Source organism: Zingiber officinale, chromosome 8A, assembly GCF_018446385.1.
Source record: "Zingiber officinale cultivar Zhangliang chromosome 8A, Zo_v1.1, whole genome shotgun sequence".
Classification (NCBI taxonomy): Eukaryota; Viridiplantae; Streptophyta; class Magnoliopsida; order Zingiberales; family Zingiberaceae; genus Zingiber; species Zingiber officinale.
In genome coordinates, this window is record NC_056000.1 from 21,156,715 (window position 1) to 21,228,803 (window position 72,089).

General features: G+C 38.4%; 3 protein-coding genes and 1 long non-coding RNA gene across 4 annotated transcripts; 2 read left to right on the forward strand and 2 right to left on the reverse strand.

Annotated features, from left to right (window-relative positions):
- Nucleotides 1-1,032: 1,032 nt before the first annotated feature.
- Nucleotides 1,033-2,780, reverse strand: LOC122010596 (zinc finger MYM-type protein 1-like). The gene is made up of 2 exons (XM_042567113.1): nucleotides 1,722-2,780; nucleotides 1,033-1,578 (listed from the first exon to the last, which is right to left on the reverse strand). The coding sequence occupies exons 1-2, from the start codon at nucleotides 2,778-2,780 to the stop codon at nucleotides 1,033-1,035; spliced, it is 1,605 nt and encodes a 534-aa protein (XP_042423047.1).
- A 3,708-nt stretch (nucleotides 2,781-6,488) lies between these two features.
- Nucleotides 6,489-7,377, forward strand: LOC122010597 (phosphoglucomutase, chloroplastic-like). Its single transcript, XM_042567114.1, has 3 exons — nucleotides 6,489-6,698; nucleotides 6,776-6,841; nucleotides 6,940-7,377. The coding sequence occupies exons 1-3, from the start codon at nucleotides 6,489-6,491 to the stop codon at nucleotides 7,108-7,110; spliced, it is 447 nt and encodes a 148-aa protein (XP_042423048.1). The 3' UTR covers nucleotides 7,111-7,377.
- A 13,408-nt stretch (nucleotides 7,378-20,785) lies between these two features.
- LOC122007905 (phosphoglucomutase, chloroplastic-like) lies at nucleotides 20,786-27,777 on the forward strand. The gene is made up of 22 exons (XM_042563442.1): nucleotides 20,786-21,058; nucleotides 21,143-21,208; nucleotides 21,310-21,354; nucleotides 21,435-21,527; nucleotides 21,648-21,700; nucleotides 22,200-22,251; nucleotides 22,319-22,387; nucleotides 22,503-22,571; nucleotides 23,222-23,344; nucleotides 23,451-23,503; nucleotides 25,116-25,194; nucleotides 25,272-25,336; nucleotides 25,407-25,474; nucleotides 26,000-26,118; nucleotides 26,198-26,272; nucleotides 26,431-26,546; nucleotides 26,690-26,831; nucleotides 26,898-26,979; nucleotides 27,066-27,112; nucleotides 27,227-27,304; nucleotides 27,402-27,507; nucleotides 27,599-27,777. The coding sequence occupies exons 1-22, from the start codon at nucleotides 20,849-20,851 to the stop codon at nucleotides 27,664-27,666; spliced, it is 1,878 nt and encodes a 625-aa protein (XP_042419376.1). The 5' UTR covers nucleotides 20,786-20,848; the 3' UTR covers nucleotides 27,667-27,777.
- A 728-nt stretch (nucleotides 27,778-28,505) lies between these two features.
- Nucleotides 28,506-31,708, reverse strand: LOC122011586. Its single transcript, XR_006119979.1, has 3 exons — nucleotides 31,428-31,708; nucleotides 29,134-29,242; nucleotides 28,506-29,056 (listed from the first exon to the last, which is right to left on the reverse strand). It is a non-coding gene; the product is annotated as an uncharacterized LOC122011586 (long non-coding RNA).
- Nucleotides 31,709-72,089: the final 40,381 nt, after the last annotated feature.

Below are 72,089 nucleotides of genomic sequence, written 5' to 3' on the forward strand. Positions count from 1 at the left end.
ATTTCTCCTAGTTTGAAATCCTGCCACATTTGTTATACTTTCCATTTGCATCAAAGTGATCACATTTTTCACAATAGAAACTATCACCTCAACTCTCCATTTGCATCAAAGTGATCACATTTTTCACAATAGAAACTATCATTATCAGGGGTCATCTTATTGAGACATTGACACATGACAAATAGTACCAATCACCGTTAATTTCACAACTGCTATTTTTGCCAAAATCAAAAAAAAAAAAAAAAAAAGACAATAATAATGAGGTGGAACAAAATAATTAAATATTATTAGTAATGGCATATTTGGCAAAAGGTATATTAATTCACCTCATGTTTCTCAAAAATTTGCTCTATTATTTGGAAGTTAGCTTTTGAAGTAGAGATTTGTTCTAAGCTATTATTGGTAGAGGGCGGTGTCATAGTGTCGACTGTATTTAGTGTCTTGCAGTATGCACTCATCTAAATGTAACAAAAAGGCAAAACAAATAAAATGATTTTCTTCATTGATTAAATAAAACTCTTCTTCTAATTACTTCACTAAGACAAATATAATATTAAATTAAAATAATTTTTTGTATAGAAAAGTTTATTATAATAATTTGTTAATAGTATTCTCTAACGTCACTATTGTATGAGATTCTCTAGCATCATTAGTGTATGGGATTCTCTAGTGGAATTCTTTAGCGTCACTATTGTATGGGATTCTCTAGCGTCATTATTGTATGGGTCTGACGAATCTTATTCAAATAATTAATTCTTGGTTTATAAGGGTGACACTAGAAAATCCAAACAATTCGAATTTTTAAAGATCCAAATAATTTATATATTATTATATCACACACGTAACCAGTGGCGGATCCAGGAATTCAATCATGGAGGGGCGACCGTGATTTAAGCGCGATGAAATTTTTTTGAACAGTTAATAACTTCTATGTAATTAAAAAAAAAATTAAATAACTTGCATACAGGAGAAAAATGTACAATATTATGAAAAGAAACTAGTACAATAATATTAAAATTTTAAAGCAACCTACTAACGAATACGTGACAATTGCATTCTTCGAGACTCCATGTTCTGAAAACGCTGTAAAATTGGCTCATTGTCGACAGTATTAAAAACATCTTTCTCGATATATACTACCAAACTATCATTCATCCATTCATCTCCAATCCTATTTCGCAAATCTGTTTTGACAATATTCATTGCCGAAAACACTCTTTCAACAGTTGCAGTAGCAACTGGAAGAAGTAAGGCTAGCTCAATCATCCGATAAACCAAAGGAAACACACGGTTCTTCATTGTTTCAATCATTTTCTTTGCAAGAGCTCCCAAATCTGAAATGCCTTCAAACCGTTCATCCGATCTGACGTCATCAATATATGTTTCAAGCTCTTGTTCAACCAACATACGCTCATTCCAAGAAAAATCATCCTCATAAAAATGAGCCAGGCGCACTAACTTCTGTACATCAAATCTAGAGAACGAGTTTCTAGGATCAAGACATGACATATAAATCAACAAATCTGTAGTTGTTTCAGAGAAACGACTATCCATCTCCTGTAGAATAATATCGATAACCTACAATTTAAAAATCAAACAACAAAAGTAAAAATTAATAAATATGTTAATGTTTAAAAGAATTTAATTGACGGTAAACAAAAAAAGAATTATGAAGTTACCTCACAAAAGATTTCAACATGGTAGTAGTGATAAAAATTAACATTTTTTCCATCTCTCTTCAAACGACTACGGTTGTTGATGTTATCTGTCATATTAATTATTTCAATGGAATGAGTGTTACAAAACTTCTTCACATCCTCAAGTAAAATATCCCATCCAGAATCTCTCAACTTTTGCAATTTGCATTTCACATTATTGATCAAACGCATCGCATTCACAATATTTTGATCTTTCTCTTGTAGAACGGTTGACAAATGATTTGTGATTGCCAATATACGTTTCATCAATAGTAGAATAAACACAAATTCATACCTCTCCATTCTTTCAACCAAAGTTCTACTTAAACCCTTAGAAGAACGATCACCATCATCAATCAAATTTTGAAGAACCTCTATAACAGATGGCCACATTTGTTCAATACGACATAAAGTTGAATGATGAGACCCCCATCGTGTATCTCCAGGTCTAGCTAGACTAGTTTCTTGGTTTAGTCCTCTACCAGAACTAATCTCTCCTCTTTCAAGAAGTTTAACTTTTCTATCATGTTCAAGTTGTCGAAGTTTGTCGGCCCTTTTGCAAGATGATGCAGATGTGTTCACAATCGAACCAACAATCCACATGAAATCACAAACATATTGATTTGCTTGAGCAACGGCTACAACCACTAGCTGGAGTTGATGAGCAAAACAATGAACATATAATGCATACGGATTTTCTTTCATTATCAGTGACTTTAAGCCATTAAATTCTCCAGACATATTTGAAGCACCATCATATCCTTGACCCCTCAATCTCGCCACTGATAAACCATACTTAGCAAATAAAGAGTCGATTGCCTCCTTCAAACAAGCAGCTGTAGTTGTTGCAACATGAACTACAGCCATAAATCGTTCAATCACCTCCCCATGCTTGTTCACATATCTAATAACAACTGCCATTTGCTCTTTCACTGAACAGTCACGAGCCTCATCAAGTAGTAAAGTGAACCATCTATCTCCAAGATCAGCTAGAATAGCATTTGTGGTCTCAACTGCACAAGCATTCACCAATTGCTTTTGAATTTTTGGGGCAATCATTTGATTATTTCCAGGTGCATTCATTCCAACAACTGCCGCAACTTCTGGACACTCTGAACTATACCATTTGAGCAATTCTAAAAAATTTCCTCTATTGGATGATGTCGAAGACTCATCATGTCCCCGAAAAGGTAATCCTTGTAACAACAAAAATCGAATTACTTTTAAAATGGAAGTCAAGCGTTTGCGATAAGCAACTTCAAGCTCATGTTTCCCCGATGAAAATGAATACTCCACACTTTGTCTTTGATTCTTGAAACCCTCAAACTGTATCCTTGCCTCATTGTGCGCACTACCAACTCCACCTACATGCTCATTGAATTTTTCAATTGCTTTTTTCCAATTTATGAAACCAGATCTCGTAAACACATCATCTCCTCCAAACCCTATATTACTAGGTCTAAAAAGATAACACCAGAAACAAAAGGCTGCATCCTTTGAAACACTATACTCCAACCAATCACGGTCTTTAAACCAAACCTCTCTGAAACATCTATTATCTTTACCCATTTTTTTTCTTGGAAAATTATGGCCTCGAGGTTGACAAGGGCCTATAGCAACATATTCTTTTCGAATACGATCTCTAGCACCAACATCATACTCTTCAATCAATTTTCGTAAACCAGGATCAGCAACAATTTCTACTTCACTACTCAGATTTTCAATATTTTCAAATAAAATTTGTGGAGGAGGAGGTGGTGGTGGTTGTGGTGCAGGAGTAGACTCTTCATCCGGAACACTAGACGATTCAATTGAACTCCTAGGTCTCTTTGCAAAATATCTCAACATTTTCTACAAATAATAATATATGGGAAAAAATTATCAACATAAAATAATGTGAACCATTTAACAAGAGAGGTGATAAAAAGCAACTAAATATTTAAACAATTAAAATTTTAAATTATTAATTGTATCATACATGGTAATCAAGAAATAATCAAATAATTATTAAAAAAATAAAATAAAATTCAGGTATAAAATAAAATAAAATCCACTTACATGAAGGCTGAACCGTTGAAGACTTCACCTTTGAATTTTGGCGCTTTGCCGCTTTGATCGGAACTCGGAAGAGAGGAAAAAAAAAACCTTTGGCGTAGGACTTTCCGGCTTTGCCGTTTTGATTGGTGCTCAGCAGCGAGAAGAAACAAAGGGCAAGACCAAGATCACAAGGTTAAAGTGGAATGGAAAATAAAAATATGAAGAGATAAAGGGTGAGCGACGGCGGAAACAAAACAAACAGAGGAGGAGAGATAAAAACAATTAAATAAATATAAAAATAAACCTTTATATAAATTATATATGGAATGGAAATATGACAAAGTGGACACGTGAATATGTGATTGTGTCAAACTGGACATGTGGTCCACAATTAATCAAATGAACTGTTCTTCTTCGTCTCTTCGTTTTCCCCGTCTCCTGCTGGCTGCTTTGATTGCAATTTTTTCTACGCCACGGCGCCCCTGCACGTAACGCGTGTGCACGATCATTTTAAATAGTAAAATATTTGGAATACTAACAGACATCCCATTAATTGATTTGATTGTAATTGAAATTGTAAAAACATTTTAATTTTGAAAAAATCAAAGTTAATTGACCTTTAAAATGAAGATTTGACCTTTTCTACTATAGTTAAATTATTACTACGTATCAGAATTTTAAATACTTTTACAATTTTAATTCCCATTAAATGTGATTTGAAATTAATTTTAAATTGTAAAATATTTGGAATACTAACAGACATTCCATTAATTCATTTGATTGGAATTGAAATTGTAAAAGCATTTTAATCGAGAGAAATTAAAAGTTAATTAATTGACCTTTTAAAATGAAGATTTGACCTTTTTAAATGAAGACATAATGATTTAGGTTATATATATATATATATATATATAAAATAATAATAATAATATATTATTGGTTTTTGTTTTTATTTTTTTCCTTTTTTACATTGTTTTTATTTTTTCGTTTTCTATTTTTTAGGGGTTTTATTTTTTTTTATATTTTTTACATTTTGTTTACCGTTTTGTACCTTTTATTTTTATTATTTTTAATGTTTTTCATTTTTTTTACAATTTTTTTACATTCACTAACTCTGAAATTCTAAAAAATTTTAGTTTTTCGACGTTTTCCGATTCTGAATTGCATGTCCTTTTGCTAATGTATTAGACATGAAATATTACTTGAGAATCATTGATTACCTAAATTAAATAAGATTTTAATTGATAATCTTGAATGAATAACTAATATTATCAAAGATACCCCTCAATTAAATACATTTATAATCTAGTATTTCACGAGTTTGAAACTATCTTGTGGTTACAATTGATAAGCTTATCATTCTGAATTGATTATTTCAATATCTAATTCATATGATAGCATACATTTATATCTATTTCAAATATTTTATTTATGAATCTATATAATCTAGTATTCAAGATATATATATATAAATGCTTTTATTCAAGATATTCATGATTTTCAAATATATTTTAATTTTAAATATAATTTCGAATGCTTAAATATTATATCTATCATTTCACAAGCTCGGCAGACCTTCTTCCCCCACCCCGCTATGATATTCGGTTAATTTAGTTAATTTAATGTTAATTTTATATAAATTTGTTTTATTATTATTTTAAATAAATTTAGTCAATTTAGTGTTAACTGAAATAATCAATTTGGTTAATTCGATTTTAGTAAAATGTTGATTTGATTTAGTTAACCAACTAAATCCATTTTCAACCAAATCTATTTAATAAAATTAATGCCAAATCTGTTTTTTTTTATTAACCGATAATTTTTTTTATATGAAATCAATTATTTCGATACAATTTTTTCAATTTTATTATTTAATAAAAAATAGTTTAATAAAATTTAAAATTCAAAATCAATCTAAAATAATTGATATTTTTTTTTAAAAAAACTTTCTAATAAATCCAATCAAATGCTAACAATATCCATATCAATTATCCTAAAATAAATTTTTATTTTAAAATTTACATTTTATATTAAAAAAAATATTTACATCAACTACCTTATTCATTCCTTAAATATATATTTTATGAATAATAATTCTCTAAATTTAATAAATAGATTTCATTTCTTAAATATTAAAATAATATTTCTTTCATCTCTTTAATAATAAAATAATTTTTCTCTCCTATGTCTGATATAAAAAATAAAGAAAAGATAAAAAATAATAAAAAAATAGATAGTGACAAATTATAAAGAAACATAAAATGAAAATGAATACCTAAATTTAATAAAGTATTTTTTTTTATCCTATATTTTTTTAATGAGGATGAATGCTCTAACTATTAAGGATCAATCTTAAAACTCACCTTGGCATAAGATAAATTTACAAACTTAAATTTAAAATAACTATATTTTAAATAAACTTAATTAGAATTATTTAATAATCTCAATTTGATTTTTTTTCAATATCTAAGTAAAATATTTATATATAATTAAAATATTTTATTTATAAATCTATAATCAACGATTCAAAATATTTTGCAAATAAATATATTTAAAAATGTTATATTTTAAACAAAAATATTTTATTTAGTTCAATTGGAATGTTTATATACAGGTGGCATGCTTTAAACCTTTTCAACAAGACCTGATCCTCGATTTGTCGTTCTATAAAAGCTTTTCCCTATTTGCCGCTCTCCATCGCGCCCTCTGTAACGCGGAGAAGAGATAGCTTAGTTGGCGGAGAAGAGATAGCTCATGGCCGTTCCGTCTCTGAAATTGGAAGGGGCACTCGCTCGATCAACGCTCCCCTCGATCTCCATTCTCCATCCGATCGCTGCGCCTCGTGTGGCATTGTTTTCGAGCTCGCCTCTTCTCCCACGGAAACTTCTACCTTGCTACATTTCCGGCAGGAGCTTTAGATTCGTAGTAAAAGCCTCCGTCCAGACCGCCTCTGAAGGGCTTCAGGTACCTCTCTCTTTTTTTTATTCTTTTCGCTTTATTTTTGCACAATGATCGGATCAGTAATAGCCGAGAGTTTGCAGATCAAAGCGATCCCCACGAAGCCAGTCGAAGGGCAGAAAACTGGGACTAGCGGACTCAGAAAGAAGGTTCCTTTTGGCACTCCTACATCGTGCACTTGTTTTATTCTTTTTTTTTTTTTATGATTGATGAATTTAAGCTGTGTTTGGATTTGTGGTGGATTTAGGTTAAGGTCTTTCAACAAGAGAATTACCTGGCCAACTGGATTCAGGTATGTGAATTCCTTCTGTTTGAATTGTTTGCGATGAGTGATTGGAAGATTCAAATCTTAATGGTTGCGATGGCTCAGAAGGAGATAAAAGCATCAACAATGATCTACTGGAGGGGAAGAATATGATTAGGGCACGAGATGTACCTTAGGTGCTAGGCGACGATCTAGGGCACGGAAGAAAGCTTGCTTCAGTGTGTCCGTGACCAGGAGAGGGAAGATCGAGTGTGGTTGGACGACCCTCGGGTCCCTGAACACCTTCTCACGCCGGCGATCGGGTGGCACCGACTCGATCCAGTGGCGCCGGACAAAACTAGGGCAGAGGCACGAGAGGGATCGGACTGTCGGTGTGATCGAGGCTGAGGTGGGCATTGGCGAAGTGGAGATCAGAGAAGAGGATCGGGAGTGGAAGAAGGAAAGGGGGTTGACGTCGAAGGGAGGAGTTAGCGGTGCTCGAGCAGATGAGAGGAAGAAAAGGAAATAAAAAGAAATTAACTTAGGTTTTGCTTAATCAAACCCTAGGTGCATTCCTCAATCAACTCCCATTTATGGGTATTCCAAATAGGATTTTTCCAAATCCATAAATGCATCCCCTCCAAATATGTCATACGAGCTCCTAAAAAATTCGGTTAAAGTTATTCACCTATTCAATCTTTATTTGGGGTACTGTATTTTACACTCGATGACTATTGCAATGGGATCACCACTGTCTTTAAGCAACATTTCATCTAGAATATCAATCATTGCATAGCTGTCATTTAGTTCTTCAATTTTTCCATCTCCTATATTTGAAATTCAATCAAAAAATATCCTGATTTCATCACCATATTCATCATAAGCTAAATTCTGAAGTCGCAAATTCTTAGTCAATCTCAAAATTTTGTAATGTCTCCACAGATACGACGAATTAATAGTTGCACGAACAATATCCTGTCTGCTACCCTTCGGAATAACTGGAAAAATCTATCTAAAATCACCATTGAGTGCAATTGTTTTGCCTTGAAAAGGAATTGAAAGCTTAAAAGATTTGCAAATCTCAAATGTCGCACATGCTTTTGTCTAGTGATTTAAAACAAAACATGTGTTGTGATATGATTACACTAATACAGTAATCTATAATTGCACCAATAAATGACAAACATGTAATAAACGGTAATAAGAGTAAGGTTAAGAATTTGTGTATCTCCGGTTGAAGTATCGGGCTTGCCGACTATCTTTAGAGAATTTATTGTCGCCCACGGTGCAAAGGCTCTCCGGCAAACTCCTCCCAAGATCCGACAACCGGTCGCGTCATTCGTAGGTGCACTCCAAAACGAACGCCGCACTTGGATTCAACCTCAGATCGCAGAACCAAGCCTCAGAACTTGGAAAGAAGAAGAAGAAGAAGGAGGAGGAGGAGAAAGCAGAAAGCAGAGGAATGCTTTGCTTTTTTCGGAGTGAGTTGAGAAGGAGCAGAGGAAGTGTATTTATACACTTGAAGCAGTGCAGAGGAAGCGACGCACGCTTTGCTTCTGCTTCCTCATCTCACGCGCAGGTGCGCTGCTTCGCATCCTCATGCGACACAGACAGAACCGAACAGATGCCGTCGAGCTGCTTCGCTTCCTCGCGCGGACAGAACCGAACCACCAGGTGTGAGGGAACCAAACCGGACCAACAAAAATAAACCAGGTCACCAAACTGGCAAAAACAGACCAGGCCACCCGCAAGCACGAGGCCCACGAGCTGGGGATTTGCACCCCCCCTGCGCGCGCGTCGCGCCCGGTTTATGGATTTCCGGCTCGAACCCCCCGAAATCACCTGATTTGAGCTCAGCTCGCGCATGCGTGTAAGTCCCCTTAACATTGCTAAGCATGGATGGAAGGACTCCATATATAAGACCTTCCAACCTTCTTGGCTTAACAATGTGGGACTAAAAGCATAAGGAGTAATGTGAATTAAAACTCAACAATCCCCCACTAATTCAAATTATTTTAGTCGAAAACAAAGATAAGTTTTGAGACTTGGTTGCAATGAGCTTTTAGTGAAAATACTTTCCGGTTTGAATTTTCACCTAAGTACATCAATCTTATTCACATAGGTTTGAAGAGAACTGAGTCTTGATCTTAAACCTTTTATATGTGAAGATCAATTGGTAACAACTCATCACTGGCGATGGTTAAATCCTTCTGGGTTGGTGCATTATGGCCATGCCACCGAATCTTGTTTCATAAGTGCTAAGGAGAGTTGCCTAGACTCCCCATACTGCGGCCCCACAGTTGCACTTACATAGGTGAGTTCTCCAAGGATGTACTGCAAGCATCTTGTCATTAAGACCTTGAACTCATTAAGAGCTCCTAAGCTCATCCTTACTAGCAGTCAAGCATCTATCCAGGGAAGAGACTATGAGATTACATCTCAATCAATTTGATGCTTACGATTCATCCTTATAGCTTGTTTATACCACATTGAACCTACTTCTTGGGATCTCTAATCAGATAGGTTGGGTTACTGCTATGGATGAATCCAGGACAGGCCTCAGTCCCATTCCCTTACTGGATCTCTTGATTTTCTCAGAATCAAGTCCTTTAGTGAGTGGATCAACAATATTGTCCTTTGAACTTACAAAGTCCAATGACACCACTCCAAGAGACAGTAACTCACGAATAGACTTTAATCGTATTCGTACATGTCTCTTCTATTTCTGGTTATACTTGGAGCTTCTAATCTGAGCTATTGTTGTTTGATTATCACAATGTACTGAAATAGAATGTATTGGCTTCATCATGAAGGGAATTTCAGAAAGAAGACCCTTCAGCCAATCAGCTTCAGTTACTGTGGTATCCAAAACACACAATTCTGCCTCAGATGTAGAACGGGTTATAATCGTCTGTTTAACAGACCTCCAAGCAACTGCACCACCTCCAAGTGTAAAGACATAACCAGTAACACATTTACACTCAGCAGTGTCCGCTATCCAACTAGCATCACTATATCCCTCCAGGACTGCAGGGAATCTCCCATACCACAAGCCCAAAGATATAGTGCCTTTTAGGTATCTGAGTACTCTGTCTAATGCATTCCAATGTGTTCTGTCCGGACAGCTGGTAAACCTGCTCAATTTCGATATAGCAAAAGAAATATCAGGTCTAAAACAATTTGCTAAATACATTAGACTACCTATTATTTGTGAGTATCTTAATTGAAACACTGCCACACCACTCTTATTCTTGTTGAGAGTTTTTGAAGGATCATACGGTGTGACTACAGATTTAACTTGGCTATAGCCATATTTCTATAATACTCTCTCAATATAGAGTGATTGAGAAATTGCTATTCCATCAGTTGATCGAGTCAACTTCAGCCCTAAAATCATGTCAGCACAACCCATATCCTTCATATCAAACTTACCACTTAAGAGGACCTTAGTCTCATTAATAATAGAAATGTTAGAACCAAAAAGTAGAATATCATCTACATATAAACATAAGATAATACAACTATCACCTTTCATTTTAGCATATACACATTTATCAGAGTCATTCATTTCAAAGCCAAACGATAGCATATCACTATCAAATTTTTGTGCCACTGCTTTGGGGCTTGCTTCAAACCATAAAGAGATTTAACTAACCTACAGACTTTATTCTCATTTCTAAAAACTACATGTCCCTTAGGCTGATCCATATATATCTCTTTTTCAATATCTCCATTAAGGAATACCGTTTTAACATCCATTTGATGAACCTCAAGATGATATATGGATGCCAATGCTATCAACACTCGGACTGTAGTAATTCTAGTAACAGGAGAATAAGTATCAAAATAGTCAATCCCTTCTTTCTGTTTAAATCCCTTAGCAACTAGGGGGGCTTTGAATTTATCTACTGACCCATCAGGTTTTAGTTTTCTTTTAAACACTCATTTACATCCTATAGTGTTACACACAGGAGGTAAATCTACTAACTCCCAAGTGGCATTAGAGATAATAGAGTCCATTTCATTTTTAATGGTCTCTTTCCAGTGTTTAGCTTCAGGAGAAGCCATAGCATCTCTATATGTCACAGGGTCACCTTCTATATTATAGGTGATAAAGTCCTAACCTAAATCCGTAGACACACGTTGCCTCTTGCTTCTTCTCAGTTCTGTACACTCACTAGATTCATCTAGTCTAGAGTGACTTGAGGCAGGTATACCTTCTACGGATAATGGGGCCTCTTCGGAAGCAGGCTTATCTCTATAGGAATACTAGATATAGACTGAGGTGTTCTTGTCTTCATAGGAAATATATCCTCAAAAAATGTAGCATCGTGAAGTTCGACAATAGTATTTGCATCTATTCCAGAAATTTCTGATTTAATAATCAGAAATCTATATGTAATACTATTTTGAGCATAACCCAAGAAGATACCATCTACGGTCTTTGGACCAAGTTTTTTCCTTCTGTGTTCAGGTACTAGTACCTTTGCAAGGCACCCCCACACTTTAAGGTATTTCAAACTTATCTTCCGGCCTTTCCAAAGCTCATATGGGCTTTTATCCCTATACCTCATGGGGATTCTATTTAACACATGACATGCAGTGTATAAAGCTTCCCCCCACATGAAGTTGGGTAACCCAGAACTGCCTAACATGGAATTAATCATATCTTCAAGGGTTCAATTTTTTTCGTTCTGCTATACCGTTGGATTGAGGACTATATGGAGCAGTTACCTCATGAATTATACCTGTATCTTGACAAAATTTTTGAAACAGGTTTGAGGTAAACTCTCCACCCTTATCGGACCTTAACCTCTTAACAGATTTATTTGTTTGATTCTCAGCTTTAGATTTAAAAATCATAAATTTATCTAAAGCTTCATCCTTAGTTTTTAGCAAATAAACATAATAATAACGAGAGTGATCATCAATGAAGGTGATAAATACCTTTTATGATCTCTCGTTATTACACCGTTAAACTCACAACAGTCAGTATGGATCAATTCTAAAATATCAGAATTTCTCTCAACTGATTTGAAGGGTTTTCGGGTTTGTTTATATTGCACACAAACTTCACATTTTTTCTTATCATTTATAGCATGCTTAGGAATCATGTCTAGGTTCATCATCCTTTTCACGGTATTAAAATTGACATGTCCTAATCTATCATGCCGTATATCATAAGACTCAATGTTATATGAACAACCAATATCAGTAGATTTATTTAAGGTAGCATTTTCTACATTGAGTTTAAATAAACCTTCATTAAGGTAACCTTTTCCAATAAAGGTTCTTAAATGTAATATTACAACTTTATTACATTTAAAGTTCAACTCATAACCAGCATGGACTAACTTTGACCCGCTAATCAAATTCCGACGGACCGCTGGAACATGATGCACCTCATGCAGTGACAGGACTTTTCCAGAGGTGAACCTCAGGTCAACTTGTCCTATCCCAAACACTCTGGCTGCAGAATGATTCTCCATGGTCATGGAAGTGCCTTCAATTACCTGATAAGTAAGGAAGGCAGAGCGATCAGCACAACAGTGCACATTTGCACCTGTATCAACTAATCATTCATTAGGTTGATAGATCAAGTTTGTTCAGGTTTGAAGGTAACAAACCTATTGCTGGTGTTGTCACTAGCAGTCATGACATTTGCTTGTGCTTTGATGTTGGACGTATTGCTTTGGTTTTTCTCCTTATCTTTTCGCTTAGGGCAGAATTTGGCATAATGTCCAATTTGTCCACATGCCCAGCACGGCTTGGTTACATTTTTCTTTTGAACCTTTGGTTTGGGTTTCATCTTGTTCTTCATTTTCTGATTTTTGAATTTCTTCTTGTCAGATGAGACTACTACATTTGCCTTTGAAATAAAATCCATAGGCATTCTTGTATCATCATTTTTATGTTGCTTCCAATGTTCTTCTTCGATATTTAATGCAATCATCAAATCTTCTAGAGAGATTTTACCTCTCCGATGTTTAAGAGTCATGCCAAAATCTTCCCAACTCGAAGGTAATTTTTCGATGATTGATAAGACCTAAAATTTTTCGGGTAATGGCATATCTCCTTCGGCAAGACCATGAATTTGAACTTGGAATTCATGTGTCTGCTCAATTACAGATTTGCCTTCAACCATTTTGAAGTTTAGGAATTTTACCACAGTGTACTTTTATAAACCAGAATCTTCGGAGTTGTATTTTTTATCCAAATATTTCCACAGCTCTTTAGCTGAAGAGGTTGAACAGTACACATCAAATAGTGCGTCTGAGAGAGCAGACAGGATCCTCCCATGGCAGAGATAATCCCTTTGCTTAAACCTCTGTAAGGCAGCACTATAGGCAAGTTCCTCTTCATCAGGTGAAGGAGGATCTGTTTCTATAACGGAGAATAGCCCTAGTGCAGTAAGCCAAAATTTCATCCGTTGTTGCCAACGTCTGAAGTTTTGCCCGAAAAATCTTTCGGGTCGGGCGCTAGCCTCATCAGATCCCATTACCCTATCATTCATCATGTCTATTGATGCTACAATAAATTATCTAAAATTGTTGTGATATGATTACGCTAATACAGTAATCTATAATTGCACCAATAAATGATAAGCATGCAATAAACGGTAATAAAAGTAAGGTTAAGAATTTGTGTATCTCCGGTTGAAGCGTCGGGCTTGCCGACTGTCTTTAGAGAATTTATTGCCGCCCACGGTGTAGAGGCTCTCCGGCAAAATCCTCCCAAGATCCGACAACCGCTCGTGTCGTTCGTATGTGCACTCCAAGACGAACGCCGCACTCGGACTCAACCTCAGATCGCAGAACCAAGCCTCAGAACTTGGAAAGAAGAAGAAGAATAAGAAGGAGAAAGCAGAGAGCAGAGGAATGCTTTGCTTTTTTCGGAGTGAGTTGAGAAGGAGCAGAGGAAATGTATTTATACATTTAAAGCAGTGCAGAGGAAGCAACGCACGCTTTGCTTCTGCTTCCTCATCTCGGGTGCGCTGCGCTGCTTTGCATCCTCACGTGACGCGGACAGAACCGAACCACCGGAGCTGGGGAACCAAACCGGACCAACAAAAATAAACCAGGTCCAAAAATAGACCAGGCCACCCGTAAGCGCGAGGCCCACGAGCTGGGGATTTGCACCCCCCCTGCGCGATGATCGCGTGCGTCGCGCCTGGTTTATGGATTTCCGGCTCGAACTCCCCGAAACCACCTGATTTGAACTCAGCACGCGCATGCGTGTAAGTCCCTTTAACATTGCTAAGCATTGATGGAAGGACTCCATATATAAGGCCTTCCAACCTTCTTGGCTTAGCAATGTAAGACTAAAAGCATAAGAAATAATGTGAATTAAAACTCAACAACATGTACATCATTGGAGCCTCATCCAATATGATAAGTTTGGATTTCATAAAGAGTTCCACAGGAGGACTCCCTTGTTTGATATTACGTGTTGATTCTTCATTAAAATTAAATGGAATTGCAAAGTGACAAGTTCTTCCACCAGGAAGAAGAAGAGATGCGATACCATTGGAAGCCACATTTAACACAAATTCTCCCTTCGATCTCAAGGTTGTTGATAGTGTCTTCCATATAAACATTTTTCTAGTATCTCCATAACTGTAAATAAAGAACATTCCACCCTTGAATCAATAGCTCAACTGGTGGATCTCTGTATTGAATATCAAATCCAAAAATTCTCCCAGATTAACTTCGTCAACATGCTTATCCGAGTTCTTTTTATTATCACTCTGATAAAATGATGCAGTTATACAATCATGCCCCTTATTTATATACTTGAACAAATACTTGATGGCTCGAAATTGGTTACACCATTCAACGTTCATATGAGCACCATAACAAATCAATAAATAATGATTATGGGGAATTACATATCTGTTCTCCAGATTAATACCATTTTTAAGAACAATTATCCCATTATCTCTACGCTTATAGATTGAGTATCCATCCTCATCTATCGATGTGATGTCAACAAATTTTTTTGAAAAATACTTTGTGCAACAACCATTTAGCATGCATGGAAAATGCTTTCTTGCCTCGCCACATGGGTCATGGAAATTTAGTCAAAATAATATCATCTATTGATTCTGCTCTTGGAAATTTATTTTCTTTACGGAGAAAAATAAAAATGTACGCATAAGACAATCCTTGCTTCTAAAATTCCACCTATATATAATTGAAATAAAGTTAATAAATAATTTTTGAAATTATTAGAAAAAAATAGTCATCTATAAATCAATATAAAAAAATATTTATAATTGGATGCACGAAAATTAAAATTATTTCCTTCTTGAACATTACCAAAAATTTTGTTCTCACTAGTCACTAATATCTTTGAGCAAACATTATCTAGGTTAACTCTGAATATTCTTCCCACAATACAAGGACGATCTTCAGACTTTAAACTCCTAGACTCGACAAATCTTATAATTTTGGACCATTTGGGGTTATATGTAAAAGTTATAAACAAATCTAGATATTCTACCCATTTAGATATAGCCGTCACATCACATCTTGATAGTTCTTAATCATGTATCTAGCCCCTCAAGTAAAAAAAGATGGCAATATAATTCATTTTCCTTGCGTAGATGCATCTATTCCCCCATGTAAAAGAGCAACATGAAGATCTTTGTACATTTCACATCATACTTGCTTTTGATGCATCTTGATATACAACAGCCTTGCAGATTCAATCATTGTGTATGCATCGATAACAATTTGCTAGAAAAGTCTTTTGGAACATAAAATTGTCAATGACTCATGATTCTTATCGTATAGTTGATACGTAAAAAAATTTCTCATACTGACATTGTTTCTTTTCCCAACACTTGAGCGAGAAGTAGACAAAATGATATTTTCTTTATAGTCGTCCTCACCATATGGGAAAGTAAAGGATATTGAAGACCTAGATATAATTCATTCAATTCATTGATACGTCTAAGTTGTCATGTTTGTGTTTCTACTAAAATATCCCTAACGCCTAAGGATTGATCAGAATCTTCGACGATCAATGCAGCAAGGAAGATTATACCTTCTTGCATCCCGACCTCTTTTATCGATCAACTTTAATTTCATGTTAGGTTATTCTTTATCCGTCATCTTTTACTTGACCTTCCTAATGACTTGACCAAAATATTATTGTCATCTAATATTAATTTTAAATTATGTACTATTTTAGAACGAAGTATTCCTGTCATTATTTTACCTGCATAAATAGTATGTGTTCAATATAAGTTAAGTAACTACATATGTTTATAGTATGTATCAATTTAATAAAAGATGTGGACATAAAAAAAACACCTGAGAATTGAGCAAACTTGAGAATTGAGCCTTCACATAAAAATAGACTTCCAATTAAATGATAACTCCAGCCATGTAATTTAAAAATTTGAGGAGAGTGGTCGCTATTTAAACTTGAGTCTATTTTTCCTTCCATTGATATAAAGCAAAATATATTATTGCAAGATTGAATATTGTTGCAAAAATATTTGCTCTTATCGTTCTGTTGCACAGTCGGTAATTAGTTTTTTTAACAATTTGAGTTCTGATATTAATTGTTAGGATTAAAAAAATTAAAATATCTTTATAATATTATGATATTGTTCATTTTGGTTAACTACTGTAATCCAACAACCATGTCCTCTTGATGAACAAATCTACCATAAAATTAAAAGAATTAAAGAAAAATTTAAGAATAAAATAAAATTTTCAAAATGATTTTTTCGAATACCTCATTCATTCTCCATGTTCAGTACTCTTCAACTGGACAAAATATCAAATTCCTATGTTAGCCAAAGGAAATGCATTGTATAAATTATTAGATATATATTCAGTTCAATTTATTTACTAAGCTTAATGATTTTAGTGTACCTGACTTTCTAAACTTTCTCCACGGAACGTGTCAATAATATTAGATCCGAGTGTTTGACCTGGCTTCACCTGAACTTTGAATAGAACCTTTCGATCCACCAAATCATCTATTTCCTTTGGCATTTCTCCTCGTTTGAAATCCTTGCCACATTTGTTATACTTTCCATTTGCATCAAAGTGATCACATTTTTCACAATAGAAACTATCACCTCAACTCTCCATTTGCATCAAAGTGATCACATTTTTCACAATAGAAACTATCACTATCAGGGGTCATCTTATTGACATTGACACATGACAAATAGTACCAATCACCGTTAATTTCACAACTGCTATTTTTGCCAAAATTAAAAAAAAAAAAAGACAATAATAATAATGAGGTGGAACAAAACAATTAAATATTATTAGTAATGGCATATTTGGCAAAAGGTATATTAATTCACCTCATGTTTCTCAAAAATTTGCTCTATTATTTGGAAATTAGCTTTTGAAATAGAGATTTGTTCTAAGTTATTATTGGTAGAGGCCGGTGTCACAGTGTCGACTGTATTTAGTGTCTTGCAGTATGCACTCATCTAAATATAACAAAAAGGCAAAACAAATAAAATGATTTTCTTCATTGATTAAATAAAGCTCTTCTTCTAATGACTTCACTAAGTAACTCATAATATCATCAACAAAATCTCCCTATAGTGTACATGACAATCGATTATTCCTAAAAAAATCTGTATGCTCAAACAAATTTTAGGGAGCAAAACACGGAGAAAATTATGAGTCTTGATTTTACTTACTCGATGTCTTCAACTACAATATTGATTAGTTTTGTAAATATGCCATCAATCTCTTTATTTTGGGGGGCATCTTGGGCAACAACTTTGCCTATAACATCTGATGAGGAAACAAATTATAATATAGTAGTTATAAATTAGAAATTGATCTGAAAGAATTGTTTTGTCAACTATGTCTTCACATTTCAATTGAGCAAAGGGCTTGAATTCATAGATAAACAACTGAAACGTGTCATTAAATATCTCACAAACTTGAGTTTTCTGGACAAAGTTGATTTTGAATTTGTTAGTCCTTGTATTCAATTTCATGGAATTTTCTACTACCATCACATCTTTGATAGCATAAAGATGTCCTCCTTTTAATTTTGGTTTAACACTCTTTATAATTTGTTTTTTGATAGTGGCATGAATCTGTGAACCCTAAACAAAAGGTACGAATTATTTAATTTTAAAGAACGATATTGTAGAAAATATAGTAAATAAATTCTTTAGAGAAAAATATTATAAAACAAATAGTTACTTCTCGATCATTGGAAAATACATTTCATGCTAAAAATATCATCTTTTTCAAATATAGGTAGCTTGTAGCATTGAATCAACCACGCTTGAAGTGCTCAAAACATCTTCTTTGAGGTAAGTTGAGGAATCAAACTGGGAAGTGGGGTGGCATTGCTTATCTTGATTGGTATGTTGTTGCTAGTTTTGAATAATCTTGTGTATCTTCAGAATTTCACATTTAAATGCAGGAGAAAAGAGGTCAAGACATATATCTATATATATATATATATATATATATATATATATATATATATATATATATAAATCGAGAGCACATTAATTATGTGATTTGAAATTCATTTTAAATTGTAAAATATTTGGAATACTAACAGACATCCCATTAATTGATTTGATTGTAATTGAAATTGTAAAAGCATTTTAATCGAGAGAAATTAAAAGTTAATTGACCTTTTAAAATGAAGATTTGACCTTTTTAAATGAAGACATAATGATTTATCTTTAGGTTATATATGTATATATAATAATAATATATTATTGGTTTTTAAACTTTAAGTTTTTATTTTTTTAATTTTTTTTTGCTTTTTCTTCTTAACGTTTTCTTTATTTTTATGTGTTTTTTTCCCTTTTTTACATTGTTTTTATTTTTTCGTTTTCTATTTTTTAGGGGTTTTATTTTTATTTTATATTTTTTTACATTTTGTTTACGGTTTCGTACCTTTTTTTTATTATTTTTTAATGTTTTCAATTTCTTTTATGTTTTTTCACATTCATTAACTTCGAAATTCTAAAAAATTTTAGGGTGCGTTTGGTTTGTACCGTTTTCATTTTCATTTTCTGAAAAACGCGCGTTTTCTGGAAAACAGAAAACGACTTTTTGTCATTCTCTGTTTTTCTAGAAAACAATAGCCAATTTTTTAGAAAACGCGCGCGGAAAACGCAAACCAAACACCATTTTTCAGAAAACGCGCGTTTTCCAAAAAATGAAAATGGAAAACGCGCGTACCAAACGCCCCCTTAGTTTTTCGACTTTTTCGATTCTAAATTGTATGTCCTTTTACTAACGTATTAGACATGAAATATTATTTGAGAATCATCGATTACCTAAATCAAATAAGATTTTAGTTGATAATCTTAAATGAATAACTAATGTTATCAAAGATACCCCTCAATCAAATACATTTATAATCTAGTATTTCACGAGTTTGAAACTATCTTGTGGTTACAATTGATAAGCTTATCATTCTAAATTATTTTTTTCAATATCTAATTCATATGATAGCATACATTTATATCTATTTCAAATATTTTATTTATAAATCTATATAATCTACTATTCAATATATATATATATATATATATATATATATATATATATATATATATATATATATATATATATATATATATGCTTTTATTCAAGATATTCATGATTTTCAAATATATTTTAATTTTAAATATAATTTCGAATGTTTAAATATTATATCTATCATTTCACAAGCTCGCGGACCTTCTTCCTCCACCCCGCTATGATATTCGGTTAATTTAGTTAATTTTATATAAATTTATTTTATTATTATTTTAAATAAATTTAGTTAATTTAGTGTTAACTGAATTAATCAATTCGGTTAATTCGATTTTAATAAAATATTAATTTGATTTAGTTAACCAACTAAATCGTTTTTTGATTTAGTAACCAAATCTATTTAATAAAATTAATGCCAAATCTATTTTAATTTTAATGCCAAATCTATTTTTTTTTATTAACCGATAATTTTTTTATATGAAATCAATTATTTCGATACAATTTTTTCAAATTTATTATTTAATAAGCAATAGTTTAATAAAATTTAAAAATCAAAATCAATCTAAAATAATTGATATTTTTTTAAAAAAAAATAAACTTTATGATAAATCCAATTAAATTCTAATAATATCAATATCAATTATCCTAAAATAAATTTTTAGTTTAAAATTTACATTTTATATTAAAAAAAATATTTACATCAACTACTTTATTCATTCCCTAAATATATATTTTATGAATAATAATTCTCTAAATTTAATAAATAGATTTCATTTCTTAAATATTAAAATAGTATTTCTTACATCTCTTTAATAATAAAATAATTTTTCTCTGATATAAAAAATAAAGAAAAGATAAAAAAATAATAAAAAAAATAGATAGTGACAAATTATAAAGAAACGGATGTATAATAAAATGAAAATGAATACCTAAATTTAATAAAGTATTTTTTTTATCCTATATTTTTTTTTTAATGAGGATGAATCCTCTAACTATTAAGGATCAATCTTAAACTCACCTTGGCATAAGATAAATTTACAAACTTAAACTTAAAATAACTATATTTTAAATAAACTTAATTAGAATTATTTAATAATCTCAATTTGATTTTTTTCAATATCTAAGTAAAATATTTATATATATTTAAAATATTTTATTTATAAATCTATAATCAACGATTCAAAATATTTTGCAAATAAATATATTTAAAAATGCTATATTTTAAACAAAAATATTTTATTTAGTTCAATTGGAATGTTTATATACAGGTGGCATGCTTTAAACCTTTTCAAGAAGACCTATCCTCGATCTGTGGTTTTATAAAAGCTTTTCCCTATTTGCCGCTCTCCATCGCGCCCTCTTCAACGCAGAGAAGAGATAGCTTAGTTGGCGGAGAAGAGATAGCTAAGTTCCTGATGGCCGTTCCGTCTCTGAAATTTGAAGGGGCACTCACTCGATCAACGCTCCCCTCGATCTCCATTCTCCATCCGATCGCTGCGCCTCGTGTGGCATCGTTTTCGAGCTCGCCTCTTCTCCCACGGAAACTTCTACCTTGCTGCATTTCCGGCAGGAGCTTTAGATTCGTAGTGAAAGCCTCCGTCCAGACCGCCTCTGAAGGGCTTCAGGTATCTCTCTCTTTTTTTTATTCTTTTGGCTTTTCTTTATTTTTGCACAATGATGTCGGATCAGTAATAGCCGAGAGTTTGCAGATCAAAGCGATCCCCACGAAGCCGGTCGAAGGGCAGAAAACTGGGACTAGCGGACTCAGAAAGAAGGTTCCTTTTGGCACTCCTACATCGTGCACTTGTTTTATTCTTTTTTTTTTTTTTTTATGATTGATGAATTTAAGCTGTGTTTGGATTTGTGGTGGATTTAGGTTAAGGTCTTTCAACAAGAGAATTACCTGGCCAACTGGATTCAGGTATGTGAATTCCTTCTGTTTGAATTGTTTGCGATGAGTGATTGGAAGATTCAAATCTTAATGGGTTTCTGTTGGTTCAGGCTCTGTTTAATTCTTTGCCTCTCGAGGATTACAAGGACGGTGTGCTCGTGTTGGGAGGCGATGGCCGATATTTTAATCGAGAGGCTGCTCAGGTACTTTATCGTCGTTAAATTTGTCTGATTGATACGTAGATCGTTCCTATTGTTGTCTTAGCAATTTGTTTCTTGCTTTCTTATGATCTATTGATCTTGGGTTTCAATCGGTGGATACAGATAATCATCAAGATTGCAGCTGGGAATGGCGTTGGAAAGATACTTGTTGGCAGGTGAATCGGTGTATACGCTTAGAATTTCTGTTGATCATAGCTACATTCTAGGAAAGAATTTGGATTAAGAGGCTTGGTTGACTTGGTTACCTAATACAACTTAAAGGATGCTTATCTTATACTGTACCAAAGGCTGGATCTTCATTCTCCTTTAGTGGTTTGACTAGCAATAATTTTAAGATGCTTCAATATAGTCTTCATTCTAACCCAATTTAGTTCCCAATCTTTAATCTATGAACCTCAAATGCAACTCTTGCTGGGATGCCTTTGACAACCAATTAGACGAGCAACTTATATGTTAAGGACATTTTGAATGTTATTTTATCTCCTAATTAATCATAAAAATGCTTAATTGAATGCAAATTTTTGGAGCTGTGCGTGAATATTGTTGGATTTTTTCCTTTCTAGAAGTTGGTCAGAGGTCAATTTCTTCCTAAGAAACTGTTTCTCAAATGTGTATCATAAAATTGATGTCTAAATATTGGCATTGCCTTGGTAGGGATGGTCTCATGTCTACTCCAGCTGTTTCAGCTGTGATTCGTAAGCAAAAGGTATGTGTTAATTAAATTTCAAACTTCTATCTTTTTTATTTCTGTTAAATAATTTTTTTCTTAGCAGGCTAATGGTGGTTTCATAATGAGTGCAAGCCATAATCCCGGTGGACCAGAATATGACTGGGGTATTAAGGTAAACACATGCCATTATGGCATCAGAGCTTCCTTTATTTTTTTTAAAAAAAGGATTCTTGAATTTAAGATGATGAGTTCTTCATTATCATGTTCCTCTTGTTAAATTTTTGCAGTTTAATTATAGCAGTGGGCAACCTGCGCCTGAATCAATAACTGACAAAATCTATGGAAACACACTTTCTGTAAGTCTGTAGTCCTTTTTTTCGCTTCAGCTTTTGTTTATCTAAGTCAAATTAAGGGTAATCCTGTTTTTGTAATCTAGTTACACTCATATCTTTGGTAGGATGTAAACTATATATGATCTTTCGTTGATAACATTATCATTCCAAAATTGTCTCGTTTAAATTCATCAACTAGTCTTATCCGTTTTTGCTTGAGTATAGATCCGGTTGAAGTTGGTGCAATTAGAAAGCAAGTAATGTGATTGAAAACTTAACTATTTACTTTGTAAGAAAAACAGGATGCTTTCTGATACATTCTCTATGAAATATTACGCAACAATCTTTGCTGAATAGCTTGGCTTGCCAACAATATCATACCGTAAACTGTATTTTTGCAGCATATGTGATTTTCTTATTTAGTCAATAACTATTTCAGTTTTTTCTTAAGATCATATGGACATGTTGGAAGTTGGGCCTTTCCACTATGAGATTGTGCTGATATCGATAATCATGAAAATTTGAAATGTTATAATATTCATACACATTTGCTGCTCTTATAGTTTAATCACTACAGCTATAGTGCATCCGCAATTGGATTAGGATCTCTCTTTGCAGTTCTGTTACATTTATATTCTTCTCAGTTTGAAATATTTTGCAATTCTTAACTGCAGATTTCTGAGATAAAAACAGCAGATATTCCAGATGTTGATCTCTCCTCTGTTGGCACTGTAAGATATGGTAATTTCACAGTGGAGGTGGTTGATCCTGTCTCTGATTACTTGGAGTTGATGGAGGTATATGTCCAACTAGAATTTACCTCTAGATGGTGTCACGTAACAAAGCTTGCACTGACTTTTTAGTGCTCAGAAGTTATGTAACATCTTGCTCCCGTTTTTGTAGGAAGTCTTTGATTTTCAGCTTATCAAAGATCTTATTTCACGGGCTGATTTCAGGTACATGATTTATATGTCCATACAAAATCCTGATGGTTTAAAATGATGTTTAAAGGTTTTCACAACATGATGGCTGATAAGATCTTTCACTGGCTGATTTTGGGTACATGATTATATATTCATATAAATCCTAATAGTTTAGAACAATGTTTAAGGTTTTTTTCAATATGATGGGTGGTTTCAGTTAACATTAAAGTGAACTATAAGTTTACTACTTACAGAAGGAAGCACTTTGCTCATATCTCACTATCACTATGACTTTCTTGACTTGAGATGCATGTGGTTCATCATTTTTTGCCAAATCAAAGATGTTCTTGCATTTCCTAATTTCTATCCTATATTTATGTTTTCAGTCAATTATCTCAATGCGTTTATTTATTTTCAATAATTTAACAGCTGCAATATGTTACTGCATGGGTAATTTTTTTTGTCATAATGTCTTCCTTTATTATCTCTTATTCCATATTGACTTTTAGAAGATCACGATCCTGACTACTTGAGCTCATTGTTGTTAATAGCTTGGAAGAGCCACCCTATTATGGTTGCTTACATTGCTAGCTCCCTATTGTGCTGTATCTCTCACTAGATATTGTAAGCTTGCATGAAACTTAATTGGCAATTAAGTGCATAAACAGTTTTGTCTAGAATTTAAGCCTGAGTCAATGTTGTATTTGCATTACATTGAAATTGGCAACTAAGTGTAGGGAGAGAACAGTTTTTTTCTAGGCCTGAGTAGATGTTATAAGCTTGCATGACATTGAAATTACCAATTAAGTGTAGAGATGTAATAAGTTTCGTCTATAATTTGGTTACCTTTCAGGCTGTGACTGGCATGGTCCTAGTGAGGGTTGACCATGAGTGAAAGGCCCAAATGCGCAAACAAAAGTACTGTCAATTTATATTAGGGTCCTTTTAAGGGCTACCATGAATAAATGTTCAGATGCACAACTACAAAATACTAGTTTCACTCTGATTTGTTTTGAATTCTACAGTTAAAGATAAGGGAAGAACTCAGTTTTTTTTTCAAGTTCTTATTAATTGGGCATCAACTTTTTAAAATTGGTTTGTTTGTCAATGCTTGCACTATTCCACTTAGCCACATAACCATGTTGCTGAAACAAATAGGCAAGCAAAGATGAAAGCCATCTGATGTAATTTTTTTAATGATGTTTGCGTGGATGATATAAACAATTAATGTTTGGATGATCTAAAGTTCTAAACTAGTAAAATTATGTCCTAATTAGGGTCTTAATCTCTGCATAACATCTCCTAAGAAAAAGAGAAAAAGAAAGATAAGCTATTAATGATACTAAGAAGGTAGATTAAAGTTTCCTTCTCAATACAATCTTAAACTTGAAAGATATGAAAATTTCTGGTATTGAAAATATTGTATGTTCTAAGGTCTATTAATCTAATTCATTGAGGCTTCTGGTATTGAAATTATATAATAAACAGGCTTTGCTTGAAATTATATAATCAAACTATTGAAGGTTATTCTTCTTTGACAGTTCTTTTCAAAAACATGGTTGTCATTTAGGCTACATGGCTTCGTGAATAAACTTACTTTCTTTATGCTGGCTTTGTTTTTAAATTATTCAACCACTTCCTTCAGGTTCAGCTTCGATGCGATGCATGCAGTGACTGGTGCTTATGCCAAACCTATATTTGTGGATCGCCTGGGAGCTAGTCTGGTTTGGAAATTGATTTTTTGCATGATATATGAGTAACCTCGTTTTCATTATGACCATGATGATTTGTTGTTGTGCAGGACTCCATTTCAAATGGAGTTCCTTTGGAAGATTTTGGACATGGCCATCCAGATCCTAATCTTACGTAAGAGAGCTTAGATTTCTTGTTTGTTTGTACCATTAGAATTTTCATATTCTCATCTAATTTGGAACAGGTATGCTAAAGATCTGGTTAACATCATGTATGCAAAGGATGCACCAGATTTTGGAGCAGCAAGTGATGGTATATTTTTTATCTTTATTTTTCAGATTTAGATTAACATATAACTTCACAAGAAGACAAAGGACCTAGTGATAAGATAGTCAGATGATACATCTTTAAAATTAAACATACAGATAAATGAACTCATTAAGTTGTCATCGTTCTGTTTGGAGATGGTGATTCCATTTCATTCTTGAGAAAGAGAAAATTTCTATTTTTTGTCCTCTGATTTTACTTCTTCTTCCAAAATGCCAACATAATTCCAATGATTGTTTCATTACTTTCCTGAGATGTACTTTCCTGAATTGGAGAAAAATTGTACATTTAACTGAGAGTGTTTAACTTATAGAACTTGAAACTCCACTAAATGGACCTTCAGAGCTAGGTAGTTTAATTTTACCTCTTATTAAGTGGGCCACTGAGGATCATGATTAGTTTTTTTCCATACCAATTTTTACAGGCTCCTATGATGGCGATTTCTGTAAATGTGAATAGGTATGCATTATAACAAGCTGCTTGCTTCTAAAGATGTTTTATTGCTAACAGGTGATGGTGATCGAAATATGATACTTGGAAGAGGCTTTTTCATCACGCCTTCAGATTCTGTTGCTATTATTGCAGCTAATGCTCAGGCAGCCATCCCCTACTTCAAAGATGGTCCTAAGGTAAAACATGTGTTCTTGGAGAAAGTAGTTTGTAACTACTATCTCACGATTAAAAAAACTATCATATATTGTTGTTTAGGGACTTGCTAGGTCTATGCCTACAAGTGGAGCTCTTGATCGTGTTGCGTCAAAACTGAATCTTCCTTTCTTTGAGGTACTTGAAACTCTTCAGATCATTAACATCTTGAACATTGTGTATGCATGTAAAAGAAGCATGTCACTTGAAGAGCGTCATAGGTTCTCTCTGCATTTGTATTCCTGCAATGCCCCATAAGCATATGTTTGAGTTCTTCTCCATCTTTCGGCATATAGGTTCCTACTGGATGGAAATTCTTTGGGAATCTTATGGATGCAGGGAGGTTATCTATATGTGGGGAAGAAAGTTTTGGAACAGGTTCTGATCATATCAGGGAGAAAGATGGGATATGGTAAGCTTTGCTATATGTACTTGATGTTTATTTATATGTCGTCTCTTATTTTGGTAGTGGCTTTTGGTTTTGTCACTAGTACTTGAAAGTTTACATGAGTTAGAGCATTTGTTTCATTTTTGTTTAACATATTTACCATTCAGGGCTGTGCTCGCTTGGCTTTCCATCATCGCCTACCAGAACAAGGACAAAAAAGTTGGGGAAAAGTTGGTTTCGGTTGCAGACATTGCAAAAGAGCATTGGGCTACTTATGGCAGAAACTTCTTTTCTAGATATGATTATGAGGTTAAAGTCTAGTAAATGCCATCTCCATCAAACATAATGATCTGGACCTAATCCTGCTTTTATCAGGAATGTGAATCTAGTGGAGCCAATAAAATGATGGAATACCTTAGAGATATCATTTCTAAAACCAAGCAGGGCGAAAAATATGGTACGCATCTATAAACTGAATAGGTTTGGATTGTTTAATTGATTTCCTCCTCTGTTTCACATTACTGTTAATTGCTCTTGTTTCAGGAAATTACACCCTCGACTTTGCTGATGATTTCAGTTACACTGATCCTGTATGTCGTAAGCTTGGTTACTTCTTTATATTACTCAGCAACATTTAGGCATCTTCATCAGCAAAAAGCTAAAGAGAATTTGTTTAATCAATACTTTTATGGTTCCTGAACCAGGTGGATGGCAGTGTGGCATCTAAACAAGGACTTCGATTTGTTTTCACGGATGGATCAAGGATCATATATCGGCTATCAGTAATGAATATACCTCCTCATTATCATTGTTAACTCTTGTTTCTCATTTGAATGAACTTGATTCCTAGTGCATCAATGCGCAATGTCACTTTTACAGGGCACTGGATCTGCGGGTGCTACAATTCGCATTTATATTGAACAATTCGAGCCTGATGTAGCAAAGCATGATGTTGATGCACAAACAGCCTTGAAGCCTTTGATAGGTTAGTGAACTCGTTATCATTGGAAATGAGTTCCGAGATCGTCTTTTACCATAATAGAGAACATTTACTGATGATTTATTTCTTTTCTTAGATTTGGCATTGTCGATTTCCAAATTGGAAGAATTCACCGGCAGAGAGAAGCCTACAGTCATCACATGATGATTAAGGCACCTTTTTCAGAGTATAATGGATTCACATTTCCTGTTTATCTTTACATTATCGAATAAAATTATTCTTTTTTTCCCTTTTAATCAAAACTTTTGAGAAATACTTATGGTGCATTCGATTCTTGGAATATAATTAAATAGATCGAGAATAAAATAGTTGTCCTCCAATAAAATTATGGATATATTCATTTGGTTGATGAAATGGAGTTGTCTAAACCAAATAGATCAAATTGAACTATACTAAAATTATCAGATCGTGATTTGTACCAAACAATTTATACTATAATTTTCATAATAGATGTTAATTTCTAAATTGCTATAAGAAATTCATTTGTTTTTTATAGATAAATTGCTTCGATCCATCCATCAGATACGAATCAAACTGATTTGGTTACAATTGAACTAGATTTAAGATTTAATTAGCCATTTCATTTAATTCTCTTTTATAGTTGATACTAATCAAATTAACATATAAATGAATTGAAAGCTAAATTGAAACCATCAATCTAGTTGACTAAACTTTAGTTATTCTGCTCAAATAAAATTAGAATAATTCTTATATGACATAGTTCGTCGTTTCTCATAAGGTTGACTTGAAATATTCAGACTAACCAAAAAAAAAGTCACAAAGATACTCATTCTACCACAATATTTACATGTTCTTACGAAAGATTTAAAAATAATATAATACATATATTCCCAATCTAGTATAGCATTCATTATTCATATTAAAACTTATTCCTCATTGTAGCAAAATTTATTGCTCATTGATCAATCATCAGTCAAAAAGAGAATGATCTCTGCCATTAAATCATTGGTCCATAATTGTATTGTAGTGACCAACGTCACTTACATAGCACATCAATATTTTAACTAGGAATAAATAAAAGTTAACACTAGATTTTTACATCAATTGTGGCTGACATGGTAGATTTTTTTTTTTAAAAAAATATTAATAAACATAAAAATACACTTAATTTAAGAAACCATCTAAAGAAGGTTATGCTGCATAGTCTATTAACATCAAAGCCAATGAGCCAATGATTGGATTGATATCTCTCCCCGAGTCCGAACATTTTTAGCGAGAAAATATTAGATAAAAAAGTGCAAGCTTAAAATCCCAGTTTGTCTGTATAAACAAACAGATCTTGTGCGCCTCGCACATCAGAGATACTTCTCCAACCACTAGATTCTCCTGTAATCTAGCTCGAGAAGCAAGTGATGAATTGCCAATAAGGTGTAGCTTCCTGCATCATCCACTTGCTTTCTCTGCGATAGCAGTTTCTATGGTATGTTCAGAAGATGATGCGGTATTTGGCACTTGTTCATCTTTTGGAATTATCAGACCATATCCACCCTCTTTTCTCTTGTACAAGATGCACCTGAACAAGAGCAATCAGATGCTGTTTTGCAGCAGGAAAAAGTTTAAGCCACTCATACAAAACTAGTAGAAAAGTACCAGTTTCCTCGTTCCTGAAAGCATAGAAACTGTGATCCAGATTCTCGAGCTGCTCCTTTGCTTCCTCGACCGACAGTGGCGGCATGTCAAAATACTTTGTGCGCACAATCTAAAAATGGAGCAAAAGAGTGACTGTCAAGAAACGGATGCAACAGGCAGAATGCTTTCTGCAATTGATAAATCATGAGATAGTGCAGAAATAGAAGCTATTGTTAGTTTAGATCCTAATCCACTCACGATTTGACATTATAATAGTTTTACCTTCAGATATTATCTAAGAATAGGTAACCGACCAAAAGACAACACTTATCTTTAAACATATGGGCTCCCTGTTTTATTCTAGGCTTTTACAGTTCACCCAAACCACTTTTGTGATTGTGCCTTTTATTTTTAAGTGGGCAAATTAGAAATGGATCGACGAGCTATTGTACAATGTCCACATTCCAAGTAAAAGCATCTACCCGGCATTAAAGCAGGCCTCATGATACAGAAATTGAGTTATTTTCATTTTCATAAGTTCTGATATCCTGTATGAGTTTGAGACTTCTACTAGAAGAGAATACAGCAAAAAAAAAAAAAAAAAAAAACCAGGCCTAAATGGGCCAGAGCTATCATCTTAACCCACTCAAATAGTTCACATTTTACTGACGGTTGAGATCAAGATGAGATATGAAGAGTTATGACTCTTCAGATCAAGGGACGAGATCATATCAGAATCTGAAGAGTTATATCTCTTCAGATCTGATGGTTGATATTAAAAGTCATCTGAAGAGTTATATCTTTTCAGATTTGATGATTGAGATCAAAGGACCTTTAAAGGGTTATACCCTTTCAAAATGAACGATACAGATCAATCCAAACCAAGGGTTACTTACCTCTTCACCCAATATAAATAGATCCCTCTCCTTCTTGGAAATCATTCATTCGAAAAGTATTTGCATTCAAACTATTCTTCCATCTCTTGCATAAGAAGAGTCCAAAAAGCCTACAAGAAGGTTCGTCGGTCTCGAAATTTGAAGTGCTACTATTTCGAGACGTCGTTGTTGTATCTTGGGAACGAATTGCTGCTATCCGTGAGTACCGTAGCGGAGCAATATCGTTTTACGGATATAGTGTCGAACACTAGCCTCGACGATAACTCAGTTTGCTTCCTCCCTGCAGCAATCTCCCGAAAGTCCCGGCAGTCGACTAAAATCGAGTATGTCAAATACCGAGGAGCAAATCCAGAGGTTCGAGGACCTCACATGGAGCTCTGGTGGCAGACAACAACTACCAAGAAACACCAAGGGATGTTTGTAGACTTTGTCAGGAGGAATTCAAGGAATGATCTCACATGGAGCTCTGGTGGCAGACAACAACTACCAAGAAACACCAAGGGATGTTTGTAGACTTTGTCAGGAGGAATTCAAGGAATGATTTTGTGATAATTTAGGTGGTTCCAAATAAAGAATTACACTAGCAAGTTGCAACCAGGCCTAGCTAATAATAGATGGCAACTGATAGATAAGTGAAGACATGTTTGGACCTTCATCAGCATAAAGAGAAGGGCCTTTCTCATATGATTAAAACAAGGCTAATGTCATGCAAATTCAAGCAAAGGTATCAGCTTGTGATAATTTAGATGTTTTGATATGATTTGAATCAGGAAAACTCATTCTGTCAATTTATACAAAAACTATAGCACCACATGAAAAGAAAATGGAGTGTATGATCAGCAGAACAGATTGCTTAAGTTATTTGATAAGTAAGGAATCTAACAATGAGCACACGCAAGCAAACTAACATAAAAAATCTCATTGCCAAAAGTTAACCAAAACTTAGAATAGAACACTACTTTTTCTGAAAAAGTATTAAGGTGGGCAATAGCTCAGCCAACTAGATATTATATCATTATAGCGTGTACGGTAGAACTGAAACAACCAAAACCCAAAGTATATCTAAAACCTACTGATCACAGCTAGAGTCAGCAATATCGAAACACTCATATTCAGCGACCATAAGAAGAATTATAAGGGACCCAAGAACTTCTCACCGATTGAAAGCGCACTATTATTGCAATCAAATTATACTTGGCTGTTATATTGTAGTTACTGAATGAATGTAATCACTCTCATAACACTGAGTGATAAAATTATCAACAGAAATATTAGAAAATTTGCATAATTTCCTACGGAACTAGACTTGCTAAAAACAAGAATAAAATAAATATACAACTGCCTTTTCAGAGGAATGCAAATTCCATTCTGATATGAGAAAGGCATTAGTAAAATACTAAAGGACGGCAAAAATGTAACCTTGCCCAGTTGTTCTACGTCTTCTTCTACAGGTGAAGACTCCACTATGTCTTGTTCCTCCTCGTCTTTCAACTATGTCCAACTCTGTATCCCGAACCTTTAGGCGATTGAACCCCCTCATGTGGGGGCCATGGTCAGTATCTTTCTCCTTGATCTTCCTCAGTTTCCTCTGCAGAACAGAGGATACCAAATCGATGCTCCCGTACGTTGTCTCTGCTTCCTCCTCCGCCCATATCACCCCATGCTTCTTGCTGAACAAAGTAACCTAAACCAAAGGGAAAAAATAGAAACTTTTTGAACATACTATCCAATTCAAGGATACAAAAAACAAGTGATGACATGGGGTAATTTGAAGCACGGGTACATAACTCACGTCGGCAAAGCCTGGGGCCGTTGGATTGACGAATGATAATTTTATTGTATTCAGGTTCTTTGTAATTATAATTTTTTTATGTCATGCTTTTGATGAAATAAGATTTCATGTTCATGGGTTCTTGATTTTCTTATTCGAATTCTTATATTGATTGTCTAGAATTCATACGACTTAGGATTTTACGAGAACTATCAATTGGTATTAGTGTCATGGCTCTGTTTCATCATTTTCATGATATTAAATGTTGAATTTTACATCGATCGTTATTTTTGTATACTAGATCAAGATTTTCTAGTATAATATAATTTTTTTATCGTCAAAAATTATATAAGAAAAAATTAGGATAAACTTGTTTTTCAAGTTTTTTGTATTTCTGTAAAAAATACAAAGAACGCAAGAAATTGTTATTGTTTAATCTAATTTTAAATAAAATTATCATGATTCAATCAATTACTTTAGTCGAACAATTGATTGTAGAGTCTAAAATTTTGAACAGAAATAATTAAAATTCAAGTAATTAACCGTTTTGATTAAATTATTACATTAATTATCAATCCATTAGAATTATTTTTAATCAATGGATTGTTTATTGTTTCAATTATTATTTTTTTAATCGATTCGATTAGGTTTTCTGTTAATTGATAAAAAAAAATACTATTTCAACGAAACAGTGTTCATTAAAAACACATCTGTTTCAAACATTGAACTATTTTTTTTTTTAAAAAAATACTGTTTCAATTTGAAACAGGATTTTATAAAAAAATCTTAATGTTTCTGTTAGAATAAGTAATGTTAGAATACGTAAAGGAATATTTTTGTCTTTTGGTGTATCTCTTCTTTTCTATATAAAGGCCTAACTCGTGGTATCTCTATACACGAGATTTTAGGTTTTGCTTTGAACATGATATCAGAGCCAAAACCCTAATTTCTTTCTTTTCTACCACGCCGAATTCCTTACTGTGCCCTAGTTTTTCCTTTTCTCCCGACACCTTCCTCTCACGCCGAAACCCACTCCAAGCCGCGGCATCCGGCGCCGTCGTCCTCGCCGCCCTTCTCTCCACCGCATTCTGTCACCTCTCAGTTCCCCCCCTCCTCGCGCCGTGTTGAGCACCAGAAGGACCCCGTTCTGTTTGGCGGCACCGAATCGGACTCTCCTGTTTCGACTTCTTCTCCTGTTCCGGTTTCTTCCCCGTGGTTCGTCCACAAGCTCCTTGCAGCCGGCTTCACCACCGATGCCACGCCCTCTTCGGTGTTTTTCTGGTCGGCGTCTTCATACCTAAGGGTGGCCCATTCGCCGGAGTCCTCATCGAGCCCTCTGGGTCCTCCTCACTGGCGTTGCCATCTTCATCAATCATGTGCCCTCTCGAACACCAGAAGCTAGCTGTTGTTCCCATGCCCTAAAGCGATCTCTCGCTGCTTTCTTCTGAGCAGCCTCTGCCGCTGTTGGTTGTCTTCTGCCCTGTCACCAACAGCCAACAAGTTAACACCGATCTCTCGCTGCTTCCTTCCGAGCAGCCTCTGCCGCTGTTGGGTTTCTTCTGCCTGTCACCAGCAGCCAACAAGTTCTATTCATGGCTACCTCTGGCACTCCGAAACCAGATACCTCAATCTTTACCAACCATATCACTGCACCCCTTTCTTCCGAGCAGTTGGATGGTAAGAATTATGTCTCTTGGGCATCTCACATTGAGCTTTGGCTTGTTGGACAGGGATATGAGACACATCTCACTCAAACTGAAGAAGATGTTCTAGTTGCCGATCGTCTTCTATGGAAGAAAATTGACGCTCAGTTGTGTTGTATTATCTGAGCTACGATTCATCCATCTCTTAGGAATGTCTTTCGTACTCACAAAACCTGCAAAACCGTTTGTGTAGGATCGTTAGAGTCGATAGAGGGGGGGTGAATATCGATTCGAAAAAGACGAGTATAGACGCAGCGGAAAAATAAAATAGGCACAGATGTTTTTACTTCGTTCGGAGCCTGTGACGACTCCTACTCGAAGGCCCGTGGTCCTTGACCACTTTCGTTGGGCAATCACTAACAAGTCGAAATATGATTACAGAATGAGTACAGGAAATGCAAGTGAAAATAAAGCAATATCGACAAGGAAATTAAATAAAAAACGAAGTAGCACTTTGTCGGAACTTTGTTGGCGTCGCACTGAACGTCGAGCAGCAAGACCAGCAGTAGAAGAGTTCTCAGCTTGATTGAATTTTCTGAAGCTCCTGTCTGGGGCTTCTTTTATATGCTGTTCCAGGCGCCTGGATCCCTTCCGGGCGCCTGGAATGTGACGTAGCTGCACAAACCATGATGCTCCACGTGGCGACGACTCGGCTGGATAGAATTCGCCTTCCGGGCGCCCGGATCCCCTCCGGGCGCCCGGACCACCTCCGGGCGCCCGGACCACCTTGTTTCAGAAAACTCCCTTTTCCTGCAAAACAAAGTTAGTCCGAGGCAAATATGTGTCCTGTAAAACAGATTGTTAGCACAGTTAAAGTTCAACAGATGGATAAAAAGAGTATGACTTAGATTCCGTCTTTCCGAGACCGGAATCTAGTCACGATCTCGACTTAGACATCCGAAATGGATCTAAGCCGGATCGACGCCTAATGTCCCCTTTCCGGGAACGCGTCCTCACAGTCACTCCCCTCCAGTGACTTACCTGCCAGACGTCCAGTCAGCCCGTCGACCCATCTGGACTTTTCGCCAAGCGTCCGGTCAGCCCATCGACCCGCTTGGACTTCTCGCCAAGCGTCCGGTCAGCCCGTCGACCCGCTTGGACTTCTCGCCAGCTATCCGGTCAGCCCGTCGACCTAGCTGAACTTCTCACCAAGCGTCCGGTCAGCCCGTCGACCCGCTCGGACTTCGTGCCAGACATCCGGTCAGCCCGTCGACCTGTCTGGACTTCTCCTGCACACTCGATCAAAGTGTCAGACAACAACAAAACTAACTTAACCTATTTGTCATTCATCAAAACCTGGGTTAAATCGTTAGTGCTAACTGCACCAACAATCTCCCCCTTTTTTATGGAATGACAACCTGGTTAAGTTAGTGTTAACATATGCAAGAAACAACATGCATTTATGTGGTTTTTAAAGTTAGTTTGTATTTTCAAATTGGTTTAGCTAACTTAACCACCTAACCCTTCCCCTTTGGCATTCATCAAAAAAAATAAGCAAGGGTAAATAATCAAAGTGTTGAGTTTCTACAAAAAGTAACTAGATTTTGCAATATATTTAAGTTTGGTTTAATTTTTTTTTTTAACACCAAAAAAATAGTCAAAATAAAGTTAATCAAGTTGTGGGAGACAAGTTGAATTGTTGAAAAATATAAAGTTAATCAAGTTGCACTTTTCAAGTGTGTAAAGATTTCCAAGCATATTGTACAAGAACTGAATAAGTTTAAATATGCTATATTCAACTTTTAAACTCAGGTTTAAAAAAAATTAGATGGGATTTAAACTTTCAAGTTTTGCTATTAATTTCTCCCCCTGAACTTGATATCTTAAAATTAAACTGCTGTCTAACCAATTAGGTACTAACTAACTATCAGAAGATAGTAGCTTTCACCTGGTTAGTCAGATTAAGGTCAGTGTATGACTTGACTGATTATCTTTAATCTGATTACTGTCTGATTTGTATTTAACGTCCAGACTTATGCTGATGCACTGAAATAAACATCTTAAGTCCAGACAGTTGGCCTATGCATCTCACCCCTTTCTATGTTTGTCAAACACAAGCAAGGTAAGCCTAAGGTGTTGGTGAGATGCTCAAAAACTAGTCCTATGGGTACATGCTTTCTAAGGATTCAAAACTAGTCTAAAGCCAAAACTGTTTTTGAAAATCTAAAAATGGCAAGTTTTTGAAAACAAATAAATTTGACTTATACTTTGATAAAACCATTTTTGAAAGTATTTTTTTTTAAAGAACCTAGTCTATTGAGCACATCCCTAATTTTCGTCGTAAGTTGCTAAATTCACTTTCAGGGAGTGGTTTTGTAAAAATGTCAGCTAAATTTGATTTGGACTCAATGTACTTGAGTTCAATATCACTTTTAGTAACATGATCCCTGATGAAGTGATGCCTAATTTCAATATGTTTGGTTCTTGAATGATGCACAGGATTCTTGGTTAAGTTAATTAAACTTATATTGTCAATTAATACTTTTACATTTGTGATATTTAAGTTGAAATCTTTTAGAGTATGCATCATCCATAATAATTATGCAACACATTCGCCTATAGCTATGTATTCTGACTCAGTTGTAGACAGAGCAACACAATGTTGCTTTCTACTAAACCAGCTAACAAGTGATGAACCTAATAATTGGCATCCACCACTTGTACTTTTGCGGTCTAATTTGCATCCAGCATATATAATCTGAGTCAGAATACCCTATTAGTTCAAAATTATTTGTCCTAGGATACCAGATTCCTACATTTGTTGTTCCTTTAAGATATCTAAAAATTCTTTTAACTTGTGTCAAATGGGATTCCTTAGCACAAGTTTGGTATCTAGCACACATACTAACTGCAAATAAAATATCAGGTCGGCTTGCAGTTAAGTACAGTAGGCTACCTATTGCACTTCTATAATGTTTTAAATCAATTGGTTTTCCATTTGGGTCACTATCTAAGATTGTGTTTACTGCCATCGGTGTTTTTATTTCTTTTGTATTTTCCATTCCGAATTTTTTAAGTAATTCCTTGGTGTATTTATGTTGAGAAATATAGTTTCCTTCATTTGTCTGTTTGATTTGTAATCCTAAGAAATAGGTTAGTTTTCCCACTAAGCTCATTTCAAATTCTTTTTCCATTAGATTAATAAATTCTTCTAAAAATTCTGAATTTGTTGAGCCAAATATTATGTCATCTACGTATATTTGTGCAATAAAAATGTTTGTATTTAATGATTTAACAAACAAGGTTGGGTCAATTTGGCCTTGTTTGAATCCTTTAGATGTTAGGTAAGATGTTAGCCTCTCATACCACGCCCTGGGTGCTTGTTTAAGTCCATATAGGGTTTTCTTTAATTTAAAAACATAATCAGGGTGTTCTAGACTTTCAAAACCAGGAGGCTGACCTACGTAAACTTCTTCTTTGATTAGTCCATTAAGAAAGGCAGACTTAACATCCATTTGGTATAGTTTGAATCCCTTATGGGCTGCATAACTTAGTAGCATTCTAATGGATTCTAATCTGGCTACTGGGGCATATGTTTCATCATAGTCAAGTCCTTCAACTTGACTAAATCCTTTGGCAACCAGCCTAGCCTTATTTCTAGTAATTTCCCCAGTTTCACTTAGTTTGTTTCTGAATACCCATTTTGTTTCTATTATTTTCTTATTCTTGGGTGGTGGGACTAGGTCCCAGACCTCATTACGCTCAAATTGGGCTAGTTTTTCTTGCATAGCTATAATCCAATCTGGGTCTAGTAGGGATTCTTCCACAGTTTTGGGTTCAATTTTTGAAATTAATGAAATTTGACTTAGGTTTCTAAAAGATGATCTGGTTTGAACTCTTAAGTCTGGGTCACCAATTATTTGATCAGTTGGATGATTTGGGTTTACCCTTATTGTTCTAGAAGGTTGATGCTCTTGATGGTGTTCCTCTTCTTCATGACTTAGAGTTTGGTTGGTTTCTGGAACAAACTCAGGTGGTTGTGTAGGTTTTATGTCTGGTTTAGTTTCTTCAAATTTTACATTAGTAGTTTCTTCAATTTTTAATGTAACCTTATTATAAATTCTGTAGCCTCTACTGTTTAGGGAATATCCCACAAAAATTCCATTTTCAATTTTAGAGGTGAATTTTCCTAAGTGTTCTCTTGTATTTAAGATAAAAACTGGGCACCCAAATACCTTAAAATATTTTATGTTTGGTTGTTTATTATAAAATATTTCGAAAAGTGTTTTGTTATGATTTTTATTTATTGTTGTTCTGTTCTGTACATAGCAGGCTGTACTAACGGCTTCTGCCCAAAAGTATTTAGGTAGGTTGTACTCATTTAACATTGTTCTAGAAGCTTCAAGTAAGGTTCTATTTTTTCTTTCTACAATTCCATTTTGTTGGGGGGTTTTAGGGCATGAGAACTCATGATGGTAACCGTTTTCTAGACAAAAACTGTTAAAGTTGTGATTTTTAAATTCTCCCCCATTGTCACTCCTAATTCTTTTAATTTTAATATCTTTTTCGTTTTCAATCTGTTTGCAAAAATTTGTAAAAATTTCAAAAGTTTCATCTTTATGTTTTAAGAATTTTACCCAAGTAAACCTAGAATAATCGTCTATAATTACTAAACAATATAAGTTTCCATTTATGGATTTGACTCCATGGGAGTCAAAAAGGTCTAAATGTAGAAGTTCTAAGATTGAGTTAGTTTGTGGTTGATTTGTTTGTTTGTGGGTTGATTTAGTTTGTTTGCCTTGTTGACAAGCATTACATATGGTTGAATCTAAGTTAGGTAACTTTGGTAAGCCTTTTACAAGTCCATTTAGTTTACTTATATTTCTAAAGTTGGTGTGAGACATCCTCCTATGCCATAACCAAATTTCTTCTTTTTGTGTTAAATAACACTTAATGGAAGAAATGGTTAAGTTGATGACATAGATGTTGTCTTTTCGAAAACCTTTTAGGCTTATGGTAGGATTATCTAGATGTTTGATTGAACATTCTGTAGATAGAAATTTGACCTTATACCTAGAATCACACAATTGACTTATACTTAGAAGATTATATTTAAAGTTTTCAACAAGTAAGACATTTGTAATTATAAAGTCTAATTTTAACTCAATATTACCTATACCAATTACCTTGAGTTTGCTGTTGTTTCCAAAGGCAACTGTTCCTAGGCTTTTGTAAGTGAGTTGAGTGAACTTGGTGTGATCTCCAGTCATATGTTTGGAGCAACCACTGTCCAAAATCCACTTGGTTTCCTACAGTAAGTAGGATTAAAGTTAGTCTTTTGAGCATGCATTATTTAAGTTTAAAATTGGTTTAAGTTTAAGTTAAAATTAAAATTTTGAAATTAATTTTTTAAGTTTAAAATTAAATTTTGAAATTAATTTTTTAAGTTTAAAATTAAAATTTTGAAATTAATTTTTTTTAAGTTTAAAATTAAAATTTTGAAATTAATTTTTTAAGTTTAAAATTAAAATTTTGAAATTAATTTTTAAGTTTGAAATTAAAATTTTTGAAATTAATTTTTAAGTTAAAATTAAAATTTTGAAATTAATTTTTAAGTTTGAAATTAAAATTTTGAAATTAATTTTTAAGTTAAAATTAAAATTTTGAAATTAATTTTTTAAGTTTAAAATTAAAATTTTGAAATTAATTTTTTTTTTTTAGTTTAAAACTAAAATTTTGAAATTAATTTTTAAGTTTGAAATTAAAATTTTGAAATTAATTTTTAAGTTAAAATTAAAATTTTGAAATTAATTTTTTAAGTTTAAAATTAAAATTTTGAAATTAATTTTTAAGTTTGAAATTAAAATTTTGAAATTAATTTTTAAGTTAAAATTAAAATTTTGAAATTAATTTTTTAAGTTTAAAATTAAAATTTTGAAATTAATTTTTTTTTTTAGTTTAAAACTAAAATTTTGAAATTAATTTTTAAGTTTGAAATTAAAATTTTGAAATTAATTTTTAAGTTAAAATTAAAATTTTGAAATTAATTTTTTAAGTTTAAAATTTTTTTTTTAAGTTTAAAACTAACATTTTGAAATTAATTTTTAAGTTAAAATTAAAATTTTGACTTTAAAATTTAAGCCTTATTCATCTCACCCGATCTATATTATCAATCAGGGAATCCTATGATTTTGTGAGATGAAATTGGTTTGATTACCGAGTTTTGGTTTAACTTGTGTTAGATTCAGACTTAGCTTTGGTTTCCACAAATAGGCATTCTTCGGATAAACTTCTAAGCTTGGTGAGTCACATGAACATCATTAGAAGTAACCAACCTTTCGAGGTTTTCCGAATAGTCCTATCCACGGAACTTAGTACTAAATCTTGGTCTAACTGGTTAGGATTCGTTTAAGGGTAGCTTCGGTCAGTTCCACTTGGCCAAATGCACCAGATCGAAGCCATATCTTTCTAGACATGCGATGCCCAAGCTTCCCTAACGTACTATCATCCAAAAACTTCACCAGTACCATGAGTCAAGTTAAACTTGGTCTCTTTTTAACTAATCCTAATTACCCTGCCGGGATAGTTTGTTTTGGGTTACCCTGTCGGGTAGGTTAGTTTTGGAGGTGCCAGCTATTCTGGAGCCTCCCCCTGAATTATTGGCCATTAATTTAGATTTTGGTTTTAGGTTTGTGTCGATTCTTTTTATAGTTATGGTTAACTTGGTGATAATTTTGTTGATTTTTAAAATGTTTAGATTTTGAATTTGATTTAGGTTTGTATTTTGGATTTTGGTTTGGTTTATTCGATTTTATATAATGTATTTTTTCTTTAGGTATATAATATTGATTAAGTCCTACTTGCGTGGTCAGACACGCTTTCGGAACCCAAGCTAGATTGGTTGATTTATATTGGGTTATTAATGATTTGAAGGTTTTATTTGAATTCGACTTATATCCTAGTCCGGTTTTATTATAACATGCTTTTTGATTATTTAGGATTAAGTCTAGATTTTTTGATCTTGTTGTGAATTTTTCTAACATTTCTTTTAAATTGTTAATCTCATTTTTTAGTAATAAATTTTCTTCCTCAAGTGTTAGATCTTGAGTTGGATTTGAATTTATGATTTGTTCCTTGAGGTTTTGATTTTCCTCAAGAAGTGATTTGTTTTCATTTTCTAATTTAGTTAATTTATTATTTAAGCAGGAAATGATTCTAAAAATTTTTTTGTTTAAATTAAAGTATACCTCATTCGGGCCTTCGGAAACGAGTACGGACTCGTGGCTTGTTTCGGGTTCAGACCCGTCTTCATCTTCCGATTCGTTTTCTGTTTCAGCTTCGCGGGCCATCAGTGCGAGGTGGCTCTGATGTTTCTGCTCTTCTTCCTCCGATTCGTCCGAGGAGTCGTCCCACGTTGCTTTGAGTGCCTTCTTTTTGGTTGGCTTTGATTTGTCGAACTTCAGTTTTGGGCATTCGTTCTTGTAGTGTCCCTTTTTATTGCAGCCGTAGCAAGTGACGTTCTTTTGTTCTGAGGGAGAGCTGATCTTTTGAAGGTCCTTTTTGCTGAAGCTCCTCTTTCTCCTGGTGAACATTTTTCTTACCAAGTTCACCAGGTGTTCTTCATCTTGGTCGGCGTCTTCTTCAAATTCAGGCTTGCTTTTCTTGGAGGAACCTGCAAATAAAGCTACACCTTTCTCGGCTCTAGCATTAGTTTGTTCGTGTAATTCTAATTCACAGAAAAGCTCATCCAATTTTAATTTAGAAAGATTCTTAGAAATTTTGTAGGCATCCACTATTGATGCCCACAAACTATTACGTGGAAAGGCGTTTAATGCGTACCTTATCAAGTCTCTGTTCTCCATCTGGTGGCCTATCGCATGGAGCCCGTTGAGGATATCCTTGATCCTCGCGTGGAGTTGATTCGCTGTTTCTCCTTCCTGTATTTTTATATTAAAAATTTTATTTAAAAGCAGGTCTCATTTTGTTACCTTAGCGTCGCTTGTTCCTTCGTGCAGCTCGATCAGTTTGTCCCACAGTTCTTTAGCGTTTTTGTGTGGACCGACTCTGTTTAGCTCTTCTCTTGTTAGTCCGCACTGTAGAGTGTTGATCGCTTTGTTTTCTGTTGACGCCTTCTTCTTCAAGTCAGCTGTCCATTCTTCAGGATCCAGTATATTCCCGGAGGTGTCTGCCGGAATTTTGTAAGGTCTCGTAATGCTCATCCACTGGTCAAAGTCAGTTTTGAGGTAGACCTCCATGCGCTTCTTCCAGTAAGGGAAGTCGTCCCCGTTGAAGAGTGGAGGTCGCACTGTGCTGAATCCTTCTTGTTGGGACATTCTGTGCACAGGTAAATAACCAAAAAATATCCCAAGACTTGGTCTTGGATTAGTAGTGTGGGAAGAGAGAGAAAAAAACTAGATTCGTGTTGCACTAATTTAAATTGATTAGAGAAATATTAAGTTAACGAAACACCAGTTTTAAAATTAATAAAAAAAAGAAAATCACCCCACGATCGATTGGTGGTTGCACCAATCAGGCATACCGACTCGATACCACTTGTAGGACCGTTAGAGTCGATAGAGGGGTGAATATCGATTCGAAAAAGACGAGTATAGAAGCGGCGGAAAAATAAAATAGACACGGATGTTTTTACTTCGTTGGAGCCTGTGACTACTCCTACTCGAAGGCCGTGGTCCTTGACCACTTCGTTGGGCAATCACTAACAAGTCGAAATATGATTACAGAATGAGTACAGGAAATGCAAGTGAAAATAAAGCAATACCGACAAGGAAATTAAATAAAAACCGAAGTAGCACTTTGTCGAACTTTGTTGGCGTCGCCTGAGCGTCGGCGCAAGACCGGTGAGAAGAGTTCTCGGCTTGATTGAATTTTACGAAGCTCTGCGGGGCTTCTTTTATATCTTGTTCAGCGCTGGATCCCTTCCGGCGCACGGAATGTAACGTCATTGCACAAACCATGATGCTCCACGTGGCGGCGACTCGGCTGGATAGAATTCGCCTTCCGGGCCCGGATCCCCTCCGGGCGCCCTATGTTTCGAAAACTCCCTTTTCCTCCAAAACAAAGTTAGTCCGAGGCAAATATGTGTCCTGTAAAACAGATTGTTAGCACAGTTAAAGTTCAACAGATGGATAAAAAGAGTATGACTTAGATTCCGTCTTTCCGAGACCGGAATCTAGTCACGATCTCGACTTAGACATCCGAAATGGATCTAAGCCGGATCGACGCCTAATGTCCCCTTTCCGGGAACGCGTCCTCACAGTCACTCCCCTCCAGTGACTTACCTGCCAGACGTCCGGTCAGCCCGTCGACCGGTCTGGACTTTTCGCCAAGCGTCCGGTCAGCCCGTCGACCCGCTTGGACTTCTCGCCAAGCGTCCGGTCAGCCCGTCGACCCGCTTGGACTTCTCGCCAGCTATCCGGTCAGCCCGTCGACCTAGCTGGACTTCTCACCAAGCGTCCGGTCAGCCCGTCGACCCGCTCGGACTTCGTGCCAGACATCCGGTCAGCCCGTCGACCTGTCTGGACTTCTCCTGCACACTCGATCAAAGTGTCAGACAACAACAAAACTAACTTAACCTATTTGTCATTCATCAAAACCTGGGTTAAATCGTTAGTGCTAACTGCACCAACAGTTTGGACACAGGCTCAACAACTCTTTACAAACACCTCTCGGCGACTCTATCAGGTTTGTGAAGATCTCATGACCATTCTCAGTGCTCATCAGATTAAGGATTCAATGTCAACGTATCTGGGTTCGGTTTCTAGCCTTCTTTGTGACTTTAATGAATTGCTACCGCCAGCGGCCACTCCTGTTGAAGAGCTTGAAAATCGGAAGAAATTTTTTATGTCTCTGGCTTTATATGGTTTGCCCACAGATTATTCTCATATTCGTGATCAGATCCTAGGCAGCCCCACCGAAGCTACCATGGACAATACCTGGGCGACTCTCCTCCGTGTCCCGGCCAAAGTCTTGACAATGACTCCTTCAGTGTCTGTTGACTCGTCAGCTTTGGTCTCTCGACGCAACAACAAACCTCCACCTCACAAGGGTGGCAAAGGGCGTCCTTGGTGTGATCATTGCCACCTACCGGGACACACGATTGATAAGTGCTGGAGTTTACATGGTCGACCGCCTCGTGCTGCTCAGATTATTCAGAGTTATATTGCTTCCGCAGCTTCTGCTTCACAATTAACACCGGAGCCGACCCCACTTCCTTCCTATAATGACTTTCTAAAATGGTTTGAGGATCGACAGGCTTCTGATTCCACTGCTACTGTTGCACATGCTGGTAATTCCTTTGCTAGCATATCTCGCTCTTCAGATTCTTGGGTTCTTGATTCAGGGGCCACCGATCATATCACTGGTAATGATTCCCTATTTTCTTCTCTTACTACTTCCGGTTACTTACCAATGGTCACCATGGCCAATGGTTCCCAAACTCAGTCCCAGGGTATTGGTATTGTTCATCCTTTTTCGTCTCTTTCCATTCATAATGTTCTTTATGTTCCCGGAGCTCCATTTAATTTGTTATCAATAAGTCAACTTACTAGGTCTCTTGATTGTGTCATTTCTTTTACTAAAACATCTGTCTCCTTACAGGACCGGAGTACGGGGAGGATGATTGGCTTCGGATGTGAGTCTCATGGCCTTTATCGGCTTCAACAACCCTCTCTTGTTGGTTCGACGGCGGCATCTCCACTTCTTATTCATGCTCAGTTGGGGCATCCAGGTCTTGATAAATTGAAACAATTACATCCTAGTCTTTCTCACTTAGAGTCTTTGTCTTGTGAGTCATGTCAGTTAGGTAAGCATGTTCGTAGTTCTTTTTCTCCTCGCACTGTGAGTCGGGCTACGTCCCCCTTTGCCTTGGCTCATTCTGATGTTTGGGGTCCGAGTCGTGTTCCTTCCACATTGGGATCACGATATTTTGTTACTTTTATAGACGATTTCTCTCGTTGTACATGGTTATATTTGATGAAGGAGCGTTCAGAATTGTTTTCTATTTTTCAATCTTTTTTTCATGAAATAAAAACTCAGTTTGGTATTTCTCTTCGTACTTTGCAAAGTGATAATGAACGTGAGTATCTTTCTACTCAGTTTCGTTCTTTCTTGGCATCCCATAGTGTACTGCATCATACATCTTGCCCTCATACCCCACAACAGAATGGAGTTGCAGAACGCAAGAATCGTCATCTCCTTGAGACCACTCGGACTCTTCTTCTCCATTCTCATGTCCCTCTTCAGTTTTGGGGTGATGTCGTACTTACCGTATGTTATCTCATCAATCGCATGCTTTCATCCACTCTTCAGGGCAAAATACCTCATCATATCCTTTACCCTCGTCATCCTCTTCATCCTTTACCACCTCGGGTCTTTGGTTCTATATGCTTTGCTCATGATCTTGATCCTAGCATTGATAAACTCTCTCCCCGGTCTCATAAGTGTGTTTTCCTTGGGTATCCACGGTCTCAGAAAGGGTACAAGTTGTAAGACCGATGCGGCCGGCTAGAAGGGGGGGTTGAATAGCCCTGAGTAAAACACAACCGTTTCTCGGACAATTAAGCTAACACTTGAAAAAAAATAGATTAATCAGAAAGTAAAGCATAAAAACGAGGCACCGGTTTTGACTTGGTTACAACCGGGGAGGTTGTTAATCCAAGGAAGATTGTTGCACTAAAAACTCCTTCAGGCGGAGAAGCCTCGTTTACAGCAGTGTAGGCACAAAAAGAAAGAAGCTAATCAAAGAAATGGAAGCACACAAGTGTTGTTTACAATTTCTGAACTAATGTTAAAGCTTCTGGACCAAGGCTGTATTTATAGCCTTGGTCGGGGCGCATGGAAAGGTTCCGGGCGCCCTGGGGGGGATAAAATTTTATCCCCCAACGTTCAGATCGAGATAATTCTCGATCTGGTCAACATTACTGTTCCGGGCGCCCGGGTAGTTCGGGCGCCCGGACGGGTCCGGGCGCCCGGTCTCGAAAGTCAACACAGTTGACTTTTCATCCGGGACCGCTTCTCTGGTTCAGTCCCGCTCGGTCCGGTTCTTCGCTCCGGATCCGCTCGTTTGGGTGATCTCGCCTCCGGAAAAGGGCTCACCGAACCCAACTTCCGGTCTTCTCGAGCGTGCTTCCCTCCGGCTTCTCGTCCCTCGGAATTGCCGCGTGTTTCCTTCTCGTCCGCCAGCGTACTCATCCGCAGTCTTCGTCCCTCGGTCGTCGACCTTCTCGCTAGCTGCGTCTCTTGCTCCCCGAGCAATCTTCCGCTCCGGCTTTCGTCCCTCGGAACCACCGGGCGCTTCCTTCTCGTCCGCCGGTGTACTCTTCCGCAGCGCCTCGTCCCTCGGACGCACAGCGTGCCGTCCTTCTCGCTAGCTGCGTCTTCCACTCGAGTACCTGTGTTTCTAAGCTCCTGCACACTTAGACACAAGGTTAAATACACAGGACCTAACTTAACTTGTTGATCACACCAAAACAACCTTGGGGTTCCAACACAAGTGTTATTCCCCTACTCTTCATCGGTACTTCATCTCTACTGATGTCACATTCTTTGATTCAGTTTCATTTTTCGGGCCTTCCGCTTCCCAGCCCGAGGTTTCTCCCTCTCCACTAACACCAGTGACTATCTTTTGTCCTCTAGAGGCGTCTCTGTCATCCCCAGCTTTGTCTCCTCCTTTACAGGTTTATCAGCGTCGTTCCCGTTCTGCTTTGCCGCCGACCAACACTGACGTTGCCGTGGACACATCTCTGGAGCCAAGTCCTTCGCCAGTTCCTCCGGTCCCATCTGCTGACTCTGATATTCCTATTGCACTTCGAAAGGGTATGCGTTCCACTCGTAATCCTTCTCCTCACTATGTTTCTTTGAGTTATCATCGTCTTTCTCCTTCCTATTATTATTGTCTGTCTTCCTTGTCGTCTGTTTCTCTTCCAAAGACTGCAGGTGATGCCTTTGCCAATCCAGGATGGAAACAGGCTATGCTTGATGAAATGAGTGCCTTACAGAGCAGTGGGACTTGGGACCTCGTTCCTCTACCTCCTGGGAAGTCGGTGGTTGGTTGTCGATGGGTGTTTACGGTGAAGGTTGGTGTAGACGGCTCGGTTGATCGGCTTAAGGCTCGTCTTGTTGCTAAAGGCTATACTCAGGTATTTGGATTGGATTATGGGGACACCTTTTCTCCTATTGCCAAGATGTCTTCTGTGCGTCTTTTTCTGTCTATTGCCGCAATTCGCCATTGGCTCCTTCATCAGTTGGACATAAAAAATGCATTCTTACACGGTGACCTGCTTGAGGAAGTCTACATGGAGCAACCTCCGTATTTTGTTGCTCAAGGGGAGTCTTCTGGTCTTGTATGTCGCTTGTGGAAATCTTTATATGGTCTCAAGCAGTCACCCAGAGCATGGTTCAGTAGATTTAGTACCGTAATTCAACAGTTTGGCATGACTCGAAGCGAGACTGATCATTCTATTTTTTATCGCCACTCATCTACTGGTTGCATCTATGTAGTGGTTTATGTTGATGATATTGTCATCACAGGTAATGATCATCTTGGGATTTCACAAGTAAAACAACATCTTTTCAGACATTTCCAGACAAAAGATCACGGCAAACTCAAATATTTTCTAGGGATAGAAGTGGCACAGTCTAAAGATGGAATCATTATATATCAAAGGAAGTATGCAATGGATATTCTGGAAGAAACAGGAATGTTAAACTCAAAAACAGTCAACAATCCCATGGATCCTAATGTCAAGCTCCTACCAAATCAGGGGGAGCCTCTTTCAGATCCTGAACGGTACAGGCGATTGGTGGGGAAACTAAGCTACATTACTGTCACTCGTCCGGATATCTCATTTGCAGTAAGTGTAGTAAGTCAGTTTCTTAGCTCTCCATGCAAAGAACATTGGGATACAGTGACTCGCATTGTTCGATATATCAGGGGTGCACCAGGAAAGGGTCTTTTATATGAAGACAAAGGACATACTCAAATCGTAGGGTATTCTGATGCAGATTGGGCAGGATCTCCCTCTGATAGAAGATCCACTTCTGGATTTTGTATATCTGTCGGAGGTAACCTTATTTCTTGGAAAAGTAAAAAACAGAATATTGTGGCAAGATCCAGTGCAGAGGAAGAATATCGAGCTATGACTATTGCTAGTCAAGAACTTATATGGTTAAAACAGTTGCTTCAGGAACTAAGGTTTGGAGAAGTTACACAAATGTCACTCATATGTGACAACCAGGCCGCTATGCATATTGCCTCAAATCCAGTCTTCCATGAGAGAACAAAGCATATTGAAGTTGACTGTCACTTTGTCAGAGAGAAAGTCATATCTGGAGAAATATCTACTAGTTTTGTCAACTCAAATGATCAGCTAGCAGATATATTCACTAAATCACTTAGAGGTCCCCGGATTGAGTACATATGTAACAAGCTTGGTGTATATGATCTATATTCTCAAGCTTGAGGGGGAGTGTTAGAATAAGTAATGTTAGAATAAGTAAAGGGGTATTTTTGTCTTTTGGTGTATCTCTTCTTTTCTATATAAAAGCCTAACTCGTGGTATTTCTATACACGAGATTTTAGGTTTTGCTTTGAACAGTTTCAACCTGAAACCGTGTCAAAAGAGAGAAAAATAATATATATATATATATATATATATATATATATATATATATATATATATATATATATATATTAAATGCATGGTATTAAACATTTTTTTAACAGTCGTATTGTTTATATATAAAAAACATTAAAAAATTTTAATACCATGATTAAATGATTAAATAATATTATTTAATTATAAAATTTAGACGGAGCTTTAACTTCTCAAGGGAAGGTTCTATATATAATCATGTAGTCATATATAGTAAATTTTTATATCGATTGAGATAATTAATTGGATCATATCAGTCGATTAACATACTGTATCAATCGATTAATAAGTCTAATTTTATATTGTTAAGGCTGATTAAGGAATTTCTGTTCAAATTAAGTTCCTAAAATTTTCTTGAATCTATCCACACAACGTGTTACTAAGTTTAACTAATGTGTCGGCCCAAAGGAATGCATCTTAGGTAGATTTAATACATTTTGTGTCGATAGACGTATATCTATGCTAAAAGTAATCGGTCCAAAGGAAGATTACTTTTATACTAGATATATGCATAAAGTAACTTACAACTATGGAACAAAATAATATTTTATTTAGATCATGCATAAATATGTCGGCCCAAAGGAAGACATATTATGTGGTCGATTAAGGTTGTTGTGAGCTATGAACCAAAATATAACTCATATAAAGTATCATATTATACGCACAATTGGTCGGCCCAAAGGAGGACACATTGTGTGGCCAATTAAAAATTGAGTTATATTAGAGAGTATCACTAACAAATAATGTGTTGGCCCAAAGGAAGACATATTATGTTGTACTTGGTATCTAATAAAGAACTCATTTATATGTATTTAAAATTTTATTTTATTTGCATAATTTTATATTACTTATATGTTCTTAGCTTTAATTAAATCGTGAGCTTAAATAAATTTTTCTCTTTAATTTCAGTGCAATCTGTAACTGTCAATATTAATAGCATCCCAACACTAACTGATTCGAATTTTGCTGAATAGAAAGAATACGTGACCGTAGTCTTAGGTTGGATGGACTTAGATTATGTATTAAGGAATGATCATCTCGAACCTCTGACTAGTGCTAGCATTATAGAGCAGAGGGCTGAATTTTAGCTGTGGAAGAAATCAAATCGCATATGTCTGAGTATCATGAACCTTTCCATATCAGCACCAATAAAGAGCTCAATAATCGAGGGAGGAGATGTTAGGAGTTTCTTGGACCAATTGGCAGACCGATTCATCTCAATTGAAAAGGTCGAGACTGCCACACTTCTTAAGAAGTTGGTAACCATGCGGTATACTAGAAAAGGAAATACAAGAGAGAGATTGAGGCTCGAGACACCTGAAAGTGCTCACCTAGCATCTAGATCTCAAGGTTCAAGCAAGAAGAGAAAAAGGATCAATAAAGGAAAAGGAAAGCAGACTGCAGATTCTGGAAGTTTTCAAAATTTTGTTAGTTCGGAAGTTAATTTAGCTATAGTACCCACTGACACTTGGTGGATAGATACTGGTGCTACTACTCACATAAGTGTCACTATGCAAGGTTTTCTTAGGAGCTGACTTCCACTTGATGGTGAAAGATACATTTATACAGGAAATGGAAAGAAGGCTAAAGTTGAATAGATTGGCATTTTTAGGCTTTGTTTAGGAACCAATGTTTTTCTGGATTTAGAAAATACATTTATTGTACCATATTTTCAACGAAATTTAATTTCAATTTCTTACTTGGATAAATCAGGTTATTCTTGTTCATTTAGAAATGAAATTTTCAGTATTTTCTTTAATTCAATGTTGGTTGGCAATGGTTCCTTGGTTGATAAGCTTTATAAATTGAACATCTTTACTCCTACAGTTGACAACGTAATAATGCATAGTATAGCTATGAAACGGAAATTGACTAACGAGAATTCTTCTATATTGTGGCATAGGCGTTTAGGACATATATCCAAACAACGCCTAGAAAGGTTAATGTCACATGTAATTCTCGATTCCCTTGCCATGTGATCCTGTCCGAACCAAGAGTCAGTGGACGCTGGGCACGTGGCGCTCTCTGCTGGATCCTCGAGTGCTCCGGCGAACCTGCAACAAAACCGAGCCGGGAGGGGTGTCCCGGCGACGGTCCTCCGACGCTCAAGTCAGGCGGGGAATGACAAAAAGGTGGCCTCAAGATGAAGACGTGCATACCTCCGGTGTAGAAATTGAGGCCTTATATAGACCCCTCGAAGAAGCCTGGGCGCGCCAATCAAAGCAATCACCTGCATTTGACCATGCCCAGGCATGGGTCTGTCAGAAGGGCCATGCCCAGATATGGATCCGTCAGAAAAGGCGTCCCTGAGGCCATACTGCTACTGTATCAACCTTTCCATGATGTGACAGCAAGATCCTCCATCGTGCGATCTTGTGTACGGCCTAATCATCAGACGTGCTTCTACCGATATCCCATATCCCGAGCCGAGCGCATAGGCCGCTCGGCCACCTTTTTGTCCCCTCGCCCTTATTTTGTCCGGGCGGGTTGCCCGCTCGGCTCTTTGGCCCCTGCCGTTCGGGCTCCTGGTCGGCCCTTCGATCCTCCTGCCTTGGCGTCGGACACCCAACCCCATGGATGGGTTATCTCTAACTCTGCTCGGACCAACCAGGCTGATCGGCTCGGCCATTAACCGCTTAGTCAGCCCTTCATCGGTTCTCAAGCTAAGACCCTTCAGGAAGTGGGTCCCCCATTCTTACTGCCGGATCACTTGCCTTCCCTTCAAGTCTAGTCGAAGGAGGCAGTGAGTCCGACTGACTGGACTATATGTGTCCGAGCGGGCGGTCGCCGCTTCCATAATCTTCCTTTTAGCCGTTCGGCCCTTATGCCGGATTCAGCCGCTCGGCTCTTCGTTTCGGATGCCTTGTTGTTCAACGTGGACGTTTGCTTGCTTAAATCTTCTCGAAAATCGCGCAAATCCTTCCCATTAAGTCGCAGCATGCGCGGTATGACGCGCATTAATTGCGCCTAGTGGCAAGGCGCCACGTGGCTCTTCTCACGTGGCGGCGATGCTTAGTACGATGGGACGCGATTGCTTTGAAATAGACGGTCGGATGAGGGCCTCGTCTTTCGTGACCTGCATCCGACGGCGGAGGCCAACCAACCTCGGCAGTATAAAGCCTCCATCTTCTCCCTTCGCCGCATGCTTGCTCGTGCTTCCTCCGTCTGCCTCCCCTGCCGCTGTAGCCTCCGACGATCCAGTCCCAGTTTCCGGCTGCTACCTTTTCCCCGGTGATCTTTTCCGCCCGTTTCCTTCTCAGTGAGTCTTCTTCCTTCACTTACTAGGTTTTCCCTGCCCATTTCGCCTCTTTCGCTCCCCTTCTTTCGATTTCTTGCTATCCTCTTGCCCCTCCGAGATGGCAAGTTCCTCTGAACCCGCCACCAACGTTCACGGTCCCTGGTATATGACCATGGAGAGTCGGTTTGATGAGGAGGGTGCTCGGCGCCTTGTTCGGACGTATGGGATTCCCAACAACTATGAAATAATTATAGCCGACCCGACTGACCGACCGCATGATCCGCCGATCGGCACAATCTGTTTCTTTTTAGACCAATTCCAAGGTGGCCTTAGATTTCCTACCCATCCCTTTATTGTAGAGGTTTGTAACTATTTTCGCATCCCGCTCAGCCAACTTGTGCCGAATTCCTTTGGGAGCGGGGTGGTCGTCCTCTTCAAGTTGCAGTATTCCTCTTGACCCCAAAATATTCCACTTCTTCTTCTACCCCAAACAATCCGGGCACTTTCATTTTCCAAAGTAGAATAGGCTTTAAATTTTTGATAACATCCGACCTCCAACAAACACCGGAAGGAGTTTTTCTTTTATATCCGACTTCTGGCGGACATTCGAACTAGGTGGCGGACCATTGTCTTGACTCTAGGAGCTCGGCAAGTTCGAGCAATCCACCTATCTTCATGCGTGATGGTTTGTCCGGTCGTGATACAAGATTGACCGATTGCTTCTCAAGGGTGTTATATATTTTGGGTTATCTCCCGTTGGGCCAATCTTCCCTACCGTATGGGTAAGAGACTCTTTACGCTCTTCACCTTTATCTAACTGAATTTTAATTTCTTCTATCATGAAGTCATGTGGCGCTCAAAGCTACGCTCATCCGAAGGCCGTGGAGATCGGCGGCCACCAAAAGGAGCTCGCCGGGGTCTCATCCACCGCCCGGCAGATGCGGGAGAGGGGGGGGGAACAGAAGCTGCCCCATCCGCTTCAACGGAGGTTGAGGCGGATCCTGTCTGGGAATCCCCCGTCCGGGATCCACCGCTAGAACTTCGGCGAAACGTCGAAGAGACTCCGTCCTCCGCCACCCCAAGAGGGGAACCACATGAGCCGATCGGCGTTACTCGCTCGCCGTCGCAGATCGGGACTCTGTGACATCGCCTCCTGCGCAGCCCACCGACTCTCCTCCCCGGACTCGTCGCCGCTTACATCGGTTGGGACCACAGGGGAGTCCTCTGGACAGGCGACTACAGCTGAAGAAGCGCCGGCCGGCCACCCAACCATCAAGACCACCCTCCGATTCCCATCGGAGGAATATTTACTGTCCGTCGATCGGCCCTCAAGCCCCGTTCACGAAATAACCTTGACGGGCCCGCTTGCCAAGCTTTTTGAGGACGCGCAGATTCAAGCGACCCTCATGACGCCCAAGCAGCTTGGCGACAACAACATGCAGCAGGCCACTCAGGTATTCATTTTTCTTCCTGTTCCATACCACTATTTGATTCCTGATTTCATTATTTCCTTTACAGCGCTGGGCTGAGCAAATCGCCACTAGCCGTCGGCTAGCCGAGCTGGAGGGTCTCCTGGAAAAACTTCAATTGTCGGGGGGTCCGTCGGCCGAGCGGGAGAAACAAACCCTCGAGGCCGAACAGAAGAAGGCTGCCGATCTGGCTGCGGAGGTGGCCCGACTCGAAGACTTGGTGAAGAAGCGGGACGGGGACGTGAAGCGCGCCAGTGGCCGGAAGAGGCGAGCGATTGCTGATCTGGATAAAATGAAAGTCGAAGTCCGGGCCCTAGATCAGCAGTCTAAGAAGCTAGAGGCCGAGCTGAATGCCGAGCGAGAGATCCGTTCGGCAGAGCGCACAAAGGCCGAGGTGGACTTGAAGGCTGTTCAAGACACCTTAACCGCTTCCCGAGCGGCACTCAGAAAATATAAAGAGGGTGAGCCGAGTCGCCTAGCAGTCGCGCGCCAGGAATACCTCCACTCGGAGAGGTTCGGCCTAAAATTCGGTGGCAACGTCTCTTCCACTTTCGCCGAAGCGGTCAAGGTCACCGTGACATACTTGAAGAAAGGGGGCCACCTTCCCGAGGGAATGCATATTCCCGCCTCCGACCGCGGCCATGATTGATGATATTCCCGACGCCTTCTTCAGCTTTGAAGACCCCGAGTGAGGCGGGTTATTTCGAGTACCTTCAGATTTCATCCGCTCGGCGGATGTAAAATTTTTGTGCGTGCCGTTCGGCATAATTCTTCTTCTAAAGACGCGCTCCTTTGTTTTCCTACTCATTGTCCATAATATTCTTCTGTTTGCTTAACGTTGATACTTAGAGTCAGTCCCGCTCTTAAGGGTTCTCCTTCACGCGTCCGATCGGCTTGGCACATTGCATAGGGTCCGAGCGAGTTAGCCTACTCACTTTGCACGTATCCTGCCTGCGTGAAGTCCACAAAGCCGAGTATCGAAGGACCAACTCCCAATCGGGCCTGAATTTTTTAATATTTGTAGTTTCCACGGTCTTACTTTGATATTTGTTCTTCCGCTCGGGATGTTTATAGCCGATCGGCGCGGCTCTCGATTTTTAACGACGGTCCTCGTCGGCGCGGTTATTTATAGCCGGTCGGCGCGACTCTCGTTCTTTAACGACGGTGCTCGTCGGCGCGATATTTATAGCCGATCGGCTCGGCTCTCGATCTTTAACGACGGCTCGTCGGCGCGGATGTTTATAGCCGATCGGCGCGACTCTCGATCTTTAACGACGGTGCTCGTCGGGCGGATGTTTATAGCCGATCGGTACGGCTCTCGTTTAACGACTGCGCTCGGCTTAGCGGTTATTATAGCCGATCGGTGCGGCTCTCGATCTTTACGACGGTGCTCGTCGGTAGCGGTTATTATAGCCGATCGGTATCTTACTCTGATCTTCGTTCTTCCGCCGAGATGTTTATAGCCGATCGGTGCGGCTCTCGTTTAACGACGGTGCTCGTCGGAGCGGATGTTTATAGCCGATCGGCGCGGCTCTCGATCTTTGACGGTGCTCGTCGGTAGCGGTTATTTATAGCCGATCGGGCGGCTCTCGATCTTCGACGGTGCTCGTCGGTAGCGGCTCTCGATTTTTAACGACGGTGCTCGTCGGTCTTCCGCTCGGAGGGTTTATAGACGCCGGCTCGTCTCTCTACGGTTTAACGTCTGGGCTAGACGGCCTTCGAGGTTGACTCCTTACCAGGTCAAGCGACCTTGACCTTCATATCCCGCGCTTGAACAATATTTATGCCCGGCCGAACAGCACGGGTCATTCGCTCGCGAACCTGATCGGCAGGGAGGCTTTCACTATTAGGGTGCTTGGCTCGGATAATCCCTATGCCCCTTTTACCCAAGAACGTACTCCTGGCCGAACGGCTCAGGGTCTGCTCCGAGCATTTTGGCTCGGATAATTTATATCCGTCCGAATGGTACGGGGCTTCCGTTTTTAGAGCGTTTGGCGCCAATTTGATCCGTATACCTCCGGCCGAGCGGTTCGGGGCCTTCGTTGTCGAGCACTTGGCTCGGAAAACCATATACCTGGCCGACCGGCTCCGGCCTTCTCTCCAGGCAATAACCTCCCTCTATCATCCTGAGCAGCGCAGGACTTTGGTTTCCTTCCTGCCACACTAGTATGCAGCCCGGCCGAACTGCTCGGGGTCTTCGATTTCGAATGCTGCTTTTATTCTATACGCAGCCCGGCCGAACGGCCTGGGGTCTTCGGGTTCGAGCTCCCGGCTCGGATACAAACCTCCCGGCCGATCGGCTCGGGGGCCTTCGGTTTACGATGATAATGCCTTATATTCGCTCTTTTGACCTTTCATCTCTGCATTTCAAGTATTTAGTCGAAAAATGAAATACACAGGGTGATTTACAGTGATACACCTTTCACCCCGCCCGGTAAGGCTGGAGGTGGTTCGCGCTCCACGGCCTATCTAGCTGCCGTCCGTCCTCATCCTCCGCGCCCGAGCGGAGCTTTTCGATGATTTTGAAAGGGCCTGCCCATGGAGCTTCAAGCTTGCCGACGTCGCCGACCGGCTTGACTTTCTTCCAGACAAGATCGCCGACTTGGAACGATCGGAATTACGCGTCGGTTGTAGTTTTGCTTCATCCGTGACGGTATGCCATCCGAACGGACGCCTTTGCCCTCTCCTCTTCTACCAAGTCCGGCTCCATGTTTCCGGCGTTGTCATCTTCATAGCTCGATCTGGGTACCGAGCTGACGGGAATGACGACCTCACCGCCATATACCAAATGGAACGGTGTGACTCCGTCCCTTCTTTTGGCGTCGTTCGGATAGCCCACAAGACGCTCGGCACTTCATCCGCCAACTCCTCCCAAATGGTCGAGGCGCGAATCTGAAGAATTTCGGTTGGCGACTTGACTTGACCGTTGCTCGAGGATAGGCCACGGACGTGAAATGTTGCTCAATGCCGTAGCTTTTGCACCAATCCTCTAACATCTTCCCCGTGAACTGTCGCCGGACACTAGTCGGCGAGGGATGCGAACCGACAAATGATGTGTTGCGATGAATTTTTAACCATCTGGTGATCTTGCAGCGATTCGGCCTCCACCCACTTGGAGAAATAGTCTACCGCCACTAGTAAAATTTCCTCTGCCCGGTCGCCATCGGAAATGGACCCACAATATCCATTCCCCATTGATCGAGCGGACATGAGATGGTTGATGCCTTCATCTCCTCTGGGTCGGTGGGAGAAGTTGTGATACTGGCATGAAAGGCATGTAGATACCGTCCGAGCGGCATCTGTTTGTAAAGTTGGCCAAAAGTATCCGGCCAAGAGGATCTTCTTGGCCAATGAGCGTCCGCACGGATGACCCCCGCATGATCCTTGATGTACTTCCTGGAGGATGTAAGCTGAGTCCTCCGAGAGAAAGCTTTCTTGTAAAGCTGATCTCCGATGAGTGTGAACCGACCGGCTCTTCTTCCGAGGAGCCCGGCTGCATATTCATCGGATGGTGTGGTGCCCGAACGGAGGAATTCTATAATATGTGTCCTCCGTCACTTGGAAATGTGAGGCCTTGCATCCGGTCGACATGCGCCACCAGCGTTTTTCAATTGGTTGCTGAATGGCGGCCGGCGTTATTGAGCTCGCTAGTTTGGCTAACTCATCGGTCGCCTGGTTCTCCGTGGGATCTTCTGAATAAGCACCTCTTGGAAAGTAGCTTGAGTTTTCAAAGGCCTCGGTAGAGTTTGGGCGAACAGTTGATTTCAAAGGTCTGGGAAAGTTCTTTGCTGTGAATCGAATAGAGTGTCACCATTGCTCCCACATGCCGTCTTGCTGCAAACCGGCTATGAGGGCCTCATACTGCTTCATTGTTAGTGGCTTTGTAATCTAGCCGGACGGATAGGTGCATCTTTTCTTCATGAGGTGAGAGTAGTAATATTCCGATCCCACTTCCGAGCCGAGTGGAGGATCCATCCACATATATTCTCCACATAGCTTCCGGCTCAGGCCTTTGCACTTCGGTCACAAAATCAGCCAAGGATTGGGCTTTAATCGCCGAGCGGGGCTGATATTGGATGTCAAATTCACTTAATTCTGTCGTCCACTTGATAAGCCGTCCGGACGCTTCTGGATTCAACAGCACTCTTCCAAGTGGACTGTTCGTCCGGACAATAATGGTATGAGCCAAGAAATACGGTCGCAGGCGCCAAGCGGCTAGAACTAAAGCAAAGGCCAACTTCTCGAGCCCAGTGTAACGAGATTCAGCATCTTTTAAAATGTGGCTTAGAAAATACACCGGCTGTTCTTCGCCGTTCGCCCTCACGAGTGCTGAGCCTACAGCATGCCCAGTTGACGACAGATACATATAAAGTGACTCACCCCCGACCGGCTTGGCTACACTGGTAGAGAATTAAGATATGTCTTCAACTCTTCAAATGCTCGGTCACATTCTTCATCCCACTGGAATTTAGTAGCCTTGCGCAGGATCTTGAAGAATGGCAGGCTCCGGTCGGCGGTTCTGGAGATGAATCTCGATAGAGCAGTTATCCGACCGGTCAACCTTTGCACTTCTCTTGTATTTCTTGGGGGCGGCATGTCTTGCAGTGCTTTAATCTTGCTGGGATTTGCTTCAATTCCCCGCTCGGTCACTATATACCCCGAAACGCCCTCCTTTGAACAGGCACTTTTGGGGTTTAGTTTGACTCCATATTTGCGTTCGGAAGGTTTCTTCCATATCCTTGAAAAGATCGGCCGCTCGGACGGATTTGATAAGAATGTCGTCCACATAAACTTCCAGATTCCGCTCGATCTGCTCCTTGAACACCTTGTTCATCAAGCGTTGATAGGTGGCCCCGGCATTCTTCAATCCGAACGGCATCACATTGTAGCAATATGTGCCGTCGGCCGTTACGAAGCTTACTTTTTCTTGATCTTCCCGGGCGAGCGGCACTTGATGATATCCTTGGTAGGCGTCAAGCATGCAAATTAATTCGCAGCCGGCCGTAGAGTCCACCAGCTGATCTATCCAGGGCAGAGGATAAAAATCCTTGGGGCATGCCTTGTTTAAATCTCGAAAGTCGATGCAGACCCTCCACTTGCCGCCCCGCTTGGAGACCAAAACTACGTTGGCCAGCCAGCTCGGGAACTGCACCTCGCGTATGTGGCCGGTCTTCAGAAGTTTTTCCACCTCCGCCCGGATAATGGCATTCTGCTCGGCGCTGAAGTCCCTTTTTCTCTGCTTCACGTCCGGTCGGACATGCAATTCATGCTGCGCTAGGCTCGGCGAAATTCCAGGTAACTCATGTGTCGACCAGACGAAGACATCATGATTTCGTTGGAGGCATTGGATCAGCTTCTCCTTCTGTTCTTTCCCCAGATCAGAGGCGATAAAAGTCGTGGCCTCCGATCGGGTCGGATGGATCTGGACTTCCTCCTTTTCATCATAAATTAAAGCAGGAGGTTTCTCGGTTATGGCGTGTACCTCAATTCGGGGCACCTTCCGAGCGGAACAAGCTTCCGCTCGGATCATCTCCGCCGAGCTGCTAGCTGATCTCCCTGCACTTCTCCTACTTTTTCCTCCACGGGAACTTTATCTTCGGTGGAAGGTTGAGACAACCGCTCGGAATTCGCCGCGGTCGTCCCAAAATGACGTTGTAGGATGAGGAGAGTCGACCACCACAGTTTATTGTCTGGTCCTCTGGCGGCTCTTCTCCCATGAGGTGGCCGGATTTGTCCGGTGAACCGTTGCTGTAAACTCGTAGGCGGGGTCGTCATGGGCGCTCGGCTCGATCAATTTGCTGATCGAACGCCTTCTTGAATATGATGTTGACCGAGCTCCGTGTGTCAAATATGCGGTGAATGGTGTAATTTGCTATTACCGCTTTAATGAGCAGCGCGTCGTCGTGGGGCACTTCAACTCCTTCTAAGTCCCCGGGTCCGAAAGTGATTTCCGACCCACTTGCCCGCTCTTGGCTGCAGCCGACCGCGTGGATCTGCAGCTGACGGACGCCCGCCTTTCTGGCTCGGTTGGAATCTCCTCCGGTCGGCCCACCAGCAACCCGGAAAGTATCGCTCCTATTTTCCTCCTCCCGAGCGGACGGTCGTGACCGTTCTCTGGACGCCCGGCGATTCTCCTGCCTCGGGGATCGGTGCCGATCGGGTGTCTGCTGGTGTCGTCCCTCGGTGCGGGTCCGGTCAACTTCATGAGTCCTACGTCTCCTGTCGATGGGAGGCGACCGTCGTTCGGCTTTCCTGGGAACAGGATTGGACACAAAGGGAAGGCTTCGGCAATCCCTCGTGTTGTGAGTATCCGTCGGTGGAATGCGCAACATAGGGGTCCACCACTTCTTTGGCTTGGGCCGAGCGGCCACCTTTCATCCGGCGTGAGGGGATCGAATTGCCGCCCTCGGTCCTCGGGTGGGCTGGCGGCGGTGTCTTCCAGCTCGGCATGAGCAGTCTTGGCCTTCGGTGAGTTTCCTTTTTCCGGCGGCTTGCGCTTCTTCCACATTTATATATTCGTTGGCCCGATGTAGCATGTGATCATAATCTGGGCGGCTATGAGCGACCGGAAGAAGTCCCCATCCACAAGGCCTTGCGTGAAGGCATTCATCATCGTCTCCGATGTGGCCGTTGGGATATCCATCGCCACTTGGTTGAATCGCTGAATATAGCCTCGAAGCGATTCTCTTGGCTCTTGCTTGATGGCGAATAAGCTGACACTTGTCTTTTGATAACGCCGACTACTGGCGAAGTGGTGGAGGAAGGCCGTTCGAAATTCCTTGAAGCTCGTGATGGATCCGTCCGGCAACCTTCGAAACCACCGTTGAGCCGATCCCGAGAGGGTGGTAAGGAAAACTCTACACTTTACTCCATCTGTGTACTGATGGAGCGTGGATGTATTATCGAACTTACCCAGATGATCATCCGGGTCCGTCGTTCCATTGTATTCGCCGATCGTCGGAGGCACGTAGTGCTTGGGCAGAGGGTCTCGTAGGATAACCTCCGAAAATTGGCGATTGATCCGCTCGGGGGAGGAGTCCGCTCGGGGAGCTTTCCCCTTCCTGTCATCCCGCCTTGGCATTTCATCTGAGGAAGATCCTCTATCTCTTCGGGCTGGTATGGCTTCAGGGGTGCGAAACAAGGCCCGATGGAATGCGACGGTGGTTGGAGGTGCTTCCGCTCGGCCACCAGATGTAGATGTTGCTTGTTGCTCCGCTCGCTCGGCGGATGCTTTTTGTTTTTGCTCCATGAGTTTGGCGGCCCTCATCTCGACCAGAGCCTCGAGTTCTTCTGTTGAAAGCGTCACCGTGTGTTGTCGTCCAGCCTCGTCCATTGTCTCCGATCGGATGCAGGAGCGTTCCCACGGACGGCGCCAATTTGATCCTGTCCGAACCAAGAGTCAGTGGACGCTGGGCACGTGGCGCTCTCTGCTGGATCCTCGAGTGCTCCGGCGAACCTGCAACAAAACCGAGCCGGGAGGGGTGTCCCGGCGACGGTCCTCCGACGCTCAAGTCAGGCGGGGAATGACAAAAAGGTGGCCTCAAGATGAAGACGTACATACCTCCAGTGTAGAAATTGAGGCCTTATATAGACCCCTCGAAGAAGCTTGGGCGCGCCAATCAAAGCAATCACCTGCATTTGACCATGCCCAGGCATGAGTCTGTCAGAAGGGCCATGCCCAGATATGGATCCGTCAGAAAAGGCGTCCCTGAGGCCATACTGCTACTGTATCAACCTTTCCATGATGTGACGGCAAGATCCTCCATCGTGCGATCTTGTGTACGGCCTAATCATCAGACGTGCTTCTACCGATATCCCATATCCCGAGCCGAGCGCATAGGCCGCTCGGCCACCTTTTTGTCCCCTCGCCCTTATTTTGTCCGGGCGGATTGCCCGCTCGGCTCTTTGGCCCCTGTCGTTCGGGCTCCTGGTCGGCCCTTCGATCCTCCTGCCTTGGCGTCGGACACCCAACCCCATGGATGGGTTATCTCTAACTCCGCTCGGACCAACCAGGCTGATCGGCTCGGCCATTAACCGCTTAGTCAGCCCTTCATCGGTTCTCAAGCTAAGACCCTTCAGGAAGTGGGTCCCCCATTCTTACTGCCGGATCACCATGTCAGACTTTAATGTTTGCATAGAGTGTATCAAGGGGAAGACTACTAACAAAAGGAATAAGGGGCTAGCCGTTATAGTAATGTTTTGGAGCTAATACATACGGATATTTGTGGACCCTTCCCTAAGGCATCTTAAAATGGACACACATATTTTATTAGTTTCATAGACGACTATTCCAGATTTTGTTATCTATACCTTATCCATGAGAAATCATAATTTTGGACATGTTCAAAATTTTTAAAGCCGAAATTGAACTTCAACTAGGTAAGAAAATTAAAGTTGAGTGTGGAATTGTGCCTCAGTATACCATGTCTGGTACACCCAGTCAGAATGGTGTAGTTGAGCGTCGCAATCGAACCCTAAAAGACATGGTAAGAAGTATGATGACTTTCACTTCTATACCAGAGTCCTTGTGGGGTGAAGCACTCAAGACTGCAGTTTACCTACTCAATAGAGTACCTAGTAAGGCAGTAACTAAAACCTCATTCGAGATGTGGACGGGTAAGAAGCCTAGCATTAGGCACTTACACGTCTAGGGTTGTCCAGCTGAAGCTAGGCCTTACAAGCCTAATGAAAGAAAACTGGACTCAAGAATGGTTAGCTGTAATTTTATAGGATACTCTGAGAAATTAAGAGGGTATAAATTTTATGATCCCTCTAATAGATCCTTCTTCGAAATGGGAAATGCTAAGTTCATTGAGGACAGTGAGAGTAATAAAATCAGGAAAGTATCTTTTGAGAAAGCATTGGCGATCCTCCTGTGGTTACTACTAGTGCGATCAGTAGCGGTATGGTTAGCATAACATACATTATGAGTATCACACATCTAGTGAGCGTAGTGAACCAAAATATTCCCACAACATCTTCAATTCAATTGGAGGAACCTACCACAGAAATTGAAGTATTGCCTCATATTGATGAGCAAGTACCTCAACCACCTAAAATACAAGTGCCTTTAAGGCGATCCACAAGGAAACGGAGAATCATGAATTCTCGTGATTATGTTTATTTCCAAGAGCATGATTTTGACATAGGGTTGGAGAGTGATCCTACATCTTTCCAAGAAGTCAAATAATGCTCTAATCCTGAAAGGTGAATTAATGTCATGCAAGAAGAGTTGAAGTCTATAGCAGACAATGACGTTTGGGAACTTGTCAAATTGCCTGAAGGAAAGAAGCCCATTGGTTGTAAATGGATATTTAAAAATAAGCGGGATTCAAGGGGCAATGTCGAAAAGTATAAGACTCATCTTGTTGCTAAGGGATTCACTTAGAAAAAAAATATTGATTACAAGGAGACTTTCTCACCTGTGTCGACGAAAGACTCCCTTAGGGTAATCATGACACTTGTAGCTCATTATAATTTGGAGCTATATCAAATGGACGTAAAAACTGCATTCCTCAATGGAGACATAGAGGAGTCTATATATATGGTGCAGTCAGAGAACTTTGAGTCTAACAACTTAAAGCACATAGTATGTAGATTAAAGAAGTCCATTTATGGTTTAAAACCAGCATCCCGTCAGTGGTACCGGAAATTTAATTAAGTGGTTACCTCGTTTGGATTTAAAGAGAGCCTCATTGATCAATGCATATATATCAAGTTCAGTGGGAGTAAGTTTGTTATACTTGTTTTGTATGTGGACAATATATTACTTGTGAGCAATAATAAGGGTATGCTGCATCAAATGAAGTCATTTCTATCTGGTAATTTTAAAATGAAAAATCTTGATGAAGCATCATTTGTTTTAGGCATACAGATCTATCGTGATAGTTCAAGAGACATTCTTGGACTTTCACAACAGGCCTATATTGAAAAGGTGCTTATAAGGTATGGTATACAGAACTATACACCCGGTGACATACCTGTGTCAAGAGGTGACAAGTTCAGCTTGCAACAGTGTCCACGGCTTGAACTTGAAATAAAGGAGATAGAGCAATTCCCATATGCGTCAGCAGTGGCAAGTCTCATGTATGCACAAGTTTGTACTCGACTAGATATAACATTTATAGTGAGAATGTTAGACAGATTTATTAGTAACCCAGGACCGTCACACTGGAAAGCGGTAAAGAGAGTGATGTGGTATTTACAAAGAACTAAAGGGTATATGCTCACGTATCAGAGATCAAATCATCTGGAAGTGATTGGATATTCAGACTCCAATTTTGCTGGATGTTTGGATAGCAAAAGATCTACTTCAGGCTATATTTTCATGCTTGCTGTACGAGCTATATCTTGGAAGAGCGTCAAGCAGACGCTAGTAGCCACTTCTACTATGGAGGCAGAGTTAGTAGCATGCTATGAATCATTCAATCAATGGATTTGGTTGGGGAACTTTATCACAGCATTACAGATCGTTAATGGTATTGATAGGTCACTGAGGATCTATTCTGATAATAAAGCCGTAGAACTTTATGCCAAGAAATGTATAACAAGTAAATAATCTTGGTGGTGGAATGAGAAAGTACAAGAGAAAGTGAAGGGAAAATGAATAACTTATAAGTAATTATATATTTCTAAGAACGAGAAATTTTAAAAAATATACAATAGCCAAGAAAGAAGCTAAGAAAGTAATGAGTGAAGTAAAAAATAGAATTTTTGAATGATTATATCAAAAATTGGATACAAAAGAAGGGGAAAGAGACATTTATAGAATAGCTAAAGTGAGAGAAAGGAAAACAAGAGATCTTAGCCAAATAAAATGTATTAAAGATGAATGTAATAGGATATTAGTAAACAATGGAAAAATAAAAGAGCGGTGGAAGAGATATTTTCATCAACTTTTTAATGAAGGTTAGGTGGCCAACTTAACTTAGGTAATTTAAGTAAGTTAAATGAGTATAGAAATTTTAATTTTGATCGTAGAATTCAAATTTCATAAGTAAAACAAACTTATTTTAAGTTAATGAGATGCACAATGGAAAAGCCGTTGGACCAGATGATATTCCGATAGAGGTATGGAAGTGCCTAGAGAAATAAGGTATTAAATGACTTACAAAGTTATTTAACATGATATTGAAAATGAAAAAAAATGTCTGATCAATGGAGAATAAGTATTCTAGTTCCCTTATATAATAACAAGGGAGATGTACAAAATTGTGTAAACTATAAGGGTATTAAACTAATGAGTCATACTATGAAACTTTGGAAAAAAAGTAATAGAAAAAAGATTAAGGAATGAGACCACAGTGACAGAAAATTAATTTGGGTTTATGTTTGGAAGGTCGATAATAAAAGATATACATCTTCTTAGACAATTAATTGAAAAATATCGGGAGTAAAAACAAGATCTACACATGACATTCATTGTCTTAGAAAAAACTTATGATAGAGTCCCTAAAGAAATTATATGGAGAATTCTAGAAAAGAGAGGTATGAGCGTAACATATATTGAACTAATTAAGGATATGTATGAGGATGTAATGACCAGAGTAAAGACTTCGGGCGGAGTAACTGAAGCATTTCCAATAAAGATAGGGTTACATCAAGGATCAACTCTAAGTCTCTATCTTTTTACACTAATTATGGATGAACTCACTGCGCACATTTAAGACACAGTACTGTGGTGCATGTTGCTTGCAGATGATATTATTTTGGTAGATGAAACACGTGAAGGAGTAAATGCTAAACTAGAATCTTGGAGGGAAACACTAGAAGGGAAAGGTTTTAAGCTTAGTAGATTAAAGATAAAATATATGAAATTTAAGTTTAGCAATATTAGAAGTAATGAGACAATTGTTAAGATAGGAGAGGACGAGTTGCCCGGAACTGAGAGATTTAAATATTTAGGATCATTTTTGCAAAACGATGGAGAGATTGAGAAAGATGCCTTACATAGAATACAAGTAGGATGAGAAAATGGCGAGGAGCGTCGAATGTTTTATGTGACCGTAAAGTACCTCTTAAACTTAAAGGTAAGTTGTATAAAATCGTAGTTAGACCTGCTGTGTTATATGGAACTGAATGTTGGGCTATAAGTCGAGCGCATGAGTAGAAGATGAGAGTTGCAAAGATGAGGATATTAAGGTGGGTGTGTAGACATACGAGAATGGACAAAATAAAAAATGAGAGCATTAGAAAGAAAGTCGAAGTTGCATTTATTGAGAAAAAATTCTGAGAAACACATTTAAGATGATACAGACATGTACTTAGACGACCAATAAATGCTCCAATTAGGCGATGTGAAACTATAATAAACATGCATATCAAACGAGAAAGAGGAAGACAAAAAAAGATTTGGTTAGTAACAATAAAATAAGATAAAATTTATTTAAATATAGATGATGATATAATAAGAGATAGAGTTCAATGGCGTAAAAGGATTCATACAGCCGACCTCACCTAGTGGGAAAAGGTTTCGTTGTTGTTGTTGTATACGATGAGATCGTGGATTCATGGTTTATTATATTTCGAATCTGAGTAGAGCACAAACCTCCTAACTGCTTGCAGGTCGTATCCTACCCAATCTTCTGGTTGCCCATTATTTAGATCTTAAATGTAAGCCGACATCACTACATAAAAATTAGATTCTTGTGTAAACACAACTGAAGTTCTTGCAATTGTCCTGACTGACTTCCACGATCACCCTTGTGAATTCTGACATTACTTTTCTTATTTTCATGAAAACTATTGGGTCTTTTGTGACTTTGTAATGTGTGGAGGTTCTCAATTGTTGTTATGTGGTTGGTTTCACCTTGTCTGTGGTTGCACCTCATGGTAAGTCTGATAATTTCCTGTTTAATGTAAGCGCACAAATTAAGTTCTTATTAGAAATTTGACCCAGCTTTATGTTTATTATTTTTCCAGTGTTCTATCCAAGTAAGCTTTTGGATGGATACCTACATATGCCACCTTTTCCCTTCAGTTTGTGCAGTCGTCTTAAAAAAGTATTGTTACTAGTAAAATGGGTAGTCCATGGTCTCAAGTGTTAATCAATAGTATTGGTCAATACTAGTAAAATATATCATTATTATTGTTGAATATTTTGTTACTATATCAACATGGGTAAATATCACTATGTCCCTTGACTTTGTTGCATACATTGTTAGAATCTTGAACACAAAACAACATAAGCGCAGTGGAATATTATCAAGATCCTTTCAAGAAGATTCTTACAAAGGAAATCGTATACTAGTTGAATTGAGAGTTCTATCTTTGTTGCGTAAACACGAACTCCCGAGAGTACTTTTTTTTTTTATGCAGATCTCAACACGATTAAGTGTTCATGCCTTTATGATATCCACATGAACACGTTCTCCCGTTCGTTTCACGAACTCACGACTCGGAGAAGAAACAACCTCGGTTGTGCTAACAACCCCTCAAGGAAGTTTCGGCCAAGAAGAAGAAGAGAAGGAAAAAGAAGATGATAAATCTTATGTATAAAATACAATGCCAAAAATCCTTTTATATTCATCCATGGAATAGCAAGGTTTTTTTTTCCTTTGGTCTTCCTCTTATTAATGCATGATTAATCCAAATTAATCATCATTGTCTTTTAACCTTCCTTCTTCAATGAATGAATTCAATTGAGTCTAACTCAATGAGTCTAATTCAGATTAAAATCAATCCAATTCAATGAGTCTAACTCAATGAGTAACCCAATAATCTTTAGGCCCATAATAATTCAGTCAAACTAAATTAAACATATCTCCAAATCAACATATTCTTTGTGTGTGACCCAATAGATTCTCGCAACGTTGGCAATATATCTAAAATCATTTTAGATACATAAACCATGAGTGACATCTAGCAATGTATTAATTCTACCCAAGTGATGAGAATGTTAAGATCCGATCTAACCTTTCTGTGTCTATTAACTTGTATAACTTGGTCCTTCTATCCTTAATATCTAGATTGATCAATGAGACATAGACTGTATCATTCTCTTATCAATCTTTATATTTCTTGATCTCTAAGTAGACACTGTAAAATACCGAAAAATAGGCAAATATTAATAAGGAAATTTTCCGGAATTTTTGGAAATTTTTCGGAAATTTTTCGGAGCTCGTACGGACGAGTTAACGGGGATAAAAAAACGAGGCCCGGGAAAGCCTGCTTAGGCTACCCCTTTAAGCGAGGAAATGTTTATATTTACATTTCCTTTCTTTTCTTTCTTTTTATTTTCTTTATTCCTTTGTTTCTTTTTCCCCCAAACCTGTGCGTGCCTCTCCCTCGCGCACCCGAGCCGCCTCGCCCGGCGCCTCTTCAGCGTGCCCTAGCACCTCCGTCGTCGTGCCCTAGCACCGCCGCCGACCCAGCTCCTCACCTCTTACCGCCGGCCACAGCTCGAGCACCGCCGGCCACCAGATCCGACTCAGCACAGTGCCGACGTCGCTGTGCCCTAGCCACATCACGCCGGCCCTCTTCCTTCTTCATCACCAGATTTTTGTCACCTCCGACCAGTGGAGAGGGAGAAGGCCAGTGGGAAAGAATCCAGCAGGGAGATCCTCACAGCCACCTCCCCTCTCTATTCTCCTCTGTGCCAGCCACCAGGTCCGACCCAGTGCTGGCCGCCGGCTGATTTCCTGTGCCCTAGTCACCGCTGTGAGGTTTGAGCCGACCAACAGATTCACTGCCACCACCGTCGGCCAAGTTTCCTCTTCCGTGCCGCTGATCTGGAGCGACTGCTGCCGTGCTTTTACTTTGTGGGCCACCAAGAGTCGAGAGCACGAGAAGGCGGCAGAGGGCAACAGTGTTTCGGCGGTGGAATTTAAGGTAAGGGTTAAGGTTTGGTTTTTGATTGTGTGCTCTGACTCTTGTTGTATTGTGAGCAACACTGGTGTTGGGTGGAAGATCATGCTAACTAAGTATAGTGATCTTTAATTGTAGGTTTATTGCGCTGGTAGTGTATCGGGGTTCCACAGCCGCTGTGGTATTTCCGGCCATAATTTCCAGCAACATTCTTGCTGTGAGAAGTGAGGTAAGGTTTTTGGGTTTAACGTTTGTGGATTTAGGTCTTGATGTGGATAAGTTAATCGATGATCAGTTAAGGTTGATCGATAATTAGGGTTTTCCTAACTGAATTAGGAGTTTAATTTAGTTATTTGATACATGTTGAGTAACTAGATTATATGTGTTAAATTAGGTAGGTTAATGATTAAGACTTAGGGTTTTGCCCTAAATTGTGTTGGGAATTTTATTTAGCAATTTAGTTGAATTTTTAGCTAAATAAAATATCTGTATATTGGTATTACAGGACTTTGACGCGAGATGAGTATCTCGATGTCGGATTTGGACATTCCTATTGGAGGCGGGTACTTTTGACTTATGTCATTTGATATACACAGTAGTGAATTTAACAAGTTGCATTAATTATGTTCTTATTTGTTCCGGTTAATCACTACCCGATACTTGTTATATGATTGATTGATTGCTTATTTTGCATCTCATGTATTCCTTACCTGTTGATACATGCTTATAGGGGTAGTGATATACCATGCTTCACCATGTTCAGGATCTAGGTTTTATACCTTCTGTGTACCTTTGATTTGTTTTGATTCATTGACTTATGGTGCACTTTCTATATATACATGGTTTAGCTCAGGATATTTTGTGGTTAGTGCCATGCACAATTTGCATGATTGCATGCTGTGCGATAGTCCGCTCCATTATTGTTGAGCACATCGCCAGTTACATGGATCTGCACACACCACCACTCATGGGTTAGTGGTCGATTCAGGCAGAGTGTGTTGCAGCAGGGACTCTGTTAGGCACCGTTGGTCTGCTCATGGGTAGTGTGACAGAACGTATTATCCGGCAGAGATTCCTCCCCATCATTGTGTACCGGGAGATGAGAGCATTGCGCTCCCCCATTTATGATTTGAGGTAGGAGGATAGGTGTACTCCGACAGCATCCCGTCCACTCGGTCACTCATCAGGAGTAGTGACGACAGAGTGCACGGTTGTCACAGCCCTACCCACTCGGCCTCACTATTGTGTGTGAGATGATCGACTGGCGTCAGGGGTGACCAGGACACATCATTGACATCATATGCATGATGCATTTATTGCTTGTGTTTCTGTTTGCTACATTTATATGTTGCATATTGTTTGGATACCTATGATTGACATGCATACAGGATTTCTATACCATTCGGACTATTTGTCCTTATACCCAGGTCCTGGTTAGTACAGTTTCTCTCCTGTTTACTTCAGTTGCATTTTTATCTTTCTTATATCAGGAGACTGTACGCATGATTAGTGCTAGGTGTTATTTCCCTACTTTGTATATCAGTTGTACCTGCTGAGTGTTGGACTCACCCCGCCTCCATTGTTGATATTTTCAGGTTGATGCTGTCAGGAGAGAGTTCCAGTCACTAGTCCCCTGCAGACCTCGAGGATATTATTGGACTTTTGGTTTTTCTTACATAGACTATGCTAAATTTGTTTTAGACTCTGTTCTTGTTTGATGATACTTGGACATTGTATGGATTTTGTGATGTCGATGGATTTGGTTTTGGATTTGCTTTTACTGTATGCCTGCTTAGATGGCAGAAGAGGTAAGTTGGTTTTATTGTCGATTTGAGCTTTACGAGTGTAGTGGAGTAGGGTTATTTTCGAGTCATGATATTACTGATTTGTTTACTTATATATAAACTGCGTGGATGTATGTGTAGTTGTATTTTATTATTCCAGCCGCCTGTGGCTGAGGTATATGAGGATGTAGAAAAGTTTCAGATTGTCCACCGTACAGGGGAGATGCTGTCGAAATTTTCTCGGTTAGGGACTCCTCTGGGGCGTGACAGACACACTCAATCAAATAAGTTCAATATCTCATATTGACTTATTTAAGCATGGTTATGTATTCTTATGTCCTATTTAATCAAGGGGTCCACAAATATCACTTCTGTCATATGGAAATGATAGATCTCATCTACATCACTCACATTCCTCCACATAACTTATTGCATTCTCAGTGATCGATTTTATAGTCCACCTTGTTACATGTGACGTTTGCCGGTACCAAAGTATAAACTCTTTATGTAGAGAATCGTAGTGACTTCAGGTCTAAGAACTATTCATACCAATAGTCACTATAAGAATGTTTATGACACTCATATAACAATTCATGAAACATCTCATGGGTACATAATTTCTAATTTATACTCATATGTCAATTTGATATCTCATATTCATGGCTTGTGAGATTAATTCATCAATTGATCTACATACTAATCTTAACGGATTAATATTGTCCTTACATATTAATATTTGATTATGAATAGTTAAGAGTAGTAGAAATAGTAGTAGTAGTAGTAGTAGTGTATATATATATATATATATACAAACTCCCACTATCAATTCAACCAATTGATATGTTATAAACTAGAGAACCTATTAAATTCGAACATTATTATCCTTATTCATCTAGCACGAATCTGAAGTAAATAAAATAACTATTGTCTTTTATTAATGAAACATGATATAATATGTCCTAAATCAACTAACTCTGGAATGATTTTTAAGACTTACACTAACATACATATCTTAGTTAGAGAGGATGGAAAACCAGATGAATGAAAGATCTCTCATCCACCATTTTGGTTCCAAATGTAAATCGGCTGGAAATCAAATTACTCTCCCTCACCAAAATAGCTTCCCTTGACTCTGGAACAATTCATACCAGTTGACTTAGTCAAATTGAATGTGCCAATCTATTTAAAGTATTTTATTATAAATCTATAATCTACAATTCAAGATATTTTTAAAAAATATATATATATATTTAAATGCTTTATTTAGTTTAAATGTGTATATATATATCTCTCTGTTCATTGTGATTTTCAAATATATTTTAATTTTAAATATAATTTTAAATGTTTAAATATTACATCTATCATTTCACAAGCTCGGCAGACCTTCTTCCCCCACCCCGAGATAGCTCAATTTATCCAAATGTCAAATTTATTTTTATATTAACCGATAATTTTTTTTATTACAATGGAATAAATTAAATCGATATAAAACTAATTATTTCGATTCATAATTAATTTTATTATTTTAATATATATATATTGAAATAAACATTTTCTAAGTTAATTCAGAAATTTGATTCGATTTATTATAAAGTTTAATTTAAAAAAAATATATCAATTGTTTTAGATTGATTTTGAATTTTAAAATTTGATTAAACTATTTTTTATTAAATAATAAAATTGTAAAAAAAAATAAATATATTTAAATTTTATATTTTATATATAAATAGTTCATATTATTTCAATATCTAAGTAAAATGTTTATATATATTTAAAATATTTTATTTATAAATCTATAATCAACTATTCAAAATATTTTGCAAATAAATAAATTTAAAAATGTTATATTTTAAACAAAAATATTTTATTTAGTCTAGTTGGAATGTTTCCATATACGTGGCATGGCTTTAACTGTTTTAGCAAGACTTGATGCTCGATCTCCATTCTGTCGATTTATAAAAGCTTTTCCTTTATTTGTCGAAAAATATCTCTCTATCTCGCACTCGCTCAACGGCGGAGAAGAGATAGCTCAGTTCTTCCCGATGGTCGTTCCGTCTCTATAATTGGAAGTGGCTCTCGCTCGATCAACTCTCTCCTTGATCTCCATTCTCCATCCGATAGCTACGCCTCGTATGGAATCGTTTTCGAGGTCGCCTCTCCTCTCACGGAAACTTCTACCTTGCTACATTTCCGACAGGAGCTTTAGATTCTTAGTGAAGGCTTCCTCCGTCCAAACCGCCTCCGAGTTAAACTTGACTCTATTTTTTCTCTCGTAGATGTGAAGTAAAACATGTTTTTGTAAGATTGAATATTGTAGCAAAAATGTTTGCTCTTATCGCTCACTCCATACAACAAATCATGTAACATGACAGAGGTTTTTCAAAAGTAGAAGTGGGATTTTTCCTTGCATATAATATAGAAAATATTTAGGTATTTATTAATAGAAACAGTGATTTCATCGGTAAATCATTTTAGTTACGGTCGATGGAATCAGTGTTTCCGTCAGAAAAAATTATTACGGAAATTTAATTTTCATTGGAAAATATTACTACAAAAATTTATTCTGTTGGTATACATCGACAGAATTTAAATTTTGTCGGTAAAATCGTTTCCGACGAATAACTATCCAACAAAAAAACTTTTCATCATAATTCCGTCACTAAATAAATAGACCAACGGAATTACAATGAAATTTTTAA

Excerpts from the sequence above, each read along its gene's own strand:
- LOC122010596 (XM_042567113.1), bottom strand. The coding sequence starts at position 2,780 with ATGAATGCACCTGGAAATAATCAAATGATTGCCCCAAAAATTCAAAAG. Across the intron at positions 1,579-1,721 it reads TGAAGAGAGATGGAAAAAAT|GTTATCGATATTATTCTACA; the intron begins GTTAATTTTTAT and ends TTTAAATTGTAG.
- LOC122010597 (XM_042567114.1), top strand. The coding sequence starts at position 6,489 with ATGGCCGTTCCGTCTCTGAAATTGGAAGGGGCACTCGCTCGATCAACG. Across the intron at positions 6,699-6,775 it reads CCGCCTCTGAAGGGCTTCAG|ATCAAAGCGATCCCCACGAA; the intron begins GTACCTCTCTCT and ends GAGAGTTTGCAG. Across the intron at positions 6,842-6,939 it reads CTAGCGGACTCAGAAAGAAG|GTTAAGGTCTTTCAACAAGA; the intron begins GTTCCTTTTGGC and ends TGGTGGATTTAG.
- LOC122007905 (XM_042563442.1), top strand. The coding sequence starts at position 20,849 with ATGGCCGTTCCGTCTCTGAAATTTGAAGGGGCACTCACTCGATCAACG. Across the intron at positions 25,337-25,406 it reads CATCCAGATCCTAATCTTAC|GTATGCTAAAGATCTGGTTA; the intron begins GTAAGAGAGCTT and ends AATTTGGAACAG. Across the intron at positions 27,113-27,226 it reads ATTTCAGTTACACTGATCCT|GTGGATGGCAGTGTGGCATC; the intron begins GTATGTCGTAAG and ends TTCCTGAACCAG.